We start from the raw sequence: 72,089 nt of genomic DNA, 5'->3' as shown, positions 1-72,089 counted from the left end.
ACTGGATAAAGAAGATTTAGTACTTATGTACAATGGAACATTGCTCAGCCCTGAAATCAATGAAATAAGGCCAGTTGCAGCAACTCGGGACTTAACTACGGTCACTGAGAGTGAAATAAGTCAGACAAAATGAATATTATCATAAGATGTCACTTATAGGGGGAATCTAAAAATCGCCACATATGAACTGAATTACAAAACAGAACACAGTCACACATTTACAGAACACACTTATAGTTGCTTAAGGGGAAAGGTGCAGAGGGGTGACGCAGAAACCAGGAGGTTGAAATTGGCACAGATACCGTTCCATAAACCAATACTGGAATCGACAAGACCTACTCATTGCTCAAAGAACTGGACTCAGCACACTCTATTCACAGGAAAAGAATATATCTGACTAGTAGAAACTGAAAAAGAATTTATTGATATCTCTAAGTGCATCAAGTGGATGTATAGAAGCAAGAAACACAGCAATGAAAATCAGCTACACCCCATTATAAAAATAAATTAAAAAAAAAAAAAGACAGGGAGAGAGAGAGGAATTCTTACAAAATTTGATCAGAGGCTGCGATGCAACTTGGATTGACCACATCTAGACCCACAGCTGGATGGGACCTAAGGCTGGACACTCGTGGGGCTGACAGGATTGGTGAGGATAGGCCAGAGAATGCAGCCCCTTTAGAGTAATACTGCCTGGTCCGCATTTTATGGGTCCCAAATCTCCAGGTGCAGGGGAATCTTCCTACAGCTAAAACATGCATGGGACATGCAGAGGATGGTACACCGTGTGATCGGGAAGAGTTTGGAAAAGGCACCTCATCTCCTCATCTCCTGGTGCTCGGGTTCCCACCTCCAGCCTCCTTCCTAACAATCTCCCCACTTGGGGAAGTCAGCACCTTCAAACCCTCTTTCGCACAGTTGGGAATTTGTCCGGAGGATGAAGAGGAAGGGGTGGAACCAATGAGAGACAAGCCCTAGGTGTTTGCACAGGCACTTGTCACTCTAATTTCCATATCAGGAAGACGAATTGACCAAAGGCTCAGCTTGCCTCCGGAACCAGAATAGGGCTTGAAGCAACCCTGCTGTTTTGTGGCCAGTTCCCAAAAAAGCAAGTTGAAAAATGGAGCTCCGGGGCACTGCAATTCACAAACCTGCAGGCTTGTAAATGATACCTATTGTTGAAAAATCTCTTGAGGTAAGTCATCAAAAAGGACTTCAAAGCAAGACAGAATTGCAGCAAAGGTATTTCAAGAGGTAGATTGGACTCGTCATTAAAGCACATGAAAAGCGGCTGAATTCGCCAATGATGCAGTTGGCCAAAAGGGCATATGCGTTTTTCCTGAATATACTAAGGAAAAACACATATGCCCTTTCTGGCCTACCAAACAGGTGAGCAATGCAAATCAACACTACAAGCAGGTATCACTTCGCATCAGTCAGAAGGGCCATCCTCACAAAGTGTAAAACCCAGAAATTCAGGACAGGGCGTGGAGAAATGGGAGCCCTCTACCTTGATAGTGGGAATGTAAATTGCCAAAGGCCGCTCTAGAGAAGTGTATTGTGTTTCCCAAAAAATCTATAAAACAGATGTACAGAGCATACGGCACTTCCACTCCTCAGCATACATCTTCGGAAAAACAAAAACCCGCAGGACACAGGCACCACAACGTTTAGTGCTGCTCTCTTTAAAAGAGCCTCGAGTTGGTACAACCTAAATGTCCTTGGAAGGAAAACGTGGATAAAGCAGATGTTGTACTTATGTACAATGAAATATCACTCAGCCATGAAATCAATGAAATAAGGCCAGTTGAAGCAACTCGGGTGGACTTAGGTACAATCATTCTAAGTGAAATAAGTCAGACAGAAAAAGAGACTTATCATAAGATATCACTTATAGGTGGAATCTAAAAATGGCTACACATGAACTAAATTACAAAACAGAAACAGAGTCATACATTTAGGGCTTCCCTGTTGGCGCAGTTGCTAAGAAACCGCCAGCCAATGCAGGGGACTCTGGTTCGAGCCCTGATCCGGGAAGATCCCACATGCCGTGGAGTAACTAAGCCAGTGCGCCACAAATACTGAGCCTGCACTCTACAGCTCGCAAGCCACAACTACTGAGCCCGCGTGCCACAACTATTGAAGCTGGTACGCCTAAAGCCCGTGCTCCACAACCAGAAAAGCCACCGCAATAAGAAGCCCATGCACCGCACCTAAGACCCAATGCAGCCAAAAAATTAATCAATTAATTAATTAATTAATTTTAAAAAGGGACAAGTTGCCAGCTGCCTTACTGTCTGGTGAGGGACCAATTTCTGGTTCATAATGTGGGTTTTCTGGCTCTGCAATGAAATGATGTAATGGGCATAAGATCTTCTCTTGCTACATTTATTAGGTCACTAATCCCATGCTTGAGGTCTCTGGCCTCATGACTTAATCACCTCCCAAAAGCCCCACCTCCTAATACCATCAACATGGGAGCTGGGCTTCAAAATTTGAAAATTAGAGGTACAATATGTTTACACCATAACAGGGACCACAGAGTTAAATGATTCTTCCTTTCATGTTAAAGGTTTTGCACATATATATTTATTACATAATCCTCAAACCCTTGCTTTTTTTTAAGATTCTTTTCCCATATAAGCCAGTACAGAGCACTGAGTAGAGTTCCCTGTGCTATACAGCAGGTCCATATCAATACTTATCTATTTTATATATATTAGTGTGTATATGTCAGTCCCATTCTCCCAATTTATCCCTCCCCCACTTATCCCCTGGTAACCATAAGTTTGTTTTCTATATCCATGACTCTATTTCTGTTTTGTAAATAAGTTCTTTTGTACCTTTTTTTTAGATTCCGCATATAAGCAATATCATACGATATCTGTCTTTCTGTGTCTGACTTGCTTCACTCAGTATAACAATCTCTAGTTCCATCCATGTTGCTGAAAAACCCTTAATTGTTAAGGATAACTCTCAATTTTTTCCAGTGTCATCAGCAATTCTTTCTGGCAGACATGTGATAACACTTTTTAAACAGGGATATTGAGACCAAGGCTCCTGACCTGCAAACAAACAAAACATCATTCATATAGTGAAAACTTTGCACATCAAAGGATGAAAGCACTTGGTCTAAATGCCTTTGCACCCACTGCTGACAGAGGGCAGAGGAGTTTGACTCACTAACCTGCCTTATGTGCACTTCTTCCTAATGGGGTATTCCACCTAAAACTTATAAGAAGCGGGACTGCATCATGGAACACACCAATCTCTACTACAGATTCTGAAGCAGCAAAAAAAAAAATAAAAATAAAAACATGATGAATCCATTCAAAGGGTCCTGTCTACATTGTTACAGTAGTTTCCCGCCCACTGTGAACCCTTTTCAAACCCTGTCACTTGAACCTGTTTTTATTTTTTTCAACAACAATAATGTTAATCTGGAGTCACATGCTCCAGTAATATTACACTATCCCTTGTGCAAGTATATGGGGATTCGAGGAGCTATGGGAGGCTATCATGAGAGGTTGCCTAGAGTAATTAGGACATTTCATTTAATGTTGGCTGTTCTCTCTAAGATGTCTGCTGCCCTCTTCTTTATTAGCTACTAGCACTGAGAAAGTGAGCAAGATAAGGCCCTTCTCTTTTCCTGCCCATGAATGCACCCGTGATGAACCCCACAGAACTTGGTGCTTCCAGAACCCCCTGAACCTACTGACCCTCCATGCATGGCATGACATAGATAAGGATGGTGACGTGTGTACTTGTATAGAGCATGCTATAAAATTTTCGACTCTTCCCTTCCTCATAATTCCAAAGAATAGATTTCTTTGGATTTCTGCTTAATGCTGCTGGTGTTGGTACATAAGTTGAGGGAGGTATCAGGGCACACCAAAAGAGAGGGTAACTGCACAGAAAATACAAGCAGGTACATTTCTGTGTAGTTTCAAGCAGCTTATTTGCTGTATCAACCATGGTGATATGTTGACCCTTCCTCTTTCTACTAGTAGTACAACAAACAAATATAAAGGATATTTAAGATGTTCTTTTTATCCCCACCTCTCACAATTGATCTGCATTCACATATAGGACAATGAAGGGCCCTTACTACCATCTTACCCAATACTGGAGAACTAGAGAATGTCCAAATTTTTCCAGGGATTATTTTCATATTCCCCAATCAGGCCTATGAAGGAATCTTACCTATTCTGTTTAATGAAGTCATATCTCTGACGGCACCCCATCATCACCAATACTGGAAAGAAATTAGAAGGGTCTTAGATTTTTACCATATTTGAAATTCCAATATTTTAGCCTGACACGTTTCAGGATTTTAGAAAAAAGTATTTTAAATGAGACAAAACATCATTTTTATGACACAAACAGATAGCAATAGTGTTCTATTTTTATCTGTTCCACTTGCACACAGAAGTCTCATGGGGTTATGTAAAGCACTCCTGTTGGGTGCTGTGCATGGTGCAAGTATGGATTAAAGCTTAGGAATCTTAAGCTTCAGTCACCTGAAACTTTTAAAGTAGGATGCAAGCAATCCTGTCCAACATTTGAACAGAGCAAGACACTGTCTTTATTTTATTTGTCAGGTAATTAATCTGTCTTTTGCCCCAAGGAGAGAAACAACTGGCATCTTCCATCAATGTGTTGTACACAAATCTTTGAACACAGAGTGCAAGCAGAGGCTGATACAAGATGTGAGAAAAAAAATGAGAGACCCTTGTGGCATTTTCTCCTAACTTATTGCAATCTCCCATTTAAAATGTGGGAATAATCAATCTTCTGAGGAAAAAGGCCCAAGGAAGATTTTTGCTTTTGTGGAATAATGGGATTGCTAAAGATTTCAGGAGGCAAGAAGATTGGTGAGAATGACCATGAGACATCAGAGAAAAGTCAGATCCATGGATGAAGTGATGTTTACCTCTGTGAATCAATGAGAGGTAGGAGCAAATGAAAAGAAAGCTGAATACAACATTTTCTGAATAAATGTAACCTTTCAGCTGTCATAGAAAAATTAATACTCGCTATGATACAACATATTTAGTTTAGAAAGTTAAATTTAAAGCTTAATAATTAGATTTATTGAAGAAACGAAAACATCTTTGTGGTTTAGAATAAATAATGTGCTCTGCTACAGATAAGAAGACTACATAAATAAATAGAAATAAGACTAAATAAGTAAATAAATAAAGAAGAAAATAACAAATTAGATGTTATTAACATTAAAAACTGACAATCATCTAAAGAAAGAGAAGGAGAGACAGAAACAGAGAAGAAGTCATATCAAGCATATATAAAAACCTCCCAAATAAGCAAAACTGCACTGCAGCCTTATTAAAATAGCCAAGACATGGAGACAACCAAAATGTCCATCAACAGATGACTGCACAAAGAAGAAGTGGTCCATGTACACTTTGTAATATTACTCCAATAAAAAATATAAATTAAATTTAAAAAACAAACATACGTAAGGTGACATAAGCTTTTGAGGGTTTATCCGGGCATATTCCACTCTAATTTACAGCCGAGGAACACGATTTCCAGGAAGGTTCTCTTTCCCTAGTAACCCGATTAGGGAATGTAGAAATACTGCCGCCCTGTGGCCATTACCCGCAACAGCAGCTTTAAAATGGTCACTTCATATTCACGAGGAGTGCAGGGCTGTAAATGACACCTGCCCTCACAATGTCTTGAGAGATGTAATGGCCAAAAAAATTCAAATTGTGGCACATACTGCAAGAAAAGAATTTGAATAGGTAACTTGTAGTCACTTTTTAAAAAAAAGACATGGCTAAAAGCACAATATGAGGAATTATAAAATGCATGCAAATCCATCCACAAAAACGTATCAGCTCACACCAGTCAGAATGACCATCAGCAAAAACACGACAAACAATAAATGCTGAAGGGGTTGTGGCGAAAGGCATACCGTCAACTTTAATTGAGACGAAAACTGTTAAGAGCCACTAATGAAAACAGAAAGGAGGTGCCTTTAAAAGGTAAACATTCAGCTACCATAGGATCCAGCAGGCCCACTCCTTGGCCTATAACCTAAGAAGACAGAATTGGAAAGACACAGGCAGGCAAAACTGCACTGCACCTTTTTTATAATAGCCAAGACATGGAAGCAATCAAAAAGTTCATCAACAGATGAATGGACAAATAAAAACTGGTACATGTACAGATGGAATATTAGCCAAAGAAAAAAATGAAACAATACCATTTGCAGCACCACAGATGAGTCTAGAGGTAATCACACAACTTGAAGTAAGTCAGAAACCAAAAGACACATATCCTATGATATCACTTATAGGTGTTACCTAAAAATTCATACCAATGGAGATATTTCCACAGAGAAAGGCAATCACAGATTCATTAAACAAAATTATGGTTAACCAAATGGAAAGGTGTGAGGATTGTATAAATTAGGATATTGGGGTTAACAGAATTATACAAACACATGGAAAATATATAATCACCAAAGACCTAAGGAATACCAAGAGAAGACTACTCAATATTGTGTCAAAGCCTACATGGGAAATGGATGTGAAGATGAATAGATATATGTATATGTGTAAAAGAACCACATCTTGCACACTTAGAACAAACAAAACATTGTAATCAAATTTGCTCTGATAAAAACCAAACATTAGGGCTTCCCTGGTGGCACAGTGGTTGGGAGTCTGCCTGCCAGTGCAGTGGACACTGGTTCGAGCCCTGGTCTGGGAAGATCCCACGTGCCGCGGAGCAACTGGGCCCGTGAGCCACAATTGCTGAGCCTGCGCGTCTGGAGCCTGTGCTCCGCAACAAGAGGGGCCGCGATGGTGAGAGGCCCGCGCACCACGATGAGGAGTGGTCCCCGCTTGCCGCAACTAGAGAAAGCCCTCGCACGGAAATGGGGACTCAACACAGTCATAAATAAATAAATAAATAAATAAATAAATAAATAAATAAAGGAACGTGAATTTCTTTTTAAAAAAAACCAAACATTAAATTAAAAAAAGAACAAAAAATAATGAGACATAAACTTATCCGGGTTTTTCCTCTCACATTCCATTCTAATTTACAACCTAGGAACATGACTTCCAGGAAGGTTCTGTTTCCCTAGTAACCAGTGTGGAATGTAGAAATGCTGCCTCCCTGTGGCCGTTTCCTGCAAGAGCAGCTTTAAACCCACAGATAGTGGTCAACTTGATATTCACAAGGACTCAGGGCTGTAAATGACACCTGCCCTCAAAAAAAATCCTGGGGTCGAAAATCGACCCAAAAATTCAAAAGAGGTCAACCTTTCAAGAGGACAATTTCAAGAGGTATATTGTACTCACATTCTTTCTTTTCTTTTCTTTTTTTCTCTTTTTCTTTTTTTTTGTTTAACAAAAGAAAGGCGTGGAACGATACTCAACATCAGGAATTAATAAAGACATGCAAATCCAATCTACAAAACCTTCACCTCACAACAGTCAGATCATCAGCAAAAAAGTCTATAAACAATAAATGCTGAAGGGGTTTTAGAGAACTGTGTACCCTCTAGATGCTGGTGGGATGTAAACTGGTAACAGCCAGTAGTGAGAACAGAGTGGAGGTGCGTTTACATGTAAAAATTGAGCTACCATAGGATCTGGTAGGCCCACTGCTGGGCCTATCACCTGAGAAGACCAGAATCAAAAAGACACAGGCTGGCAATCCTGCACTGCAGCAATATTTACCATAACCAAGACTTGGAAGCAACCAAAATGTCCATCAACAGATCAACACACAAAGCAGAAGTAGTCCATGAAGACATTGGAATATTAGCCATGGAAAAGAATGAAACAGTGCTGTTTGCACCACCATAGAAGGACCTAGAGATAATCACACATCTTGAAGTAAGAAAGAAACCGAAAGACAGATATCCTATGATATCATTTATGGATGTTACCTAAATATTGATAACCCATGAACTTATTTCCAAGAGAAGGACACTCATGGATTAAGAAAACAAAATTATGGTTAACGAAATGGAAAGGTGTGAGGAATGGATAAAGTAGGATATGGGGGTTGACAGACGTATACTAATACATACGAAATATATAATCACCAAAGACCTATGGAATACCAAGGGAGGTCTACTCAACACTCTGTAATAACCTACATGGGAAAGGATCCAAAGATGAATAGATAGACACATAGATATAATGAACCAGATTCTGTAAACCTAGAAAAAACACATTTTTAGCCAATTTGCTCTGATCAAAAATAAAAATTAAATTTAAAAAACAAACAGGAAGTAAGGAGATATAAGCTCTTGGGGGTTTGCCCTGGCACATTCCACTCTAAGTTGCAGCCTACTAACACGATTTCCAGGAAGGCTCTGTTGTCCAAATACCCAGAATTGGAAATGTAGAAATGCTGCCGCCTTGTGGCCGTTTCCTGCAAGAGCGGCTTTAAACCCACAGCTAATGGTCACTTAATATTCACAAGGACTCAGGGCTGTAAATGACACCTGCCCTCAAAAAATGTCCAGAGGTAGGGAATGGCCAAAAAAGAACTCAAAACAGAGCAAATTTTTCAAGAAGATAGTATGAAAATGTAAGTTTCACTCACTCTTTAAAAAAAAAGGAAAATGGATAAAAGCTCAACATCAGGAATTATTAGACTCATGCAAATCTAATTAACAAAAAGGTTTCAACTCACACCAGTCAAATGACCATCAGCAAAAAGTCTACAAACAATAAATGCTGAAGGGGTTTTAGAGAACTGTGTACCCTCTAGCTGCTGGTGAGATGTAAAATGGTAACAGCCAATAATAAGAACAGGAAGGAGTTACGTTTAAAAGTAAAAATTGGGGCTTCCCTGGTGGCACAGTGGTTGAGAATCTGCCTGCTAATGCAGGAGACACGGGTTCAAGCCCTGGTCTGGGAAGATCCCACATGCCACGGAGCAGCTGGGCCCGTGAGCCACAGCTGCTGAGCCTGCGCGTCTGGAGCCTGTGCCCCGCAACGGGAGGGGCCGCGATAGTGAAAGGCCCGCGCACCGCGATGAAGAGCGGTCCCCGCACCGCGATGAAGAGTGGCCCCCACTTGCCGCAACTAGAGAAAGCCCTCGCACGAACCGAAGACCCAGCACAGCCAAAAATAAATAAATAAAATAAATTTTAAAAAAAAAGTAAAAATTGAGCTACCATTGGATTCAGCAGACCCACCGCTGGGCCTATCACCTGAGAGGACCAGAATCGAGAAGACACAGGCTGGCAAAGCTGCACTGCAGCCATATTCACAATAGCCAAGACATGGAAGCAACCAAAATGTCCATCAACAGACGAATGGAATAGAAGAAGTGGTCCATGTACACAATGGAATATTCGCCATGGAAAAGAATGAAACACTGCTCTTTGCAGCACCATATATGAGCCTAGAGATAATCACAGAACATGAGGTAAGTCAGAAAGCAAAAAACAATATCCTGTGATATCACTTAGAAGTGTTATCTAACAACTGACACAAATGAACATATTTGCACAGAGAAAGACATTCCCAGACTTAGAAAACAACCTATGGTTATCTAAAAGGAAAGGTTGGAGGAATGGATAAATTAAGATGAGGGTTTCCATACCTATACAAATACATATTAAATATATATATCAAAAAGACCGACCATATACCAAGGGAGGTCTACTGAATGCTCTGTAATAATTCACATGGGAAGTGGATCTGTACATGGATATATATAATGTAAAAATGGACCGGATTGTGTACACCCAGAACAAACAATATTCTACTCATTACTCCGATTTAAAAAATTAAATTAAAACAACAAACAACAAGTAATGAGATATAAACTTATGGGGGTTTTTCCTGGCACATTCCATTCTAATTTACAACCGAGGAACACGACTTCAAGGAAGGGCTCTGTTGCCCTAGTAACCAGATTTGGGAATGGAGAAATGCTGTCACCTTGTGGCCATTTCCCGCAACAGCAGCTTTAAACCCAGTGTTAATGGTCACTTAATATTCACAGGGAATGCAGGGCTTTAAATGATACCTGCCCTCAAAAAATGTCCTGAGGTCAGGAATGGACATTAATATTCAAAACAGGGCAAACTCTCGAGAAGACAACTTCAAGAGGTAAATTTGCTCACACTGTTTTTTGTTTTTTGTTTTTAAAAAGGACATGAAAAAATGTTCAACATCAAGAATTATCGGAGACATGCACATTTAAACTACAAAAAGGTATCACGTTACACTAGTCTGAATGGCCATCAGAAAAAAATGTCTGCAAACAATAAATGCTGAATAAGTTTCCGAGAGTGGGTACCCTCCTATGCTGTTGCTGGGATGTAAACTGGTAACAGCCACTAATCAGAACAGAATGAAGGTGCCTTTTAAAGGTAACAGTTGAGCTACCATATGATCCTGCTGAACCACTAATGGGCCTATAGCCCGAGAAAACCAGAATTCAGAAAGACACAGGCACCCAAACGTGCACTGCAGCGCTATTTACAATAGCCAGACATGGATGCAACCAAAATGTCCAGCTACAGATGAATGGACAAAAAAGAAGTGGTCCATGTACACAACGGAATATTAGCCATGGAAAAGATGAAACAATGCCTTCTGCAGCACCACAGATGAGCCTAGAGATAATCATACTACGTAAAGTAAGTCGGAAAGAGAAAGACAAATATCCGATGATATCATTTACTGGTGTTATCTAAAAATTGATACCCATGAACATATTTCCCCAGAGAAAGACCCATACAGACTTAGAAAAAGGTGAAAGGAATGGAAAAATTAGGATGTTAGGTTAACATACATTTAATAATACATATAAAATATATAATCAAGAAGGACCTATTGGATGCCAAGGGAGGTCTACTCAATGCTCTGTAATGACCAACATGGCAAAGAATCTAAACCTGATTAGATATATGTATACGTATGAATAAACCAGATTCTGTACACCTAGAACAAACACAACATTGTAATCAAATTTATCCTGATAAGAAATAAAAATTAAATTAAACAAGAAGTAATGTGACACAAGCTTTTGGGTATTTGTCCTGGCACTTTCCACTCTAATTTACAACCTAGGAACAGGAGTTCCACTAAGGCTTTGTTTTCCCTAGCAATCAAGATGGGTATGAATAACTTCCGCTGCCTTGTTGCCCTTTCCTGCAACTACAACGTTAAAACCAACGCTTATGGGTACTTAATATTCACAAGGACCGTAGGGCTGTAAATGACACCTGCAATCAGGGAATGTCCAGGGGTAGGTAAGCAAAAAAAATTCAAAAGAAACAGACTTTCAAGGTCCTATTTTAATAGGTAAATTTTACACTGTTTAAAAGAAAAGCACTTGAAAAGATGCTCTAATTCGTGTATTATTAGCAGCATGGATATCAAAACTACAATGGGGGATCACTTCACGTGAGTCAGAATAGCCATTATCAAAAAGTCTACAGGGCTTCCCTGGTGGCGCAGTGGTTGAGAATCTGCCTGCTAATGCAGGGGACACGGGTTCGAGCCCTGGTCTGGGAAGATCCCACATGCCGCGGAGCAGCTGGGCCCGTGAGCCACAACTACTGAGCCTGCGCGTCTGGAGCCTGTGCCCCGCAACGGGAGGGGCCGCGATAGTGAAAGGCCCGCGCACCGCGATGAAGAGCGGTCCCCGCACCGCGATGAAGAGTGGCCCCCACTTGCCGCAACTAGAGAAAGCCCTCGCACGAACCGAAGACCCAGCACAGCCAAAAATAAATAAATAAATAAAAATAAAAAAAAGTAGCTATAAAAAAAAAAATTTAAAAAGTCTACAAACAATAAATGCTTGAGAGGTTGTAGAGAAAAGGGAACCCTCCTATGCTGCTGTTGGGATCTAAGGTGGTAACAGCCACTATAAATAACAGTATGGAGGTGCCTTTACAAGGTAAAATTAGAGCTACCATATGATCCAGCAATCCCACTCCTGGGCGTATAACAAGAGAAAACCAGAATTGGAAAACACACATGTGCCCAATGTGCACCACAGCACAATTTACAATATCTAAGACATGGAAGCAACCAAAATATCCATCAGTGCATGGATGGATAAAGAAGTGGTACATGTTCACAGTGAAATATTACTCAGAAATGAAAAAGAATGAAAGAATGCTGTTTGCAGCATCATGGATGGACCTAGAGATAATCATACTAAGTGAAGTAAGTCAGAAAGAGAAAGTCAAATATCATATGACACCACTTATAGGTGACATTTAAAAATTGATACCAATGAACTAATTTACAAGAGAGAAACAGGAACTTTCCTGGTGGTCCAATGGTTAAGAATCCGAGCTTCCACTGCAGGGGGCGTGGGTTCGATCTCTGGTGTTGGGAGAACTAATATCCCACATGCCTTGCAGTGCAGCCAAAAAAATAAAATAAAAGAGAGAGAAACAGACTCACAGACTTAGAAAACAAACTTATGGTTACCCAATGAGAAAGGTGAGGGAAAGGAATAAATCAGGAGGTTGCGAAAATCATTTACACACTAATACATGTAAAATAGATAATCAACAAGGACCTACTATATAACAAAGGGAAGTCTACTCAACACTCTCTAATAATCTATATGGGAAAAGAATCTGAAGATGAATAGACATATGAATATACATAACTGAACAAGATTCTGTACGCCTACCACAAACACAATATTTTAAATCAAATTTTCTCCAATAAAAAAGAAAAATTAAATTTTAAAAAAACAAGAAGTAACAAAACACAAGATTTTGGGTGTTTGTTCTGGCACAGTCCACACTAATTTACAATCCAGGAGCCTGTCTTTCACAGTGGCTGTGGTTACCCAAGTAACCAGAGAGGGGCATGAAGGAAATCCTACCACTTGTGCCCATTTCCACAACAGCAACTTTAAAACATGTGCTTATGGGCACTTAATATTCACAAGGACTGCCAGGGTGTAAATGACACCTGCCCTTAACAAATGTCCTGTGGTAGTTATTGAACAAAAATTCAAAATAGTCAGACTTTCAAAAAGCCAATGTCAACTGTAACTTTTTCTCACAGTGTTTAAAACAAACACATGCAAAGATGCTCAACATCTCGAATTATTAGACACATGCAAATCAAAACTACAACAAGGTATCACCTCGCACAGTCAGAATGGCCATCATCAAAAAGTCTACAAACCATAAATGCTGGAGAGGACATGGAGAAAAGGGAACCCTCCTATGCTGTTGGTGGGATGTAATCTGGTAACAGCCACTATAAACCACAGTATGGAGATGCCTTTAAAAAGTAAAAATAGAGCTACCATATCATCCAGCAGTCCTGCTTCTGGGCATACATCTGCAGAAAACCAGAATTCAAAAAGACAAATGCACCCAAACCCAAACATGCACGGCAGCACTATTTACAATGGCCAAGACATGGAAGCAACCAAAATGTCCATCAACAGATGAATGGATAAAGAAGTGGTACATGTACACGATCAGTTATTATGCAGAAATGAAAAAGCATGATCATCTCTAGGTCCATCCCTGTTGCTGCAAATGGCATTATTTCATTCTAAGTGAAGTAAGTCAGATAGAAAAAGACAAATATCCTATGATATCATTTACAGTGGAGTCTAAAAAATGATAGAAATGAACTAATTTATAAAACAGAAACAAACTGACAGACTTCAGATATCCTTTATGGAGAAAAATTTTTTAATCGGTTACCGATCATTAAATGCCAACCTGAAAAAATTAAGCAATAAATAACATTGTAAAGGTATTAATTCTCCTCAAATTAGCCTATACCAGGCATTAGCAAACTCAACCTGGAGATCACATCCAGCCTATCACCTTCTTTTGTAAATTAAATTTAATGAATGACCCACAAAAAAACCCACAATGAGACATCACGTCACACTTCTCAACATGGCTATTATTCCAAAGTCTACAAATATGAAATGTTGTTCATGACATGGAGAGAAGGGAATCCTAGTACACTGTTGACGGGATTGTAAATTGGTACACCCACTGTGAAAACAATATGGAGGTTCTGAAAAAAACTAAAAGTAGAACTATCATATTAGCCAACAATTCCACCACTTGGTATATGTCCGAAGAAAACGAAGACACCAATTTGACAAGATACATGCATCCCAGTGTTCACAGCAGCATTATTTACAATTGCCAACATATGGAAGCAAACTAGGTATCCATCAACAGATGAGTAGATAAAGAAGATGTGGTATCTATACACAATAGACTATTACTCAGCCATTAAAAAGGATCAAATTCTGTGACTTGTAACAACGTGGATAGGCCTAGAATATTTATACCTCCTGAAATAAGTTAGAGAAAGACAAATACTCTATGTTCGCACTTCTCTGTGGAATCTAAAAAATGCAAGAAAGGAATGTATATAACAAAATACAAATAGACTCACAGAGAACAAATTAGTGGTTATTGGTGGGGTGAGTGAAGGGGGGAGGGAAAGACAGTAGTTTGTTTCTCTAAATCCAATACCCCTATGTATGAACTAAACAAACAAGGATATATAGTACAACACAGGGAAATATAGCCATTATTTTGTAATAACTTTAAATGGAGCATGATCTATAAAAATATTAAATCCATATGTTGTACCACTGAGACTAATGTAATATTGTAAATCAACTATACTTCAATTTAAATAATCCATAGGGTGGCTGAATGGATTAAAGAAAGTTCAATTATATACTGTATACAAGAGATTCATGGGGCTTCCTTGGTGGCGCAGTGGTTGAGAATCTGCCTGCCAATGCAGGGGACACGGGTTCGAGCCCTGGTCTGGGAAGATCCCACATGCCGCGGAGCAACTAGGCCCGTGAGCCACAACTACTGAGCCTGCGCGTCTGGAACCTGTGCTCCGCAACAAGAGAGGCCTTGATAGTGAGAGGCCCGCACACTGCGATGAAGAGTGTCCCCCGCTTGCCGCAACTAGAGAAAGCCATTGCACAGAAATGAAGACCCAACACAGCCAAAAATAAATAAATAAATAAATAAATAATTTTAAAAAACATTAAAAAATAAAAAAAAGGAATTCCTTTAAAAAAGAGAGAGAAAAAAAAATAAATAAAAAATAAAAAAGAGAGAGAGAGATTCATGTTAACTTTAAATCCATATATAGCATAAAATTTAATGATTGGGGAAAAAAATACTCTATAAAAATCATACTTGCCTGACTAGTATATTATCAGGCAAAAAAGACTTGAAGCCAAACCTCTCAAAGGAAAGACAGTTATCATATAATGATAAAGGGATTAATTCATCAAGAAATTATGACAATTATAAATATGTATGTATCCAGCACTGGAGTCTCTCAACATATAAAGAAAATATTAACCCACATGAAGGGGAAAATGTGCAGAAATAAAATAACGGTAAGAAACATCAATACCCAACTTCCAACACTGTATAGATCATTCGGACAGAATATCAATCAGGAAACATTGAACTTGAACACACACTTGATATCAAATGAACCTAACAGACATATACAGTACATTCCACTCAACAGCAGCAAAATTTCCATTCTTCTTAAGTACACATAGAACATTTCCTAGGGTAGATCCTATGTTAAGCCACAAAACAAGTCTTCAAAAATCCAAGAATATTGAAATCATATCAAGGATCATTTCCAAACACAATGGTATGAAACTGAAATTCAATATTAAAAAGAATAATTGAAAATTCAAGAACACTTAGAAATTGAACAATAAGCTCCTGAATAGCCAATGCATACAGGAATAAATCAAAAGGGGAATTTTTTAAAAAATCTTAAAGCAAACAAATTTAGAAACACAAAGTACCTAAATTTATGGAATACAGGAAAAACAATGCAATTCAAAGAGTTATGTTTACAGTAATAAATGCATATATTTTAAAAGAATTCTTGAGAGGGGATTAAGATGAAAGAGTAGGAAGATACTGAGCTCCCCTCCTGCCATGGACACACCCAAATTACAACAACTTACACGGAAATTATCTCTGAGAATGACCTGAAGACTAGCAGGGAAGGTTTCCCACAACTAAAGATATAAGGAAGGAGAAACCACAAGGCAGGTGGGAGGACTGGAAACACAGTCTAGTTGGAACCTACACCTCGAGCACAGTGACCCACAGCTGGAAGATACCACAATTGCATAGGTCCTCCACACGGAGGGAAGGGTCTGAGCTCTGCATCAGGCTGCTCAGCCCAGGGTTCCTGCACTGGGAAGAAAAGAACACAGCAGGTCTGGCTTTGAAAACCTGCAGGGCTTACTTTCAGGAAAGCTGGAGGCTAAAGAAAACTGAGACTTTGCTCTCACAGGGCACACACACATCTCACACGTTCTCAGTCCCTGTGCAGAGCCAGCAGTGTGAAAGACACCTGGGTCAGACCCACTTGCTAATCTCGGAGAGTTTCTTGGAAAGGCAAGAGGCAGCTGGAACTCCCGCTAGGAACTGAGACATTGGCAAGCAACATTTTAGAGTCTTCCCTGGAACTTATTAGAATCAGGGGCCTGTCCATCTACCACTATGCCCATAGCACTCCTGCACCACAAGGCCTCACAACCAGACACACTGGGGGCCTACCCTGTCCACCTGTGCACCCGGAGCACCACACAGCCACCCGTAACGGAGGGCTGCCTTGGTTACCAGCACACCCACGGCAATTCCATACTGCAGGGCCTCATAGTCATTTATGCCAGGGTCCAACACCGCCTACCAGCTTGTCCACAGTAGTTGGCCCTGCCATAAGATGAAGGTGTGTGCATCCCACACAAGGGACATCCCTGGAGCATGTGGCTCTGCTGGCCAGAGGACAATGTGCTGGGGGGGCCATATCAGTCATCTCCTATGTAAGGCCACTTCTCCGAGACCCGGGAATGTAACAACCTGAACCTACAAAGAGAATTAGGAAACACAAGGAAATAGAGGAATATGTTACAAATGAAGTAACAAGACACAACATCAGACAAAGAACTGAATAAAACAGGGATAAGCATTCTAGCCGATAAAAAAAGTGTTCACAGTAATGATTATAAAGATGCTCACCCAAGTCAGGAGAAGAATAGATGGACATAGTGAGGATTTCAACAAAGAGTAATAAAATGTCAAAAAGAACCAAACAGCTGAAAAATACAATAAATGAGATTAAAACACACACACACACACACACACACACACACACACACACGAGGGAAGCAACATTATATTATATATTATATGATACAGAAGAACAGATCAGTGAAATGGAAAACAGAGTAGTGAAAACCACCCAAGCTGAATAGCACAAAGAAAAAAGAATTAAGACTATAGGTAAAGGGACCTCTGAGACAACATCAAGAATATTCACATGAGCATTACAGGGGTCCCAGAAAGAGGAGAAGAGAGAAAGAGGCAGAGAACATATTAGAGGATATAGTAACTGATAACTTTCCTAACCTGGGGAAGGAAACACACATCCAGGTCCAGGAAACACAGAGTCCCAAACAAGATGAAGACAGACAGGTCCACACCAAGACATATTTTAAAGTGCCATAAATTTAAGGTAAAGAAGGATCATAGAAGCAGTGAAATAAAAGCATCTAGTTATGTTCAAGGTATTCCCATAAGACTGTCAGCTGACTTTTCAGCAGACTTTGCAGACTAGGAAGGAATGACAGGATATATTCAATGCGCTAAAAGGAAAAAGCCTACAACAAGAATACTCTACCAGCAAGATTATGATTCAGAATTGAAGGAGAGGGCTTCCCTGGTGGTGCAGCGGTTGAGAATCTGCCTGCCAATGCAGGGGACACGGGTTCAAACCCTGGTCCGGGAAGATCTCACATGCCGCGGAGCAACTACGCCTGTGTGCCACAACTACTGAGCCTGTACTGTAGAGCCCGTGAGCCACAACTACTGAAGCCCATGCCCCTAGAGCCCGTGCTCCACAACAAGAGAAGCCACCGCAATGAGAAGCCCACACACCGCAGTGAAGAGTAGCCCCCGCTCGCCGCAACTAGAGAAAGCCTGCGTGCAACAACGAAGACCCAATGCAGCCAAAAATAAATAAATAAATAAATTTATGGAAAAAAAAGAATTGAAGGGGAGATCAGGAGTTTCCCAGACTAGCAAAAGCCAAAAGAGTTCATCCCTAATAAAGCAGCCTTATAAGCAATGTTGAAGGAATTTACTTAAGCTTAAAAGAAGTCTCACTAATTATTGATAGGAAGAAGAAAACAAACAAAAGTAAAAATCTCACTGCAAAAAGTATACATAGAGTAAGGGTAGTAGATCAAAGACTTAAGCTTCTGTAAAGAATAAAAGACAATAGTAGTATGTTTTTTTAAAAAGAGAGGGCCCAAACAAACCAGAAATGAGAGATGAAGTTACAACAGACACCACAGAAATACAAAGTATCCTAACAGATTACGACAAACAATTATACACCAACAAATGGGACAACCTAGAAGAAGTGGATAAATTCCTAAAAACATAAATCTTCCAAGACTGAGTTAGCAATAAATAAAAAATCCAAACAGATCAATTACTAGAAATGAAATCAATCAATAATCAAAAAACTCCCAATAAATAAATGCCCAGGACCAGGTGGCTTTACTAATAAATTGTACCACACATTTAAAGGACAGTTAACATCCTTCTCAAGCTATTTCAAACAACTGATGAAGGAGTGCTTCCAAACTTATTTTCTGAGGCCAGCATCACCTATATATGAAAACCAGATAAACACACTACCAAAAAAGGTAAATTACAGGCCAATAGCCCTGATGAACATAGATGCAAAAACCCTCAACAAAATATTAGTGAACTGAATTCAACAATACACTAAAAGAACCATACACCATGATCAAATGGATCATCTCAGCAATGCAGGAATGACTCAGTCTATGCAGATCAATTAAGTGACACACCAGATTAGCAGAAAAAAGGATAAAATCATATGATCAACTTCATACCTCCAGCAAAGGATTTGGCAAAATTCGACAAAATTCAACATTTGAATTATGATAAAAAACTCTCAACAAGGTGGGTATAGAGGCAACATACCTTTTTATAATAAAGGACAGGGACTTCCCTGGCAGTCCAGTTGTTGGGAATTTGCGATTCCACTGCAGGGGGTGTGGGTTCAATCCCTGGTCAGGGAACTAGGGTCCCCCATGCTATGCGGTGTGGCTTGAATGAATGAATGAATGAATAAAGGGTATATATGACAAAAGGAGACCTAACACCATAGTTAATTGTGAAAAGCAGAAAGCATCTCCTCTAAGAACATGAACAAGACAAGGACGCCTACTCTCACCACTTTTATTCAACACAGGATTAATAGTTGTAGCCACAGCCAAAAGACAAAAATAAAAATACAAAATAGGATCTAACTTGTAAAGGAAGTAAAACTGTCACTGTTTGCAGATGACATGATAATATGTAGAGAAAACCCTAAAGATCTCACCAACAAATTATTAGCATAAATAAACTCAGTAAATTTGAAGTATACACAATTTTTTTCTTTTTTTAATTAACTTTTTTGGAGTATAGTTGCTTTACAATGTTGTGTTAGTTTCTACTATACAGCAAAGTGAAGCACCTATACGTATACATATATCCCCTCTTTTCTGGATTTCCTTCCCATTTAGGTCACCACAGAGCACTGAGTAGAGTTCCCTGTGCTATACAGTAGGTTCTCATTAGTTATCTATTTTATACATAGTATCAATAGGGTATATCTGTCAATCCCAATCTCCCAATTTCTCCCATCCCCCCTTTTCCCCCCTTGGTGTCCATATGTTTGTTCTCTACATCTGTGTCTCTATTTCTGCTTTGCAAATTAGATCATCTATAGCATTTTTCTAGATTCCACATATGTGTGTTAATATACGATATTTGTTTTTCTCTTTCTGACTTACTTCTCTCTGTATGACTCTCTCTAGGTCCATCCACGTCTCTACAAATAACCCAATTTCGTTCCTTTTTATAGTTGAGTAATATTCCATTGTATATATGTACCACATCTTCTTTATCCATTACTCCATTGATGGACATTTAGGTTGCTTCAATGTCCTGGCTATTGTAAATAGTGTCACAGTGAATATTGGGGTGCATGTGTCTTTTTGAATTATGGTTTTCTCTGGGTACATGCTCAGTAGTGGGATTGCTGTATCATAACGTAACTCTATTCTTAGTTTTTTAAGGAACCTCCATACTGTTCTCCATAGTGGCTGTATCCATTTATATTCCCACCAACAGTGCAAGAGGGTTCCCTTTTCTCCACACCCTCTCCAGCATTTATTGTTTGTAGATTTTTTTTTGGCTGCTTTGGGTCTTCGTTGCTGCACGCGGGCTTTTCTCTAGTTGCAGCGAGTGGGGGCTACTCTTCGTTTTGGTGCACGAGATTCTCATTGTGGTGGCTTCTCTTGTTGTGGAGCATGGGCTCTAGGTGCATGGGCTTCAGTAGTAGTGGCATGCAGGCTCAGTAGTCGTGGCTCGTGGGCGCTAGAGCACAGGCTCAGTAGTTGTGGTGCACGGGCTTAGTTGCTCCACGGCATGTGGGATCTTCCCAGACCAGGGCTCAAACCCGTGTCCCCTGCATTGGCAGGCGGATTCTTAACCACTGCACCACCAGGGAAGCCCTGTAGATTTTTTTGATGATGGCCATTCTGACCAGTGTGAGGTGATACCTCATTGTAGTTTTGATTTGCATTTCCCTAATAATTAATGGTGTTCAGCATCTTTTCATGTGCCTGTTGGCCATCTGTAAGTCTTCTTTGGAGAAATGCCTATTTAGGTTTTCCACCCATTTTTTTTTTTAATTTTATTTATTTATTTATTTATTTATTTATTTATTTATTTATGGCTGTGTTGGGTCTTCGTTTCTGTGTGAGGACTTTCTCTAGTTGCGGCAAGTGGGGACCACTCTTCATCGCGGTGCGCGGGCCTCTCACTATCGTGGCCTCTCCCGTTGCGGAGCACAGGCTCCAGACGCACAGGCTCAGCAGCTGTGGCTCACGGGCTTAGTCGCTCCGCGGCATGTGGGATATTCCCAGACCAGGGCTTGAACCTGTGTCCCCTGCATTGGCAGGCAGATTCTCAACCACTGGGCCACCAGGGAAGCCCCTCCACCCATTTTTTGATTGGGTTATTTGTTTTTTTGATATTGAGCTACATGAGCTGTTTGTATATTTTGGAGAGTAATCCTTTGTCAGTTGCTTCATTTGCAAATATTTTCTCCCATTGTGAGTGTTGTCTTTTCGTCTTGTTTATAGTTTCCTTTGCTGGGCAAAAAAGTTTTTAAGTTTAATTAGGTCCCGTTTGTTAATTTTTGTCTTTATTTTCATTGAAGTATATGCAATTAGTATACAGAAATCTGTTATTTTTCTCTGCACTAATAACAGTCAGAGAAATTAAGAAAAAAAAATTTACAATTGTACCAAAAATAATAAAATACCTGGAAATAAATTTAACCACAGAGGTGAAATATTTATATATTAAAAATTATAAGACATTGATGAAGGAAATTGAAGATGACACAAATAAATGAAAAGATATCCCATGCTCTTGGATCGGAAGAATTAATCTTTTTAAAATAGCCCTATTACTCAAAGCAACCTACAGATTTAAAGCAATCCCTATCAAAATACCCATGACATTGTTCACAAACAGAACAAATAATCGCCAAATAAATATAGAACCACAAAATACCCACACTGCCAAAGCAATCCTGAGAAAAAAAGACCAAAGCTGGAGATAGCATGCTCCCTGACTACAATAATCACAAAAACAGACACATAGATCAAGGGAATAGAATAGAGAGCCCAGAAAGGAACCCACACACTTATGGTGAATAAATCTACCACCAAGGAGGCAAGAATATACAATGGAGAAAAGACAGTCTCTTCAATAAGTGGTGTTGGGAAAACTGGAGGGCTACATGTAAAATAATGAATTTAGAACATTTCCTCACACCAGACACAAAATTCAAAATGGATTAAGGACCTAAAGGTGATACACCAAACCCTAAAACTCCTAGGAGAGAACATAGGCAGAACACTCCTTGACATAAATTGTAGCGATATTTTTTGGGGATCTGGCCTCTAAGGCAAAAGAAATAAAAGCAAAAATAAACAAATGGAAGCTAAATAAAGTTTAAGAGCTTTTGCACAGCCATGAAAACCATCAATAAAATCAAAATTCAAAGTGCAAAGTGTAAGAAAATATTTGTAAACGATATGACTGACAAAAGGTTAATATCTAAAATATATAAATGGTTCATACAACTCAATATCACAAACACAAAAAATGAACAACACAATCAATAATGGTCAGAAGACATGAATAGACATCTTTCCAAAGAAGATACAGATGGCTAAAAGGCAGATGCAAAGGTGCTCAACATCACTAATTATTAGAGAAGTTCAATTCAAAACAACCATGAGATATCAACCCCACACCTGTCAAAATAATCCTCATCAAAATGTCTATAAATACCAAATTATGGAGAGGATGTGGAGAAAAGTGAACCCTTGTACACTGTGGGTAGGATTGTAAATTGCTGCAGGCACTATGGAAAATAGGATGGAGGTTTCTCAAGAAGGTAAAAATAGAACTACCATATGATCCATCAATAACTCTCCTGGGTACCTATCTAGGAAAGAAATGAAAACAATAATTCCAAAAGATACATAAACCCCAATGTGTATAGCAGCACTATTGACAATGGCCAAGATACGAAAGCAACCAAAATGCCCATGAACAGACAAATGGATAAAGAAGATATAGTATATATGTACAATGGGATATTACACCGCCATAGAAAGAATGAAATTCTGCCATTTGCAGCATTGTGGATGGACTCGAGAATATTATGCTTAATGAAGTAAGTCAGAGAAAGACAAATATTGTGTGATATCATTTATATGTGGAATCTAACAATAATATAAACGAATATATATGTAAAACAGAAACAGACTCACAGATCTGTAAACAAACTAGTGGTTACCAGTGGGGAGAGGTAAGGGGGGGAGGGAAAAATTAGAGGTATGGGATTAAGAGGTACAAACTACTATGTATAAAATAGATAAGCAACAAAGATATATTGTATAGGACAGGGAATTATAGCCATTCTCTTGTAAAAACTTTTAGTCAAGTGTAATCTGTAAAAAATCCCAGATCACCTGAGACTGATATAGTATTGTAAATAAACTATAATTTTCAAAAATAAAAACAATTGGATAGAGGATCTGAATACACATTTTGCCAAAAACAAAACAAACAAACAAAAAGATGGCTAAAAGGCACATGGAAACATGCTCAACAGCACTAATCATCAGGAGGGAAATGCAAATCAAAACCACAAAGAGATCACCTTACTGGTGTCAGAATGGCTATCATCAAAATGACAACAATTAATAAGTGTTGCTGAGGATGTGGAGAAAAGAGCACTCACCTGTACTGTGGCTAAGGATGTAAGTCAGTGCAGCCACTACTGAAAACATTACGGAGGGTTCTGAAAACATAAAAAAATAAAACTACCATATGAGTTAGAAATTCCACGTATGGTTATTTATCCAAAGAAAACAAAACAAAGCAAAAAACTAATTTAAAGAGATACATGCACCCCTGTTTTCATTGCAACATAACTTACAATAACCAATATATGGTAGAAACCTAAATGTTCAATGATAGACAAATGGATAAAAAAGTGATATATATATATATATATATATATATACACACACACATACATGTATACACATACATACATATGAATATACACAACGCACATACACATACACATATATATACATGTATCTATACACATATGTAGATATATATTCATATACAGATACATATATGTATATATGTGTATATAAATGTACATATACAGTTATATATTATATATTACTCAGCCATAAAAAGATAAAATCTTGCCATTTTTGACAACATGGATGGACCTAGAGAGTATTATGCTCAGTGAAGTAAGTCACATAGAGAAAGACAAATACCACATGATCTCACTTACATGTGTAATCTAAAAACAAAACAAACACAACAAAACCAGTCTTACAGACACAGTGAACAAATTTGTGATTGCAAAAGGGGAGGTGAGTGGGTCTTGGACAAGACAGGTGAAGGGGTATAAGAAGTACAAAATTCCAGTTATATGATAAAAATTGACAAGAATTTAATATACAGAATAAAGAATATGGTTCATGATATTGCAGTAACTGTGGATGGGGACAGATGGTTACTAGACTCATCAAGGTGATCGTTTTGTAGTATAATTAAATGCTGAATCATTATGTTGTACATCTGAAACTAATGTAATATTATATGCCAACTATTCTTCAATTTAAAAAAAAGAAAGAAAGAAAAAGAATGCATGCCCTGACAGCATTTCACCTGAGCCATTTCTTGGGAGTGTGTTTATAATGAACAGCCTTGAGGAATGAGCTAATGTGTCTCCCTCAGACAAACAGGAACCTGCTAACCTCTCATTTTAAAAGCAGTGGAGTCCTCAAACTCAGTGTTCCTCAGTGTAACACAACCGAGTCCATACGTAGCACTCAACTGGATCCCTCTCTGTCATCCCAGTGGGAACTGGGGTGTGGGGAAGGAGAACCAATACAATATTATGCTCATGCTTGCTGTGCCATAAGTAATAAAACCTTTTGTCTCTGAAAAAAACCTCAGTTAAAGAACCTAAATTTACAATTAAAGGAACTAGGAAAAGAACAAACTAAGCCCAATATTAGCAGAATGAAATAAATAATAAGGATTAGAGCAGTTATAAAAGTAATAGAAGGACCTACTGTCTAGCACAGGGAACTCTACTCAATACTCTGTAGTGATCTATATAGGAAAAGAATCTAAAAAAGAGTGGATATGCATATAACTGATTTACTTTACTGAACACAACATTGTACATCAACTATACTCCAATAAAAATTAAAAATAAAGTAATAGAGACTACAAAAACAGTAGAAGGGGGCTTCCCTGGTGGCGCAGTGGTTAAGAATCCACCTGCCAATACAGGGGACACGGGTTCAATCCCTGTTCCGGGAAGATCCCACATGCCGCGGAGCAACTAAGCCTGTGCACCACAGCTACTAAGCCCTCGCGCCTAGAGCCTGTGCTCCGCAACAAGAGAAGCCACCTCAATGAGGAGCCCACGCACCACAACGAAGAGTAGCCCCCGCTCGCCGCAACTGGAGAAAAGCCTGCGTGCAGCAACGAAGACCCAACACAGCCAAAAATAAATAAATAAATTTTAAGAAAAACAGACAAGGGCACGATGAGAAAAGTAGAGATCAACATTCCTGAATAACGTAGATGAAATATACTCAAAATACTGGCAAACTAAATTCAGCAGCACATTGAAGGGATTCATTCACCATGATTAGGTGGGATTTATGCCTGTATGCAAGGATGGCTCAATGTATGCAAATCAATAAATGTGATAGGGCTTCCCTGGTGGCGCAGTGGTTGGGAGTCTGCCTGCCAGTGCAGGGGACACGGGTTCGAGCCCTGGTCTGGGAAGATCCCACATGCCGCGGAGCAACTAAGGCCGTGAGCCACAACTACTGAGCCTGCGCATCTGGAGCCTGTGCTCCGCAATGGGAGAGGCCGCGACAGTGAGAGGCCCGTGCACCGCAATGGAGAGTAGCCCCCGCTCGCTGCAACTAGAGAAAGCCCTCACACAGAAACGAAGACCCAACACAGCCAAGGATAAATAAATAAATAAATAAATTTTTTTAATGTGATATATTACATTAAGAGAATAAAGGGAAAATATCATATTAATAGATACATGAACATTATTTGACAAAATCCAACTTCCTTTCATGATAAAGATTGTCAAGAAATTAGTTATAGAAGGAATATACCTCAACACATTAAAAGTCATATGACAAGCCCAAAGCTAACAGTCCCAAAAGTGTTTCTCCTAAGTTTCAGCCAAGACAAGGTTACCAATTCTTGCCCCTTCTATTCAAAGTAGTACTGGAATTCCTAACCAGAGCAAGTAGGCAAGAAAAATAAAGTAAATCCAAGTCATAAAGGTAAACCTAAATTTTCTGTTTGCAGATGACATGTTTTTATATCTACAAAAATCTAAAAATGCCACTTCCAAAAAACTGTTCAAACTAATAAATAAAACGAGTAAGCGGCATGACACAAAATCAACATATAAAAATCACTTGTGGTTCTGTATACTAACAACAGAAACTATCAGAAAAGGTTTTTAAAAAAGTCCCATTTACAATAGCACCGAAAAGAATAAAATATTTAGGAGTAAAGTTAACCAAGAATGTAAAAGAGCTGTACACAGCAAACTATAAAATATTGATGAAAGAATGTGAAGAAGACACAAATAAATGGAACAATCGCCCATATTACTAGATTGAATAAATGAACATTGTTAAAAATGTCCATACTATCCAAATGTCCAAAGCAATCCTGAGCACAAAGAGCAAAGCTGAAGGCATCACGCTTCATAATTTCAAACTATACTACAAAGCATAGTAATCAAAGCAGTATGGTCACAGTACAAAAACAGACATATAGAACAATGGAACGAAATAGAGACCTCAGAAATAAATCCACATATTTACAATCAATTGATCTTTGACAAAAGTGCCAGGAATATACAATGAGAAAAGGATCTTCTCTTCAGTAAATTCTTGGGAAACTGAATATTCACAAGCATAAGGAAGAAATTAGACTTGAATCTCACACTGTATACAAAAACTAATTCAAACTGGTTTAGAGAATTAAATAGAAGATCCAAAACTGTAAAGTTACTAGGAGAAGATATACGGGGGAAAAAATTTCTTGACACTGCAATGGGCATTGTATTTTTAGATGTGACCACAAAAGCACAGGCAGCAAAAGCAAAAAAAAAAAATTGAAAAACAGATTGCATTAAACTATAAAGCTTTGAACAGCAAAGGAAACAATTTACAGTGAGCAGAGTGTACCTACAAAATGGGGAAAATATTTGAAAATCCTCTCTAATATGTATAATAATGCTCAAGCAATTGAGTAGAAAAAACACAACAAATAACCTTATTTTTCTTTCAGGGACACTTTTCCTTGCTTTAATATATTTTGTCTTTTGCTGCTTTTGAAGCAAGCTCTCAATTACAAAATATCAAACTACAGTCAAAAATGCCAACCACTGGCACAAGATGGAGAAGCCCACAAGTAAGGACAGACAGCAGCCGGTGGCAAGAGGTGGGAAGTGATTGAAGCTGTGGCTACAAATGCTCAAGTGTCGGATAGCTAAAACTATCCAAAAGGTTGTGCCCTAATATTAGCACAGGTCAGACCCGTCACTACCTTAGCGGGTGGCATCGGTGTGTTTAGGTTCAGATTCCACACGGCAATACAGTTTCTTCCGGTTAAGATTTCTTGGCTTGCACCAATCACAGGATGGCCTGAGGGCACCGGACCAGTCTATTAGTTTTTCAAAACACTGTCGTAGACCTGATAGATGTACTGGAAGGCTTCAGGAGCTAGCTCTACACTTCGGCGACAGTGTGTAATTTAGGGTTTCTGGCTGGCTATGGAGCTGAGCCAAAACCCAAATGCCATTAGTTAGTCAGGGATTGGTACAGAATGTCCTGTCCTTCCACATTCCTCTTGGCAATAGTATAAACGTTGTTGTTTTGCAATTTGTTGGAAACAGTGTCAGCATTTAAATGACTTTCCTTGGCCCGCGCACCGCGATGAAGAGCGGTCCCCGCACCGCGATGAAGAGTGGCCCCCGCTTGCCGCAACTGGAGAAAGCCCTCGCACGAACCGAAGACCCAATACAGACAAAAATAATAAACAAATAAATAAATAAATAAATAAAAGAAAATCCTTTAAAAAAATAAAAAAAAAAAAATAAATGACTTTCCTTAATCTGAAACTGAAGTTCATTTTCATTGGGAATATCCTTCCATGTTGCAAGGAAGATCTGGCGTTTCATCTTCAAAAAACATATTGAGTGGGATGAGGCAGCTGAAGTAGAAGACATCACTATTGTTTTTCACAGCTACCTGCAGGTTGTTCAGAGGTTCTATCTTCATGACTGGGTCCAAGGTGTGGAGAGGCAGGGAGATATCAATGCTCTGGTTTGATATCAGTGGTGTAGGGATGGCCAGAGGAGTGCTGGGGATGACACCAAAGTTATTCTTGTTAAACTGAATTGCCAAGTCTATCATGTGCTACAGAGCTTTCTTTATGAAGTTCATTTCCATATAGATGTGCCCTTGGCAGTGAGTCAATGTTCCTGAAATCTCCAAGCCTTTAGCCTTTACTGCAGGCAGCCAGACAGCCTTAGGAGCCCCACCAGATATCCACCAGATGCCATGACTATCCCCATAGAGAGTTCACGTTGGTTATTCAGACCACTGCTGACCACAGCAGGAGTAGGTGAAGGAGCAAAGGTTGCAGGCACTGGTGCTGGGGTGAAGGATTGTCCCACCAGACTATGTAGCCCTCCCACCAAGCGGTCCATCTTTTTGAATTATACTTCTGTCTGGATATAAGCCCAGGAGAGGGGTTGCTGGATCATATGGCAACTCTATTTTTATTTTTTTGAGGAACCTTCATACTGTTTTCTATAGTGACTGCACCAATTTACATTCTCACCAACAGTGTAGAAGCATTCCCTTTTCTCCACACCCTCTGCAGCATTTATTTGTAGACTTCTAAATGATGGCCATTCTGACCAGTTTAAGGTGATACCTCACTGTAGTTTTGATTTGCATTTCTCTAATAATTAGCAATGGTGAGTATCTTTTCATGTGCCTATTGGCCATCTGCATGTCTTCTTTGGAGAAATGTCTAGTTAGGTCTTCTGCCCATTTTTTTGATTGGGTTGGTTTTTTTTGTGATTCAGTTGTATGAGCTGTTTGTATATTTTGGAAGCCCTTGTAGCTTGCATCATTTGCAAATAGTTGCTCCCATTTCATAGGTTGTCTTTTCATTTTCTTTTTTTTCAGGTTTTAAAACTTTTTATTTGCATATTAAAAAAATTGTGCATTCCAATAATTAAAATCATTTGAACAACAACAAAAAAAAATGGCACTCTGATTAAACTGCATTTTACAGCCCGCAGGACACCTTGGACCAGCTTGCTCTTTACTCTAGATTTCACTGTCGTCCCACCCAGCCTCCTTCCTTCACCAACATGCAAGATCTTTTCCTTCCCTGCCAGCCAGACAGGCGGGTGGGAGGCAGGTGCGGCGTTCGTTGTCAGTAGTTCTCCATTCTTTGATGTGAAAAGGGACAGCACAGTCATTTAAACTTGATCCAACCTCTTTGCATCTTACAAAGTTAAACAGCTAAAAGAAGTAAAATAAGAAGGCAATGCTCGTGGAATGTACAGTGCATACTGGCGGCGCACGCCTCATTACGACTCGCCTGCTTGCTTCTCCTGTTCAATCGCTGCGACTTTCTTGTGAAGGCAGTGGATTTTTCTCTCTCGTTTCTGTTTTCTTCAGTTTCGACTTATCAAATTTCTCAATCTCAGCCATATCGGGTTTGTCAGACATGGCTGCAGAGGAAGCGGAGCGAGTTGCGAGCCAGCAAAGTAAGGTCTGCTCAGTGGTCGCCGCCGAGTGCCTCTTTTCGTTTTCTTTATGGTTTCCTTTGTTGTGCGAAAGCTTTTAAGTTTGTAAAGGTCCCATCTGTTTATTTTTCTTTTATTTCCATTGCCTTGGGAGAATGATCTACAAAAACATTGGCACAACTTATGACAGAGAATGTTTTGCCTATGTTCCCTTCTACAAGTTTTATGGTGTCATGTGTTATATTTAACTCTTTCAGCCATTTTGAGCTTATTTTTTTGCATGGTGTGAGGGTATTTTCTAACTTCAGTGGTTTACCTGTGCCTCTCCAACATTCCCAATACCACATGCTGAAGAGACTGTCTTTTTTCCCATTGTATATTCTTGCCTCCTTTGTCGAAGATTAATTGGCCATTGGTGTGTGGGTTTATTTCTGGGCTCTCTAGTCTGTTTCAGCAATCCATATGTCTGTTTCTGTGCCAATCTCATGCTGTTTTGATTATTGTAGCTTTGTAGTATTCTCTGAAGTCTGGAAGCATTATGTCTCCTGCTTTGTTCTTTTTCCTCAGGATTGCTTTGGCAATTCTGGGTTGTTTATGGTTCCATATAAATTTTACGATTCTTTGTTCTAGTTCTGTGGAAAATATCATGGGTAAATTGATAGGGATGGCATTAAATCTGTAGATTGCTTTGGGTCCAATGGCCATTTTAATAATATTTCTTCCAATCCAAGAGCATAGGATATCCTTCCATTTCTTTGAATCCTCTTCACTTTCCTTTATTAATGTTTTATAGTTCTCAGCTTATAAGTCTCTCACAACCTTGGTCAGGTTTATTCCCAAGTATTTAATTTTTTTGGATGCAGTTTTAAAAGGGATTTTTTTTCCATTCTGTTTCTGCTATTTCATTGTTAATATAAAGACATGGAACCAGTTTCTGTATTTTAATCTTGTATCCGGCTACCTTGCTGAATCTGTTTATCAGTTCTAGTAGTTTGTGTGTGGAGTCTTTAGGTTCTATATATCGTACCATGTCATCTGCATATAATGAAAATTTTACCTCTTCCTTTCCAATTTGGATACATTTTCTTTCTTTTTCTTGTCTGATTGCCTTGGCTAGACTTCCAATATTATGTTGAATAGAAGTGGTGAGACTGGGCATCCTTGTCTTGTTCCAGATTTTAGTGAGAACGCTAAGTGCTTTTCACCATTAAGTATCATATTGGCTGTGGGTTTGTCATAAATAGCTTTTATTATGTTAAGATATGTTCCCTCTATACCCACTTTCATAAGAGTTTTTATCATAATGGATGGTGAAATTTGTCAAATGCTTTTTCTGAATCTATTGAGATGATCATGTCATTTCTGTCTTTTTTGTTGTTGATGTGGTGTATCACACTGATTGATGTGCATATGTTGAAACATCCTTGTGACCCTAGGATAAATTCAACACGTTCATGGTGTATAATCTTTTTTATGTGTTGTTGGGTTCAGTTTGCCAACATTTTGTTGAGAATTTTAGGTTCTATATTCATCAAAGATTTTGGCCTGTCATTTTCTTTTTTGGTGGTGTCTTTGTCTGATTTTGGTATCAGGGTGATAGTGGCTTCATAGAATGTCTTTGGGAGGCTTCCTTTCTCTTCGATCTTTTGGAAGACTATCAGAAGGCATATGTGGTGACCAGAGCTTGCACTGGATGTTGAATGGGGCCTCCTCTTTGCTCTGTGGTTGACACAGCTCTCTCGGGGGCAGGGTCTGCTCCCTAGTTGTTGGAATAGAAGCCCCCAGGTGTGTTTCTGTGCTGGATTAGAGAGCATAATGAGGTAGGCTGGATTGGAGCACTCCCAATGGGAGGGGAGTCACTGAGCATTCCTCTGCTGGAGTCGTCCACCAGGAAGTGTGCTCTGCATTGCCACCTGTCACCCACAGTGTGGGCTCACAAAGTACACTGTTGTTGGCACTTCCCTCAGCCCCGCCTCAACTGTGGGAATGCAGGCAATCAGCCCTGGTGTCCCTTAGGCACAGTGTTCACAAAGCCACCAGCGCAGATCCGTAGGTGCTAATCCACTGATGTCAGGTTCCAGGACCACAGTAGTCCCACAAATGGACCCACCGTGGCAGCTATGGAAGCAGACTAGACCCCAGCCCAGCCCAGCCTTCATGTGCCCGTGCCCACGAAGCCCACAGCTACTAAGGCTGGACCCATCCCAGCCATGGGAGTGCCCACTGTCCACTCGGATGTCCCACAGGCACTGAGTTTATTAAGCCAGTGGCAGTGGCATAAATCTGCAAACTGCACAGCCATGGGGAGAGGGGTCAGGTATCAGCCCTGCTTCCTAAGTCAGGCAGTACCTGGGGATCCACTCTGATTTCAGCCCCACCTCCATGTGTGGGCAACCTGCTGGCACTTGTGTGCTCCCAGAGGTTGTCGTAGAGGTGGGACCAAGAAAGAGGCTGCTGTGGTGGACCTGCCCCTCCCTTCACCTGCCCCTCAACAATGATGTTTTGCTTCTATGGCCAGCCTGGTCTTCTTCCGCATACACCCCAGGTTGGGCACATACCACACTCCAGCCCCTTCGGGCTGTCTGCGTGTGGCCAAACCCAGCCCACTCCCTCGGTCTGTCCTCTGAAGCCCACGTTTCAGCACCCAAAACCCACACACTCCAGCAGGCACACGTCTTGGGCTGAGGACTGCAGCGAGGGAGCACAGGTCCTCTGTGCAGGTCTCTGTTTTGTCTGCTGCAAACTGACTGCTGCACTCTCCTCCAAGCCTCTGCAGCTCTGTTTCTGTCCCAGCGCACGTCCCCACTGGTGAAGGGGCTTCCCAGGGTGAGGGAAACTGTCCTCTTTCACAGCTCCCTTCCAGGAGGGAGCTGCTGCTGCTGCTGCTGCTTCTTTTTTTCTTTCATCCTATCTCATTACGTGGAGATCTTTCTTGCACGTCTGGGTGTCTGCGATCTTCTGCTGGCATTCAGTAGGTATTCTGTGAGGATTGTTCCACATGTATGTATTTTTTATGTATTTGTGAGAGGAGTGAACTCCACGTTCTTCTGTTCTGCCCTCTTGATTCAACCTCTATATGATTTGTTTGCCTTTTTTCTTCTACTTCAGGAAATCAAATTATCAATGCCTGAAGGAGACTGACCAGAGGCCCAAGGACACAGAAAATATCAAGGTCATTACACAAACATCAGCCCCACAGAACCCCTAAAGCCCAGATCCTGAAGAAGCAAAAGAGGAGACAAACTGCCTCAAAAGGGATATTAGTCATGTATACTCCCTGGAAGAGTACATCAAAGGGCTTTTTTCCACTGATGATGACAAGAGATGCTACAAAGGCACTTTTTCAATATAATGGAGAACAAAAACGATTATATTGGCACTGTCATTTATTTTCCCCGACCATCATTGAGGTTGGGTGCCTCTTCATATGTAAATTGATTGTTTTTATTTCTTTTTCAGTGAAATTTGATTTCATAGGTTCAAAATATTTTTATTTGTTGCTTCTATTTTTTCTCTTGATTGAGAGGCAATTCGAATATACTGTATATTTGTGGTGTCTTCTCCCACAGCATCTTTCCAAATCAATTACTGTCCACACAGTCACTAAAAAATTTGTCAAGAACTTGTTGTCACAGGTCATCCACCACTCAAGACACCTGATATGTGGGCCATCTGCCCTGCACAGCCTTACATCAAGAGCTCTGTACTGAGCTCTTTGCTCTCAACTTGTGGACCAGATAAAGGACAGGATGTGGATATCATTATTTCCTCACAACCTGCACTCAAGCACATTGGCCACTGCTCAAACATCATTCCCAAGCTGACAAACAACAGGCCTGGGATCTTCTCCTATGATTTTCCCCCAGCTTGCCACCAAGACATTTGATCTGGACCAAGTCACCATCACCTTAATGCTGAGAAGTTTTTTCTAAAAGGAACCTCAGGCTTGCCTGGTGGCGCAGTGGTTAAGAACCCGCCTGCCAATGCAGGGGACACAGGTTCAAGCCTTGGTCTGGGAAGATCCCACATGCCACAGAGCAACTACGCCAGTGTGCCACAACTACTGAGCCTGCACTCTACAGCCCACGTGCCACAACTACTGAGCCCGCGAGCCACAACTACTGAAGCCCATGCTCCTAGAGCCCATGCTCCGCAACAAGAGGAGCCACCGCAATGATAAGCCCACACACCACATGGAAGAGTAGCCCCTGCTCACCACAACTAGAGAAAGCCCGTGTGCAGCAACAAAGACCTAACTCAACCATAAATTAATTAATTTTTTTTAAAAAGCAACATGAATGGATCTAGAGAACATTATGCTTAATGAAAGAAATAAGAGGAAGACAAACGCTATATGATCACTTATAGGTGAAATCTAAAAAAATAATACATAAATTTATATACAAAACAGAAGTAGACTCACAGACATAGAAAACAAACTTATGGTTATCAAAGGGGAAAGGGAGGGGAAGAGAGACAAATTAGGGTATGGAATTAACATACAGAAACTATTACACATAACATAGATAAGCAACAAGGATTTACTATATAGCACAGTGAATTTTATTCAGTATCTTGTAATAACCTATAATAGAATGTATCATGGTCCAAACGCCAGTTGGAAAAGAATTTCCAGACATAAGGCAGAATGTAAAGAAGGTAGAATTTGTTAGAGGGAAGGGTCGCTGCCAGAACAGCAGGCCGACTCCCTAGCAGTCTGGGAGAGTTGAGCCTGAACATGTGCTATTGATCAGTTTTTACAGCCAGAAAACAAAGGAATGGTCCAAGGTGAAAATTTCATTTACTGATTGGTCGAGGCACATATACCTTCCTTCTATAGTGTGAAAGTGGGACAGGGCAGATTCCTTTCCTTATTTGGGACAGGTCCCATCACCCAGGTGGGCTCAGGAATTTCATAACCATCGCAACATGGCAGAGAGGGCAATTAAAGAGTCCGGTATAGGGTGAAAGGCTGAAACTTTTTCAGGCAGGGTCGTCCTTTGTCCTTGGAGCATCACAGAATGTAATCTGCAAAAAAAAAAACCAAACAAAAAAACTATGCTGTACAACAGAAACAGTATTTTAAGTCACTTATACTTCAAAAGAGAAAAAAATAATTTCCCATATATTTCCATATATTTTTATGGCTTGATAGGTTACTTTCTCAGTGCTGAAAATTATTCCATTCCCAGAATACCCTAGAGTATACTTTTCCATTCATCTACTGAAGGGCACGTTGGTTTCATTCACATTTTGGCAATATTGAATAAAGATGCTAAAAATACCCATATGCTGGTTTTTGTATGGACAAATGTTTTTAATTCCTTTCAGCATATATCCATGAGAACACCTGCTGGATTGTATAATAAGAGCATGTTCAATATTGTAGAAAGTGTCAATCTCACTTCCAAAGAAGCTCTATTATTTTTCATTTCCACCAGCAACGAACGAGAATTCCTATTGCTCTGCAGCATTTGTTGTTGTCATTGTTCCACATTTTGGCCATTCTAAGGCTAATGTAGTGGTATATCATTGCATTTTAAATTTGCATTTTAATGGCAGCATGTAATCTGGATTATTCTTCCATATACTTACATGCAAAGTGTCTGTTTTCTCTGGTGAGGTGTTTGTAAATTTTGTTGGTCCACTTGTTAACTGGGCTGCTTTTATTTTTTTTCCTACCCAATCTGTATTTATTTTATTTCTCTTCTTGGCTTATTGCGTGAGAAAGGACTTTGAGTAAAATACTGAAAAGGAATGATGGAAGGAGACATCCTTGTAAAGTGAATTTTATTTTATTATTATTTTATTTATTTATTTCTGGCTGCGTTGGGTCTTTGCTGCTGGGCGCGGGCTTTCTCTAGTTGCGGCGAGCAGGGGCTACTCTTTGTTGTAGAGCACAGTCTTCTCCTTGCAGTGGCTTCTCTTGTGGAGCACAGGCTCTAGGCACACAGGCTTCAGTAGTTGTGGCACACGGGCTTAGTTGCTCCGTGGCATGTGGGATCTTCCTGGACCAGGGCTCGAACCCATGTCCCTTGTATTGGCAGCCGGATTCTTAACCACTGTGCCACGAGGGAGGTCCACATCCTTGAATTTTAACTGAACTTAGTGGGAAAGTTTCATGTTTGTTACCATTACGCATAATGTGAAGTTACAGTTTTTGTAGATTTTTGTTATCAACTTGAGAAAACTCCATTCTACTTCTATTTTACCGAGAATCTTTATGAAGACATATCTGATAAAGGATTTGTACTCAAATTATACCAAACAACCCCATGAAGACTGGTAAAGATTGAAACGCACACCTGGACAAAGAAGATATACAGACACTAAATGAGCATACAAGAATATACTCATGATGGTGGTGGAATGCATGTACAACCAACTTCGGAAGACAGTTTGGCAGTTTTTTCCAAATCTAAACAGTCTCACCCCTTAGGATCCAAGAAGCACACCTCTTGTATTTAGACAACTGCTTTGAAAAACTGTGTTCAAGCCAAAACTAGCATATGGACTTCCCTGGTGATGCAGTGGTTAAGAATCCGCCTGCCAATGCAGGGGACACAGGTTTGATCCCTGATCCAGGAAGATCCCACATGCTACGGAGCAACTAAGCCCGTGAACCACAACTACTGAGCCTGCATACCACAACTACTGAAACCTGCGCTCTAGAACCCGTGTGTCCCAACGACTGAAGCCCACGCACCTTGAGCCCGTGCTCCACAAAAAGAGAAACCACCGCAATGAGAAGCCTGCGCACCGAAACGAAGAGTAGCCCCCGCTCGCCACAACTAGAGAAAGCCCATGCACAGAAAGGAAGACCCAACGCAGCCATAAATTAATTAATTAATTAATTAATTAATTAATTAATTAAATTTATGTATTAAAAAACAAAAACTAGCATCAAGTTATTATGCACAGCAGCTCTATTCATAATGGCTAAAAACGTAAGGATATCAGGATGTCCTTCTGTAGGTGAATTCATAAACAAATTACGGCACAAACATGTCAAGGGGAGCAGAACACACCACCCCAAAATATGTCCCTTTGACAAAAGGATTATTTTGGACTGATTAATTTAAAAAACAGCAGACCCAGGAAAATCTTTGAAAACCAAGTAGAAAATTTCCTTTTATGAAGTAAATTTACATTTGTTAAGGATATCTCCATTTGTAAGGGTGTGTCCCTCTCCGGACCAGGAATTGAATGACTAAATATTAAGAAAATCTTGTCAGTGAAATAGGCCTGGATATAAATCTGCATAACAACGATAGCCCTTGTTTACTGTGCTTTGCCTAATAACCTCCCTTAAATGGTTTCCTCCATTCCCTAACATCTTTCTTTTGTTATCAGCTGAAGATAGCATTTAAGGTAATGGCTTGGGCCATTTCAGGGAGTGACTCAGTTTTCCTGGGTATCTTTCAAGTATACAAGGAGGTATGCATGGTATATATTAAACTTCTGATTATTTTTCTCCAGCTCATCTCCCTTTCATTACAAGGGGGATCTCAATGAAGAACAGAGAAGAGTAGAGGGAAAATTATTTTTCCTCTCACATACATGCAATGCAATAGTATTCAGAGATATAAAGGAATGGACCATCAACCCATGCAAAAAAAAAAAAAAAAGATGCATCTAACACTTACATTGCTAAGTGAAAGAATCCAGTCTGAAGTGCTACACACTGTACGACCTCATTTATATGATATTCTAGAAAAGGGAAAACAGACATGTTTTGGAAACAGTTTATGGAATATGTGGTTGAAATAGTCCATATGATACGTTAGAGCGATGAACACCTGCCCCTATGCATCTGTCTACACTCACAGATTTTTACAACCCAATGAGTAAATTATAATCTATTCAAATTTAGTTACTTAGGATATGGAAGTGTCAAAGATTGGAATACAGAATGTAACAAAGAATCTAACTGGTTTAGAAATGTATGAAAAAACTCATTGTTGGTGGTGGGACAAAATGGGCTGACCTAAATTAACTTTGGAAATGAACAGAATCTGTAGGCCAAAGGCAAAATGCTCCATACATACACAGTGGACTCAGAAGTTCTTTCCCATGGTGGGTAGTAGCTAACAGTACTGAAACTACTACATGAGTCATCGAATGGAGCAAGCACTGAATTCAATAAATGACAAATGGTGGAAGCCAGGTTTCTTAGCACTGGAGTGGGAAGTTACAAAGGGAAAAGGTTACGACATCCATGTCATAACAGATCAGGTTGGAGACATCAGTATAAACTATCTTTTGCCTAACAGAGATATAAAAATTTCCATGTGGAACTGTGTGTAATTATGTGTATATGCATAGGCTGGGATACGTGCATATACTTCCAAGCATTGTCAGCTGAGCATATTTAGCTACCACAAGTACATTTTTAATATCATTCTCTAATAAAAGGAACAAGGGCTCTTTGAAGAAAGGTCTGATACTAGGGCTGAAACAGTAAATATGTGAAGCAGGATAATCTTAAAATATCAGAAAGTAAACAAATTCCAAAAGAAAAAAAAACCCCACAAAAGAAAAATTATGTAAGGGACTTCCCTGGTGGCACAATGGTTAAGAATCCACCTGCCAATGCAGGGGACACGGGTTCGAGCCCTGGTCCAGGAAGATCCCACATGCCGCGGAGCAACAAAGCCCATGCGCCACAAATACTGAGCCTGCACTCTAGAGCCCGCGAGCCACAACTACTGAGCCTGCATGCCACAACTACTGAAGCCCATGCACCTAGAGCCCGTGCTCCACAACAAGAGAAGCCACCTCAGTGAGAAGCCTGTGCACCACAACGAAGAGCAGCCCCCGCTCGCCGCAATTAGAGAAAGCCTGCGTGAAGCAGCAATGAAGACCCAACGCAGACAAAAATAAATAATTTAAAAAAAAAGAAAAATTATGTAAAATGAAAACAGGAGCAAATGGAAAAAGCTCTCAACAGCCAAAGCAAGAATGAACTAAGGAGTCTAATAATGTAGTGCTGGATTATAACCAAAAGTTTACAATAATTATTCATGGATCCACACTGGTAAAAATAAATCACATAGTTTTTGATGAATGGTGTTAAATAGAAATCTCCTACACAGAAAGCTTCTAAACAATTCATATAGACACTCAGCTGTCCATCAAGTATGTGAAACTAACCCCTCTCTCCTCAAGTGTGGGTTCTGCATTATGACTTCCTCCTAAATAAGACACACAGGATGGACATGGGGAAAAATTAACTTCATGGGACTTCCCTGGTGGCGCAGTGGTTAAGACTCCATGTTCCCAATGCAGGGGGCCTGGGTTCGAACCCTGCTCAGGGAACTAGATCCCACATGCACACTGCAACTAAGAGTTTGTATGCTACAACTAAGGAGCCAGCGAGCCTCAACTAAGGAGCCCGCCTGTCGCAGCTAAGACCTGGCACAACCAAATAAATAAAATAAATTTTAAAATAAAATAAATTCTAAAAAATTAACTTCACTGTGGGAACACTTGACAAACACTACCTCAGCTAGGTGACCAAAGTTGAGAACATCAGTGAGAAGTTCCCTTGAGAGCCTGTGCTCTTGATATACAGTGAAGATGAAGCACTTCACCTCTGTGGTCTGCTTTTTCAAAGCCAAGTCTAATCACAACCAAAACACCAAGCAAATCCCAGTGCCCGGCAGTCTATAAAATACCTGACCAGTCCTCCTCCACACTGTCAAGGTCATGGAAACAAGGAGAGTCTGAGCAACTGTCAAAGCCCAGAAGAGACTAAACAGACATGACTGAGGCAGGAGACAGATGGGCCCCCCAGGGCAAACGGTTTGAGTTCGTTCCCTGTGAACCAATACTCCGAGATGGGAATAACAGACAATTGAGAGAGGAGGCTGGGTCCTGCCCAGATAGAAGATAAGAGACCACATCTTCCTCATTCTCCAAGTCAGGAGACCTCCCAGACTACATGCACAGAAAGGCTCCTTGGAGGTCAAAAGGGGACCGATGCTAAGGGGCCAAGTCTACCCATAGGCCTCTTCAGTAGAACCCATCTTGGCTAAGAGATGCACGTGCACGCATGGGAAGATCCCGAGATACAGCAAATCCAGACTCTGAACCAGGCAAATCAAAATGATTGCCCAAAGGAAACATGGAAGAATGTCCCATAAAAGTGATTCAAACTGCCTCTAGGGCACAACTCTCTCTCAGACCCCCGTGTGTCTATCCACACGTACTCTACTCTTTTTTTTTTTTCCTAATAAATACTTGACTTGTTTCAATACTTTCCGTCTTTGTGGGAATTCTTTTCTGCGAAGCCGTAGGGCCAGGACCTCGTCACTGACCGCTGGTCTAGTGGCCGGGATTCGGTGCTCTCACCGCCGCGACCCGACCTCAATCACTGGCCGCGAACCAAAACCCTGCTTCAAGCCGCTGCAGGCCGAGGCACCCGAGATCATGAAGATCACATGTCATTTGTGATCCTGGAACTAGGAAAGGTATAACAAAGGGAACATGGCTATGGACTTCAGTTAATAATAAAGTATCAATATTTGTTCATTGTTTGTGATGATTCTGTAGATAATCAGACGGGGAAAATTAAAAGTCAAATAAGAAAAACCTATTGTAACAAACTAGAAATCTAGAGGAAACAGGTGATTTCTTTGTAAAAAACACATTACCAAAATGGACCCTAAATTAAGGAAAATACAAAAAGACCAATTAACCACTGAGGAACCTCTTCCCTTATGGGTTATCCTATCACTGTTCCAGGGTTTCCCTCTCCCAGGACATGGAAGGAACAGGGACAGAGCTGTTTGGCAGCTCCCCTAGTATCTGACCCCACCCAGTGTCTTCATCTCCCCCAGCCATGCCTACCCAGTGAGGACACCTGAGGATGGATCAGGGATTATTGATTCGGATGTGTCAACTAGGACTTTTTTTATTCCCAGCAACTGGACACACTTACTGAAGTAAAATAAATTAGTATTTATTGTAAGGGTACAAATAAATTAATACTTGCAAGTGGCAAGTTAAAGAATGGGTTTGGACCTGCCAGGTCCAGTGGCTCACACTATCTCAGTGTGACCTTGCTTCTCTCCAAACCTTTGTCCTGCTCAGTGCCTTTGGGGGACCCCATTCACAGGCACAGGCTCTCTCACTGCCCTTGGGCCAACAGCTATTCTAGGCTGACAACCACTCACCATCCATTTTCCCAGAAAGAGTTTCTCTTTTTCTTGGATTCCAAGAAAGTCGTGGGTTTAAATGCCTTTGATCTGGCTTGGGTTGCATTCTCATCCTTGACCCATCACCAGAAGATGGAAAATGGGACTGGCTAGATGTGGGCTGTAAACCCATCTTCGAGCTGGGTGGAACATGGGCTTATCCTTCTGCAAGTGTTTGGACTGGAAGCAGGTGAGATGTAATTCCCAAAGGAAAACTGAGGCACTTGGGCCTAAGAACAGATGCTGGCTGGCAGAAAGCAGCAGATTCTAAGTCAATGACAGCTCACTGCACAGCACAGAATCTGACACAAAAGGAAGAAAGGGGTTCACTCAAGGTCAGAGGCTGCAGCTACTCATCCAGTGCTCTTACTGTCCTCCCAAGACTGCCAGAAGTTCTTTCACTTGCTGAAGAGGCAGGATCATTGGTGGTGGTAAACTCAAGTCTCTTTCCTTGGGCATCAGGTCCTCACATCTCAGAGGCTGGCCCAGAACAGCCCATGTGCCCTCAGAAGACACACAGACCTCATTCCTGCCCCTGAGAGGTGGGAGCCCTTGAGTTATGCCATCTCCCTGGCCATATTAATTACCCATCCCTGAAAAACAATACTGCTCCTTTTCCAGTTTCTTCTCTCTCCTTTACTAAGGGAAGAAACCAAATGCTAGGGTGGTAAGGAAACTCTTGTGCAATGAAGTAATGGGAGGCTCAAGAATTATTCCATGCCATGGAACCCATAATTGGCAGGCTTTCCAGAGGCCACATAGATGCATATGGCTCTCCAAGACAATGCAGTGTCAGTGTGAACCTCTCATTGGGAGGCCCAGTTACTCCCATAACTTTTATTCTTAATGAATATGAATGTCAAAATTTCTAACAACTAAAAAGACAAAGGATTGAAGGGCCATGGTCTCCTGTATGGTTGTTGTGTCAGGGACACACTCAAATATTTAGAGGGTTATTGCCTCTCTTGGCAGGCTACGAGGCTGTGAAGGCTGCGAAGAGGAGGCCCTTTTCTCAGCCACGTGGATGTTGGTAGTTGAAACATCTCATAGGAACGTCTACAGTGCCCAGGTAGCTGTTCCATTGCTCAGCAGCATGGTCAGCTCACTAATTGCCCATGGGGTCTTGACAGGGCCCAGGCTGAACTGAGCTAGAGGACCACAGATGCCTGCCTGAATGGTCAGAGGCCAAGGACTGTCCTGCCTGAGACTTGATTGTCTATTGCTACCCACTCAGATGGGACAAAGGATGCCTGCAGTCCCAGGAGGGCCCCACCAGCCCTCAAGTAGGCAGGGGGCTGGCAGGTTGCTACACCCAGTCCTGCATTAATCCACACATGTCCACTGAGTGCCCTCCTCTCTGGGCACTCTGCTGGAACTGGGGCTGCCCAGGCAGAGCAGGGCCAGCACCACCTTTCCCAGATGGGAGGGCAGGAAGCAACCATGCATGGCTCCTGACACTCTCCACAACCCGTGACTGACATCGAGTTCAATGTGAAACACTCAGAGACAGTACAGACATTTCATTCTTCTCTCAGAGCCCAGGACTGGGGGGTAGAAAAACAGTGGTCCAGCTCACCTCCCTGACTCATGTGTGACCCTGGGCAAATCCTATCCATCCTGGAGACCTCAGAGAGGAGAAAGGAATCGCAATGGGGGCCAGTTATGCTTAAACCTAACCCTAACCCTAAAGAACCCTAACCTCTAACCTTAACACCCTAACCCCAGACCCCTAGACCCTCTACCCTGACTCTCCAACCCTGACCCCTGACCCTGACCCCTAAACCGTAACACTGATTCAAACCCCAGACCTAAACACTAGCCCAGTGGATACCGAGCGATGACAGTACTCTGGAATAAACCAAGGGATTCATGACCTTGCATTTAGCAATAGTTTCTTAGATCTGACACTAAGACACACGCAGTGATAGAAAAAAATAGATAAACTGGAGTTCCTCAAAATTACAAACTTTTGTCCATCAAAAGAGGCTATCCAGGGACTTCCCTTGTGGCTCAATGGTTAGGAATCCACCTGCCAATGCAGGGGACACAGGTTCGAGCCCTGGTCCGGGAAGATCCCACATGCCCCAGAGCAACTAAGCCCGTGTGCCACAACTACTGAGGCCGCGAGCCACAACTACTGAGCCTGCACTCTAGAGCCTGAGAGCCACAACTACTGAAGCCCACATGCCTAGAGCCCATGCTCTGCAACAAGAGAAGCCACCGCAATGAGAAGCCTACGCACCGCAACAACTAGAGAAAGCTCATGTGCAGCAAAGACCCAACGCAGCCAAAAATAAATAAATTACTTTTTTTTTTAAAAAGAAATATATGGAAAAAACTCACTGAAGGGGATGGGGTAAAATCTGCTGATCTAAGTTACCTTTGGAAATGAATGGAATCTGTAGACTAAAGGCAAAATGGACCGTACATAAACAGAGGGCTTTATTTTATGAAGTTCTTTCCAGGGTGTAGTAGCTAACAACTCTGAAACCTCTGCACGTGTAACCTGGAAAGGAGCAATGCATACATAACTGGCAGATGGTGGGAGCCAGGCTCCTTGCTGTGGGAGTGGGAAGCTACAGATAAGCAAGGGGAGAGCCTCTGCCCTCGTAATGCTGGATCTGGGCTTCCTGGGAGGATGTTGACGGGCCGGGGGAAACACACAGATCTTCACGCTGGGAAGACCCTGCAGACATAGGAACTCCACGCCCCATCTTTCCACCCATACCTGCTGGAAACACTCAGCCCTCCATCATCAGTCAATTGCAGCGTTTAAGACATTCTCACCCCCAGGCAGATAAAGGAGCATGAGGGTCTTGCTTTCCCCTAAGCTGTCCCAGAATCCAGGCCCTGGGGTGGAGCCAGGATGGGGGTTCCTGGGCCTCTGACCAGCAGGTGAGAGGAAGGAGGGAGACCAGTCCTGAGGACAGAGGTTCCCTCAAGTCTGTGAGCCCAGGAGCCCCGATGGGATTCATTCCCAGTGAGGACATGGGCGGGGTCTGCAGTGGTTCTGTGTTCCCCCTGGGCCCCTTTGATGAAGCCATGGCATCACTGGCCCCACACGTCTCCTGGCAGTGTCTCAAACTCTGACACAGCGGTTTTACAAAGGAACAAGAGAATGGAGCTGAGCCCCTGACGGCCACTCCTTTCTGGCTCTGAGTTGCTTCCAACAGGACCGCAGTCACCTGCACGTAGTCTGCTGTGACCTACCTGCCCCCATTGGCCTTTCGTCTCCCTCCCTGCGATGAGTCCTGTGACATTTCCAGCCTGGACCCCTCTCCCAGGCCAGACGCCTCTGTCCAGTCACTGCACCCCCATCTCACCTTGGGGGCTAACAGGGCCCTCAGGGGACCGGGATCCTGCAGCTCCCCACACCCAGGAGCAGCCCCACCTTCCCAGGTTGCTGAGCCCAGGCACCGGGTGTAACCGAGCAGGACCCTACAGGGCCTTCCCAGGACAGACCCCTCCCCGACATCCTCTGCTGTAGCTCCTCTCTGAAGTACCTGGATAACAGTATCTGATGCACGCTTCCTGAGTTGTTTTACAGATGCTGAAACCACCACCAAACGGAAGAAATCAACTACTTGATGATCATGAACAGGTAGCCCCGGAGCTTCTGGTGCCTAAGAATTTAGAGTGTTAACCGCCTGTTACCTCACCATCAACCAGAGAATTGTGCACCAGCTGATCTCATACCCTGCGACCCCCCTCCATAAACTGGCCTTTAAAATTGTTTTGCTGAAATCCTCCAGGGAGTTTGGGGTTTTAGAGCACAAGACACCTGTCCTCCTTGCATTGGCGCTTTTGCAGTTAAAGCTGCACTTTCCTTCACCACACCCCGGTGTCAGTAGATTGGCTTTACTGCACTCGGGCAAGTGGACCCAAGAGGTTCGGTAACACTGGGGCCTCCCAGGCTCCCACTCTCCTTGTTCCCCACTGACTGTCATCTGCTCCTCCAGAGTCTGTGGCCACTTCCCACACTAATTCCCCTCTATACCCACAGCCCTGGCCCAAGCCCGATCTTGTGCCTGGTTCCTCCATCGGGCCCTGACAAAGCTCCCTGCCCCCATGGTGCACCTCACATCCCACCCCAACGTGGTCTTTCTGAAGCATAAATAAGACTGTGGATTCTCCTCCACCTGTAATCCCCCAAATGTTTCCCCACTTTTGCTAGGGTATCTCCTGGGAGAGACATCTGCCAAGGCCCTGAGAGTCCCCGGCACCCCCACGAGGCTGCTGGCTCCTGGGTTCCCTGACAATGATCACCTCAGCAGGCCAGGAGACACGGCAGGAAACCCCAGAACTGCTCACCTCAGGAGGGGACTGGCACGGCCACTGCCTGATCAAACAGAGCAGAGAAGGGCTCCCCAGCTGGGACACAGACTCTGCACGAGTGGCCTCTCCCTGAGCCATTACATCACCTCATGTGACTTGAGGGAAGGAAGGACCGAGGCACACTTGGTTCCTAGGCTCAGCCATGTCCCCCCAAATTCACATGCTGAATCCCTAACCCCCAGGACCCCAGGATGTGGCTGTATTTGGAGATGGGATTTTTCAAGAGGCGATCAAGGTAAAAATGAGGTCACTAGGGTGGATCCTAATCCAATAGGATTGTTGTCCTACAAGAAGAGATTAGGACACAGATAGGCAAAGCGGGAGACACCGTGAGGACCTGGGGAGAAGATGGCTATCTAAGCACCAAGTAGAGAGGCCTCAGGAGAAGCCAGCCTGCACACACCTTGGTCTCAGACAGCATCCAGGACTGGGAGATGATAGGTCTGTTATTCAAGCTGCCCAGTCTGTGGTATTTGTTACGGCGGTCCTGAGCAGACTCACACGCAGGTTAACTCAGGGCTCAGACTGGACAGAGCCCACTCTCCATCCCCCTGTACGGGAGTTACAGGATCCTCAGGAACTGAGGAGGGGGTCCCTGAGGAGAGGCACAAGATAGAAGATGCTAGGCATTAACATGACTGCACTCACGTTAAACGTGCCTGAAGTCCATTCACACGAGGTGGTTTTGTCCTGTATGTACGTCGGCACCTTCGGTCTGAACTGAGATCTTTGGCTTCACCACCTCCACTGAGAGCATTAGCTTCACCTGCTGTGGACCATCTCCTATAGGATTTCCAGAACCACAGAGCATCGAAGCTTCACAGGACGCAGAGTCTGTGCGCTAGCGTCTGGGCGACGCTCACAGGAGAGCCGCCCAGCTGCCCATCAGGACCCATTTCCCTTTTTCCTGTTCACGGCTACCCTGCACCTCCCAGCCTTCCCACCCCTTACAGCTGGGGCATAGTGTGTCGTGTTACCAAGGGGAAGGGGTGGAGGTGGTGAGGGCCTTGCCCAGCCTGCATCCTAGAACAGAGGGCATGATGCCCACCTGGTCACCCCACCCTGCTGGTTGGAGCCCTCACCTGGAAGCAGGGAGGAGAAACAAGGGGGACAGAGCCTGGGACCTGACACCCACCTGCCCTGGACTCTCACAAGAAGGGGACAGAGACAGCTTGAGCTTCAGCCCATTTTTCGGAGACACTTTGTTCCAGCAGCAAACCTTTGCCTTAAAAGCCAAGGTGCTGGGACTTCCCTGGTGGTCCAGTGGTTAAGACTTCGCCTTCCAATGCAGCGGGTCCAGGTTCGATCCCTGGTTGGGGAGCTAAGATCCCACATGCCTTGCGGCCAAAAACCAAAACACGAAACAGAAGCAATATTGTAACAAATTCAATAAAGACTTTAAAAAAAAAAAAAAGTCAAGGTGCTTTACAAACCCCTCCCCAGCTGTCACAGAAAGTCAGGCTTAATCTCATCACACTTTTCTCAAACCCCAGCTCACGCTGAGACCACCTCTCAGGTGATGGTGTTTCAGAGCAGCCCCTTTACAAGATCCCTGGAGTTCAGCTCTCCCAGCCCTGCCTTCAGTTTGAGAAGTTTCCTTGACAACCTTGACAAACCTGCTCAGTTTCCTTGACAACCAAGCTTGGCAATCTCCCAAACTCTTCTCCTTCAAACATACCTATTCTAGGCTTGATGAGCCTAAAGTGACAGTGCTGTCATGTGCCAGAAAGCGATTCCCCCAAGCCCGTAGTTATCTGTTACATGATGCTACTGATGATGAAATCCCAGAAGAGCCAGTTTTGCAATATAACCATTTCTGGACTCGGCACTGGGTCCCTTTCCACGGACAGAGTCGAGTGGCTGTTTCCACGGACCCCGTGGTGGAAGAGCTCACCTAATGAAGTCAGGCCTTCATCCTTTCCAGGTGATTCCAGAGTCCTCATTCTCCCCAGACCCCCACCCACATGGCTGCTGTCTGTGCCAGTCTATATGGGACCCTGGTAATCTCCTAAAATGAGGGTTATTTTATACACAGGTAATGGGTTGAATGCTGGCCCCAAAAGATGTGTCCCCCGAGAACACGTGAACAGGACCATATCTGGGAAAAGGGTCTTCGTATATGTAGTTAAGGATCTCGAGGTGCGGTCATCTTGGGTTAGGGTGACCCTCAATCCAATTGAGAGAGTCCTTATGAGAGTCAAAAGAGGAGAAACACAGACCTAGAGGAGAAGCCACGTGAAGACAGAGGCAGAGATGGGAGGGATGCAGCCACAAGCCTGGGGACACCTGGAGTCCCCAGAAGCTGGAAAAGGCAGGAAGAACCCTATCCTGGAGCCGTTGGAGAGACTTCCGTCCTGCAACACCTTGATCTCAGATGTCTGGTCTCCAGGACTGGGGGAGGATGAATTCCTGTTGTTTTAAACCACCCAGCTTGTGGTCATTTGTTACAGAAGCCACAGAACGGTCACACAGACCCTGCTCTGTAGGATCCTGGAAGTGCGGGTCTCATTAAAGGCCGACAGAGGCTGGATTGCAGAACCCTTAGAGTCAGCATTGGGCCCCAGAAATCCTAAAGCAGTGGCTGGACACCAGAATGTTGAGGGGTCAGTCGGAAGCCCATCCCTAAGGATGCCGGCTGCACACGGCTTCCCCAGGTTTTTATGCCTGTACCTGTTGGGGATAAGTATTTCCATCCTGATTCAGGACTTCTGATGTCACCGTTCACGTTGCTCATTAAGAACCCACTAGTTACACCGATGAAAACCCTATCAGGACACTTGCTCCAGTGGTAAACAATTCTGAAGTTGGTCAGAGGTGGGGAACCGTCTCCTATGCAGCCAGCAGCCCCCACACAAGGACCGTCCTCATTGCAAAGCTGGGGGACCGTGCCAAGGCGTCTCTGAGTAAATGTGAGCTGAGCCCCAGGCCAGCTGCTGCTGAACTTTTCCCACCCTTCCCAGGTAAAACATCTGAACGTGTGCAAAGACTTGAAAGCCTAGAGGAAGGGCCGTGGGGTCACACCAGCGAGAGCACGCAGGCCGACTTAGTGCCTGCAGGCCAGGAAGGATGGTCCTGGCCCCGGGCCCTCTTCTGGAAGCTTTCCATTTCCCTGCCTGAGGTACCCCTTCCGTCCCGGCCCCCACTGCTTTTTTCCTTCCTCACCTCTGCCCGGGGAGAAATTCCAACGACAGGTATGGGTGACACATCCTCTTCTTTAGCAGGTGGCAGCCCAGCAACTCCTGCGGAAGGTCCAGCAGAGCCCCACTCACACCGGGCCACCCACAGAGCCGTGGGCCCTACTCCCTCCCACCAGCCCAGCCCCGAGACTGCTGACAGGGCAGAGAATATGGCATCAGGCACAGCTGCAGGGGCTCTTGCTGCCTGGAGGCGGTGTTTATATAGCCCTCAGCCCAGGCACACCTGGGGAGGGCTGGCCGGCCGGGTCAGGCTGCCCAGGTCAGCCAATCCTCGCCCCTCAGGGGCTCAGAGTTGCAGAAAATGGGCCTTGCTGCACCGGCCAGGTCCAAGGAACAGGTACCCTGAGGGTCAGGACAGACATGGGGCTGCAATCTGGCTTGTTTTCTAATCATTTTATCTGGCCCACGAGTGGGAGACAATGTCAAGAAGACCCTCTCCCAATGAGAAGAACCCAAGAGTCAGGGAGAGGAGGGGTGGTGGATGGAGACAGAGGCCTGGTGCCCCGGCTGCAGTGGAAGCCTCTGGAAGACCCGGTCGAGGGAGGCCACACAGAGTGAAGCCCAGGGTCACAGACCTGTCGGAGCTGCTGTTAGTTCAGGTCCTGCTCTGAGGTGCTCAGGGTCAGCTCTGAGTGACAGGTGGGCTGGGGGTGCTCTGCAATGAGGGCTACGTGCACGGTTCCTGTGTGCCCAGCCCTGCCGGGTGCCTGCCCAGGGGAGCTCCATACCCGGGGAGGGGCCTGACCACGAGAGCCCCGTGGGCTGCTGGGTACCTGCTCAGGTGAGCTCTATATCCTAGGAGGGGTCTGTCCACGAGAGCCCTGTGCGCTGGGAGGGGTGTATGAACAAGCTCCCTCTCTTTGCAGCTGGCACAGAGTTGCGTAGGATGTAGATTAAAATCAGCCGAGGGCAGAGGTCAGGAGCAGCGTCGGGGGTCCCTTGGGTGTGGCCACTCAGGGAAGCCCACCTGAATCCTGAGGTGCAGGATTTTTGGGGGTCGGTCATGTCGACATGAGGACCACCATGTGCCGGACCTCGGCCTCCAGCCCCCGGGGGCGACTCAGGAAGCCCCACCGTGCATCACGCCATCAGCACAGACCAGCCTGGAGCGAGGCCCACGGAGCACGGACACTCCCGTCAGACTCAAGGTGACCTCTGGAGCCAGGAGCAGAGGCCCGGCCTCTCTGTGGGCAGGTGAACCCACACCGCACGGGCCCTGGTGCAGTGCCCGTTCCGTGTGGTCAGCATGGGTGCACGCGGGTCAGCCAGTGTCCCTGTGCCTCAGCCTGTGACCGCTGACCACACTGTCCTGCTCTGCTCAGAAGAGCGAGGCCAATGGAGGGACAACGCGGGTGGGAACAAAGCCGGGTCACAGGTGAGAAAGGGTCCAAGGAGCGAGAACCCGGCTGCTCTTGCCTGGTGAGCCGAGAGCTGACGGCCGCCCTGTGGTCAGTCAGTCGTCTCCCCGTATCCTGAGCTAGGGCTGCCTCTCCTGCATCCTGGGGCAGGGCCATGCCTGTGTGTACAGCAGGACGCACAGCGGTGCCTGCTGCAAGCCCGATGCCTGCCCTTGCCACGTAGCTGGGGCTTGGTGACAGGGGAACATCCCGACTGGACATGGGGCCGACCCCGGGGAGGATGTTGGGGTGAAGCGTTTGGGAGCATCTGGAGGAAACCCTCACCTGTCAGCACAGGTGGACTGAGGACACCGACCAAGGGGGGCAGGCGGGAGAAGCCCAGGGAGGTCCTGGGTCATGCCTGAGGCTGGAGGAGGGGTGTGGAGCCGGGTGACGGCGGTTGGGACGAAGAGCTTACCACCCGACAGGAGATAGGCCAGCCGGGGCAGCAGGGGGAGGTGAACACTGTGTCCGACAGAAGGACGGAGAGACCAGCAGGCCCAGCCGTGGGCGTGGGTATCCGGGCTGTTCTTTGTTGACCCGGACCCGAAGGGCCCCAGCGCCCCGGGGACCGGCTCCGCCTCCTGTGCCCCAGGGCCCGGCTCCGCCCCCAGCGCCCGGGGCCCGGCTCCGCCCCCAGCGCCCGAACCCTGCTCCTCCCCCAGCGCCCGAACCCCGCTCCTCCCCCAGCGCCCCGGGGCCCGGCTCCGCCCCCAGCGCCCGAACCCTGCTCCTCCCCCAGCGCCCGAACCCCGCTCCTCCCCCAGCGCCCGGGGCCCGCCTCCGCCCCCAGCGCCCGAACCCCGCTCCTCCCCCAGCGCCCGGGGCCCGGCTCCGCCCCCAGCGCTCGAGGGCCCGCCTCCGCCCCCAGCGCCCGAACCCTGCTCCGCCCCCCAGCGCCCCGGGGCCCGGTTCCGCGCCCAGCACCGCTGGAAAACACCCCGTGTCCAGCCAGACCCCAGCCAGGAAGAGAAGACCCGTGTACAGCCTTACGTGATTAATATGCCCAAAAGTGTCCTTTAAAGTCAGTCTCTCCTCTGGCTCTGATTCTACACTGAATGGTGCAGACAGCCAAGCAGGAGGAGCAGACCAGCATCCCTGGTCAGGTATACCCACAGTGGCCACCCCCAGGAGAGCCTAGAGCTGCGGGTACCCATGATGGCCCAAGAGTTGGGGCAGAAGAGTCACCTGCTCGGATGCAAGAGGTCCAGCCAGCAGGGAGTGCTTGCTTTGTGCATGTGATCAGAGGTCGGCTCTGGGCATACCTCAGCCAGGTGTACACAGGGGTGTATGGACAGCAGATGGGAGATGTGAGGGTCCCTGGCCTCCCCAGCAAAACCTTCAGGCCAAATTTAGCCCCCAACCAATCTCCCGGGCTAGCCCGCCCACGCCCCTGCCCCCTACCTCCTGCAGGAGGAAGGCAGGCTCAGGGAAGGCTTCCTCTAACAGGGCCCCTTGGCTGGAGACAGGCACCACTCACCTGAGGACCCATGCGTCCTGCAGTAAGGCCAACCCTACCCCAAAACCCACATCCTTACCCCTCCTTCTGTGGGGCATCGTGTGCACATGGCATCCGGGGCCTTGTCTCCAAATGCCACCACTGCCTGGAATGAGCCCGTGTCCACGGGAAGAAGAGTCAAAGGGGCATGGCAGGAGTCAAACGGAAACTGGTGGAGAGAGGGAGCACCAGAGGAGAGAGACAAGAAGAGGGAGAATTAGCAGCAGGCCTGCAGGGGTGCCTGCAGCCGTGAGGACGCCCGTGCCGGGGCCGGGGAGCCTGGTGAGTGTGCTGCCTCACCAGCTCACCCACAACGGGCTGTAGTCTCTCCTCCCGCCCCCCCCCTCCCCCCGGCCAGTCAGCAGGGGCACAGCATCATTTCAGAGGACAGAACAGGATGACAAGACGCATCCAGTGTCCCGGGAGAACAGCGATGGGAGGTGTGTGGCCGGACACTCCTCCCACCCAGGCCCACTCTCTGGATCCCTGAGTCTCTCTGGGTGCTCATCTGGGGTCAGCCTTTGCCACCTGCAGGTCCTGAAGCCCAGCTGAAAGGGGAGCGGGCCAGAAGACAAGCAGAACCCCTCTCTGAACCCCTCTCAGCTCCGTGAGCCCCCCAGCTCTGAATACAGGGAGAGCTCAGTGCAGTGAGCAAGGTGGCAGGAACACCGTGCCAGGGGTGCTACCCAGTGACACCGGTTTCCTCGTGGGCTTCCACTAGGAAACCGAGGATGCACCGCTCCAAAAGGGCCCAGGATGCAATAAAGTCACTTGAGAATTCATCAAGGCTTCTAAAACCATATATTTGAGAAGTTCACTTGAGACACTAAATTATTTGCTGACAGAAAAACATTTGAGGGATTAATATAATGAAATGGAAACATGCAGACCAGTGTCACTTCCATGTGAAAGATGGGGAGGGAGGACCCCCTCTCCCCAACAAAGTCCGGAGGCCTCAGAACTCCCAACACCCCCTCCCCCTCAACACACACTATTTGGGGCCTCTCTTCTCCTTGAAGAGCTCCCGATAGCAGCTGATCACGTTGTTCACGCCCCGGCAGACGCGGAGGCTGCGCTCCAGGTTGGGGTCGTCGTCCCTGACGATCTGCAGGCCAGCATCGAAATGTGCTAGGGCCTTGGCCAGGTGCCTGGCCGTGAGCTGGCGGGAGGCCGTCCAGCTGTCCTCCCCCTCCTCCCCGGCTGCCCGCTCCTGCTCCAGCCCCACCAGCTCCTCGTTGGACAGGTCTGCGCCCTGGCTCTGCAGCAGCTCAGCCACATCCGCCTCTGCCACCTCCCCGAAACCCAAGCCGTGCGCCAGCGACACGACGTCCCGCCGGATCTGCGGGAGGGCCTCCCCGGGTCGGGGGCTGGCATCGTGCTGGAGGCACTCGGGCCACAACTTCCTCCAACCCCGGTTCAACGTCGCGGGCGGAACCTCCTCCCAGGACTCGGAGATGTTGTGCACAGCGTCCAGGATGCTGTAGTCCCGCCAGAAGTCCGGGGCCGCTGACCGCTCGCCGGCGCCTCCCGCCCTCGCCGCCAAGAGGCGGAAGACCCTCCGCAGGTAGCAGGCCTTGAACGTGGCGACCACGTCCTGGGTCATGGGCTGGATGAGGGCCGTGGTGTCCTTGGGCAGGTACTCCACGCGCACGTGGTCAGAGAGGTCGTCCAGGTTCCCGGGGCGGCCGGGAGTGCTGTCCAGGACGAGCAGAGCTTTATATGGGAGCCCGTGCCGGGCGCAGTACCTCTCCACGGCGGGGCAGAAGAAGTGCACGAACCACTCCTGGAAGAGGCTCACAGTGACCCAGGCCTTCCTGTGCGAGCGCCACAGCACGGGCAGGTTGGGCTTGGAGAAGCCCCGGAGGGCGCGCGGGTTCTCCGAGGGGTACACCAGCAGCGGCTTCAGCTTGAAGTCGCCGGCGGCGTTGCTGCCGAGCAGCAGGGTCAGGAGATCTTGGGCGGCTGTGAACCCGGGGCCTGGCTTCTCCGCCGTGGAAGGGACCGTCCTGCCCGGCAGCCGCCTCCAGAAGAGCCGGGTCTCGTCCACGTTGAACACCTGCCGGGCCGTGTAGCCGCCTTCCTCGATCACCCGCCGCAGCAGCACCGGATACCGGCGCGCAGCCTCTGCGTCTGCGCGCGCCGCCTCGCCCCCGGCCCCGAGGCTGCGCAGCCCGTGCCGCGCCTTGAAGCGCGCGAACCAGCCGCGGCTGGCGCCGAAAGTCTCAGCCTCGGCGCCCTCCCCCTGCGCCCGCTTGAGCTCCTCAAACAGGCTGCGCGCCTTCTCCTGGACGAGCACCACGCTGACCGGCACGGCACGCCGGGTCTGCTCCTCGATCCACGCGCTCAGCAGCCGCTCCATGTTCTCCATCACCAGGCTGCGGCTGCGCGTCAGCTTAGAGGCCGCGTGCGGGGTGGCCGCCTGGGAACTCGCTCGGATCTTGTCCTTGTTGTCACGAATGGTGGCCACAGTGGAGGTGGAGAGCCCTAGTGCCCTCCCGATTCGGCTGAGCTTCTCTCCGGCTTCGAAGCGCCGCAGTACCTCCAGCTTCACCTGCAGGTTGATGGCCTTACGGTCCCGCTTGGCACTTCGGCGCTGGCCCGCCCTCGGCGGCCTCTTCAGGGGGGGCTTCGGGCCCGCATCACTCTCTCCGGACACCACAAGAGAATATTTATGTTCCCGCCCTGTGCCCGCTGATTTCAGGGCCGCTGCCGCCCCAGCCCTGACCCGCTGTAAAATGGGGAGACAACGTTTATCGGTGGGAAGTGCCGATGGGCCTGGGTAAAACCCTTAGAAGTCACTGACTAGTCTCTTTAGGTGGGAGATTCGGGGCCACATCCGGCCACTCGATGAATTCTGGCCCCGTGGACTAAATAAACTTCACCCTCAGGATTGCAGCAAGCCTCTGAAAACCCACTACCACTTTCCGAGGGAGCCCCCCGCTGACACCACCATCCCAAGTCACCTACTCGCCGGCCTCCTGAAGCATCCAGGGTGGCATAATACACCACAGACTGATGTCAGACCAAATACAGAAAGCAGAAATTACCAGCACGTCATAGCTGGGCCCAGGAACGGGCAGCCACAGTGTATAAGCCTCAGCTCAGAGCTTGGTGGCAGCCGGGGAAAGGAGAGGAACAAGCTGTCCAATTGGAGCCAACACGCTTCATAGCCCCGAGCTCGCAAGACCTTGAGCAATGTAATTAAGGGTGTCAGGACTCAAGGTTTTTGTTTCTGTGTGTTGTTCTGTGTGCGGCATGGGGGATCTTAGTTCTCCAACCAGGGATCGGACCCGTGCCCCCTGCCGTGGAAGAGCGGGGTCCTAACCACTGGACCACCAGGGGAGTCCCTGTTTTTGTTTTTAATGGAGGAAATACTTGTGCAGGGTTCAATTACCCAGACGGGCTCCCGGAGAACCAGGCGAGGAGCAGGCCTGCCTCCCGCCTTGGGGCCCCGAGGTGGCCAAGGAGACCCACTTCCCAGTGTCCTCCCACAGGGCGGTGGGCCAAGCACCTTGTTTCTTCCAGAAGCAGCATCTCTCACAGCCCAGCTCTACACTCTCGACTGGTGATGGGAGTCTGACAGTAAAGCAGCCCTGGGTGTTCTCTGAGAGTTGCCGGCAGGACACCGGCTGAGCCGGACTTGGGCAGATCTAGGCAGGGCCACCGCAGGCGTTCCCAGGCCTCGCAGTGTCTCAGGAAGACCCAGGAATGGCAGTCAAGGGTGGGAAAGGCCAGGGTGTGGTCCACTCTCCCCCCTCACCTGGCAGGAGACCCCAGCCATGCTCCTTGGCTGGTCTGCCCTCCTTCCCACGTGTGAGCAAGTCCCTCTGTCCTCCTGGGGAAGCCCCCTGGGTTACCCACCAGGATCAAAGACATGCAGGCACCCCGCGACACAGAGATAAGCTTTGGTCCCTGTGTCTTGAGGCCGTCCAGAGGACAGGCAGGCCCAGGGGCAGCAGCCAAGATGAGGGTGTGTGTTCTGGGATGAGAAACCGACAGCGGCCCACATGCCCTAGCAGGGCTGGGCACATGACTCCAAGAGAGCCACTAAAAAGCAAGGCTGGAACTGCCTGTGCCACTGGAAGGGACCTCAACACGAGACGCAGTGAAATCAGTGGGGTGCAGAGCGTTAATGGGGCTTCCTTTGGAAATGTCTGTGTGCCCCGTTCACACACACGCCCATGTGTGTGAACTGCACGTTGTGTACAGGAAAGAGGAAGGATGTACGGTGGGTGGCAGTGGCCATCTCCAGAGAGGAAGACTGGCTGTGGGGTTTCAACTTTATGTGCTTTTCTGAAGGTTTGAATTACTTTATAATGCACATACATGTTTTATATACATTTTAAAATTTTCTTTAAAATGGGAGGATAAATAATGACTGCTGTATTTCTATCTCTGTGCAAGAGAGACTGCAACTACAGTAAGTCCCCTACGTACGAACGAGTTCCGTTCCGAGAGCACGTTTTTAAGTCCAATGTGTTCGTAAGTCCAACGACGTTAGCCTAGGTACCCAAATTACACAATCGGCTATACAGTACTGTACTGGAATACTTTTCACACGAATAATACATAAAAAACAAACACACAAAAAAAATAAAGAAAACATTTTTAATCTTACAGTACAGTACCTTGAAAAGTACCGTAGTACAGTACAATAGCTGGCACCCAGGGGCTGGCATTGAGGGAACAGGCAGGAAGAGTTACTGACTGGAGGAGGAAGAGGAGGTGGGAGATGGTAGAGCTGAAGGATCGTCAGCAATAGGAGATGGAGGGCAAGTTGCAATTTCACTCACGCCTGACGTTGACGGCACAGGTTCTGGTTCCTTGCTGGATTTAATTCTATCTACCCTCTTGTAAAAACGATCCAGTGATGTCTGGGTGGTAGCTCTTTTTTTCTCGTCATAGATGACACGGTAGCACTGGATTGCATTCTGAACGGCTGCTGCCACCTTCGTGTACCGTTCTACATTCGGGTCCTGTGCCTCAAAAACTACCAGTGCCTCCTCAAATAAAGAAAACCCCCGTGCCATTTCCTGCGTCGTGAATCTCTTCGGTTCTTCAGTTACTTCTTCTTCCTCCTGCCCCTCTTCGTCCTTTCTCTGGGCCTCCAATTCCATCAGGTCTTCATTAGTCAGCTCCTCGTGTTGCACAGCAAGGAGTTCAATGAAGTCGTCCTCTTGCAGATCTAGCTCCAGCTTCTCGCTGAGGGTCACTAAGTTGCTGAAGACCTCTTTGGACTCCTCGTCCACCTTCTCAAATCCACGAAAATCGTGAACAAACTTTGGGCAAAGGTTCCTCCAAACCCCATTCATGGTGACGGCCGTAACCTCACTCCAGGCAAAGTCAATGTTCTTTATGGCCTTGTAGATGTTATAGTCCTTCCAAAATTGTCGCAAGGTTGTTCCTGATTCGTCACTCGCCTTAACTGCCTGACGAAAAGTGTGACGTAAGTAATATTTCTTGAAAGTCGCTATAACTCCCTGGTCCATAGGTTGGATGAGCGCCGTAGTATTCAGTGGCAGATGCACTACTTTGACGTTGGGATGAAAGTCATCCATGAATGGGGGGTGGCCCGGAGCATTGTCAAGCAGCAAAAGAATGTTGAATGGGACCTCCTTCTCCAAACAATACTTCTCTACCTCCGGGATAAAGTGGTGAAAAAACCAGTCCTGGAAAATGGCCTGTGTAACCCAGGCTTTGGGGTTACTCTTCCACACAACAGGAAGAGAGCCCTTGGCTATGTTTTTAAGGGCTCTTGGGTTCTCTGAATGATAAACTAAGAGAGGCTTCAGCTTCATATCACCGGAAGCATTGCCACCAAACAACAGCGTGAGCCTATCCTTTGATGCTTTATAGCCTGGCATCAACTTTTCCTCCTTACTGATGTAACTTCGGTCTGGCATCCTCTTCCAGTACAGTCCTGTCTCGTCCACATTAAACACCTGCTCGGGTAAATACGCGCCTTCATCAATAATTTCTCGAAGCGTTTCAGGAAATTCCCGGGCAGCTATTGTATCTGTACTCGCTGCCTTGTCACTTACTTTTACATTGTGAAGTTTGGCTCTAGCCTTGAACCGGTGAACCCAGCTACGGCTGGCATTAAAAGATTTGCCCTCTGATTCTTCGCCGTGTTTCTTCTTCAAGTCTTCATAAAGGCTCTTAGCTTTCTCTTGAATCAGCATTAAGCTGAGTGGGACTCGACGCTGACGCTGATCCTGCATCCACACACTGAGAAGCTTCTCCATCTCCTCCATCACTTTTCCACGCTTCTTCGTTATAATTGTCGACGTCATCGGCATAGCAGACTTCACATGTTCCATGATCTTGTCCTTGTTCTTTACGATTGAGCCGATGGTTGAACGATTCAGGTTATAAGAATGAGCGACGTCTACCATCTTTTCGCCTCGCTCCACTCTCTCAATTATTTTCACTTTTGTTTCCATCGTTATTGCGTGGCGCTTCTTAGCAGTACCAGCTACATCACCGCTGCTTTTACGCTTGCTTCCGGACATCCTGGGCTTGAAATAAAGATACTGTACTACTGTACTCTATACAGTACTGTAAAGTACACAAAAGCACAAACCACTTGTAGAGGATGCACGCACATAACAATGTACGCCAGACACGTGAACTAACTTACGTGATTGGACATGCGAACGCATGTTCGCATCTTTGAAAGTTCGTAACTTGGAGGTTTGTGTGTAGGGGACTTACTGTACTCTGTATTCAAATGGTGTGAGCCTGGGGAGGCCCCATCCTCAGACCCAGGAGCTGGGAGAGGGTGCAGGGCAGGTCCTGAGCCCAGCCTGAGGGCGAAGGGCGGTGGGGGTGGGGGCTGGGCACAGCTGCTGAATGTGACCCTCCACAGCCTGGGGTGAAGAAGGTGGGAGGGGGGGGCGGGCAGGGTCCCGCAGGATGTGGCATCTCTGACTTTGGAGGACTCACAGCTCACCTGAGCTCCATCCGTGAAGGGCTTGGCCGGCTCTGCCAGGTCTCCAAACCGTTGGTCCTCGGGAGGGGCCTGGGCCAGTGCTGAGGGGAAACAGCAGTGTTAGTGTCTGCAGGCCCACCCTGGGGACAAAGGGGTGAGGCACCCAGGCCCATTACTCAATCCAGAGGTCAACATGTCCCACTGGCCGGGAACTCTGAGCCAGGTGAGACACTGCCTGCCCTCTGATTCACACACAACACCCTATCCTGGCTGACAGGCAGCCCCTTCCAATGCACACACACATACGTACCTCAAGAGCACACCCAAGGCCCCTGAAACCCAAGTCACTGAAACACCAAGGAAATAGTCATTAGAAGCTTCCTTCAGCTGCAGCTGGGTGGTCAGTAAAGGGCTGACTTAGCAGGCCTGAGCTGTCCAAACCCTCCACACTCCAAACGAAAGTCTGGCCCTTGACCTGCTCCTGGGAGGGGACCTCTAAGCCCTAGGAAGATTCTGCCTGATGAGAACATCTTTGTTTACCTAAGTTCTTGGGTCACACAGATAGTTCATGCTAACGATGTGACATGGGAGTAACCCTGGGCCACACTGTACAGGTCTGACCTCTGAGGGGAGTTCAGGCTGAGTAACTAAGGTCAGTCATGTTCCATACCTCGGTGACTGACCCCCAGTAAAAATCCTGGACGTCACTGCGGGCGAGCCCCCCAGTGGCAGCATCCTGTGCGTGTCGTTTCACATCACTGCTGGGGGAATTAAGCATGACCCACACGACTCCCACAGGAAAGGACACCCGGAAACTCGTGCCTGGTATCTCCCAGACTAGGCACCTTCTTCCACTGTTGACTTTAATCTGTATCCTTTCACTGTAATAAACTACAACCACGAATATAATAGCCTTGTTGAATTCTGTGACTCCTCCTAGCAAATCACTTGAGGCTAAGGGGGGTCTTGGGGACCCCTGAACACACAGCAACAGCGACAGCCAAGGAAGAGCTTGGGACATCATTCTGGTCTCCCTGATAGCATCAGAGCAGTCACCTCCAAAACCACCCAGAGAAAGCCAGGGCCAGCCCCTACCCTCTCCCATGTGGGGGCATCGAAGGGGCCAGCAACAGGCTGAGAGCAGGTAAGGGTACTCAGCAAAGGCAGGAGTTTTCGTGTAAACGTGAGAGCGTGCGGCTTCAGGGCTGAGTGGACATAACCATGCATGCCCCACAGGACCCTCGGGAACACCAGGCCTGAGTCCGTGCAGAGCCAGCAGGCTGCTTTGCCAATGTCCACACTCTTACGATGCAAAATCTCTTTTAACAGAGATTAGCGTGCATCACCTAAGCATCCGTTCAGTGGGAAGCTGGGAACCGGTACCAGGGAACAGTCCCCTAAGACGACAAACGCTGCCCATGGCTCAGAGGACAGCCCAGCACGACAGCCAGACACCCTGGGAGGACTGTGGACCCATGCGTACAAGGTGTCTCACCTGCACCTCACGTTCATGCCTGGGTGAAAACCAGTCCTGCATTAGCAAGGTTTTCCTTAGCAGCAACTTTTACAACATGTGCAGAACCGGCTTCATCCTGTCCCCCTGGGAGACCCCAGCACCATCCAGCAGCAGCCCCACCTCCCAGCCCCTCCTCTGAGTCTCTAACTGTCAGAATTCCGACCTCTTCCTGGAGCAGATACAGCTCCCTGCAGCTACTACCGCCATGACATCTTAGAGTTCTTTTTGTACTTTTTCACTCCTTCAATGCCTAGGTTACACTCTCTCCATTAAATCCCCTCTCTTAAAACAAGTGGTGCGTTAGCAGTTCCTCAAAAGGCCAGAGTTACCATATGATTTAGCAATTCCACTCCTAGGTATATAACCAAGAGAATAAAGTATACGTAAGTTCACGTCAGCATTAATCGTAACAGCCAAAAGGTACAAACAACCCAAATAGCCATAACAGATAAATGAATGAACAGAATGTGGTATAACCACACAATGGAATATGACCAGGCATAAAAACGAGTGAGGCACTAACATACTGCACTGCGGATGAACGTGGGAAACATTAGAGTCGATCAAAGAAGCCCGTCATAAAAAGCCATGTATGATTCCATTTAATAAAACGTCCAGAATAAGAAAGTGTACAGAGGGCTTCCCTGGTGGCGCAGTGGTTGAGAATCTGCCTGCTAATGCAGGGGACACGGGTTCGAGCCCTGGCCTGGGAAGATCCCACATGCCGCAGAGCGGCTGGGCCCGTGAGCCACAACTGCTGAGCCTGCGCGTCTGGAGCCTGTGCTCCGCAACGAGAGAGGCCCGCGCACCGCGATGAAGAGTGGCCCCCGCTTGCCACAACTGGAGAAAGCCCTCGCACAGAAACGAAGACCCAACACAGCCAAAATCAATCAATCAATCAATCAATCAAACATACGCATCTGATTCAAGATCCTCATTAAAAAAAAAAAAAAAAAAAGAAAGTGTACAGAGACACAAAGCAGGTTCCTGGCTGCCAAGGCACTAGGAAAGGGAAGAATGGGGAGTGGCTGCTGACGGGCACGGAGTTTATTTGAAGGTGATGACATTAGACACGGGTGATGGTTGTACAAACCTGTGACTGTACTAAAACCCATAAAGTGTACAATTTTTTGATTATGTGGGTTAGAGCCTAATAAAGCTGGGTTTTTGTTTGCTTGTTTAAGTGCTACGGTTTCCACCCCTCGATACAAGGGGCCAAGCAGGCAAAAGGAACTGCACAAATACACCAGTAAACAGGTAAACACATGCCAGGGTGGACCGAGGCGGTAACCAACCATCTCTCCTCCCTGCTGCACGGCTGTCACCTCCTCACAGGTGCGAAAGCACACGTCCAAGGTGAAGACGTCACACAGCACGAACTGCAAAGCCACCCCTGGCCGGGCCGACCTCCGTGCCCACCTCCTCTTGCGTCCACCCCCTCTAGAGAAAGAAGGACACCCTACTTGTGATTGGAGGTCTCACTGTCCAACTCTCAAACCAGACTGGGCTCCAACAGGCCAGGGACCTTGCCTCTCTCCCTCCCCTGCTGGACCCACAGGGCCTGGCACATGGCATGCACTCCGTGACCTTGCCAGGAAGGAGAAAAGGAAGAGAAAGAAGGCCAGCGCACCTGAGCAGGGGAAGTGCTACGCCAACCCCAGGCTCACACCTCTGGGAGGCTCAGAGTCTAGGAAAGTCTCCAAACATGCCACAGCTTCTGAGTCTTCTTCCCAGAGATGAGGACACAGGGCCTGGGCAGCGCGGGCAGGCACTCAGGACCCGGCGTCATGGGCTGTGTCCCCCTGCACTTTCCCTGCCCCCAAGCCCACTCCCCCGCGGCTCACCAGTCTCCTGCAACATCTGAGCGAGGTCCTCCACGAGCGCCACAGCCTCCTCGCCACTCTCGGGGCACTGGGACTCCACCCAGACCCGGGTGTCAGGCGGCAGCACGCCCAGGAACTGCTCCAGCACCAGCAGCTCAAGCATCTGCTCCTTGGAGTGCACCTCGGGCCGCAGCCACTGGCGGCACAGCTCGCGCAGCCGGGCCAGCGCCTCGCGGGGCCCTGCTGCCTCCTCGTAGCGGAAGCTCCGGAAGCACTGCCGGGGGTCCCTACCAAGCCCAGGCAACAGGGTCTGGGGCTGAGGCTTGAAGAACGGTTCAGGATCCCACAGGGCGGCCTCATCCTCCTCCATCTTGATGATCACGAGCTCTTCCTGACCGATGGGTGCTGGGTCGGCTGCCATGGCGAAACCTGGGGAAGCTGGCCTCTCTGCCTTCACTCAGGCCACACACACCGTCTTCCTGGGACACACACACACCCAGTCAGGGCCATGGACCACCCACACCCCTCCACTGACTCACACCCTGCAAGGTCACTTGCTGTGGCGGAATCTGTCCCCACACCTGGCCAGCTGACAACCTGGCAGGGGGACACCTCCAGCCTCGACCTCCCTATCTGTGCCCTCAAGAGGATGCCTCACACTGGGAATCTGGTTAGGACAGTGAGGGAAAGCTTCCTGCAGGGAAGCCTTCAGGAGTTCAGGCCAGACTGGGCCGGTAGGAGGGCTGCTCCTGGGGATGGGGCGTGGACATGTCCAGTGTCTCAGTGGCAGAGAGAATCCCATCAGCAGCCAAGCAGAGGTGCTGGCGGGAACTAGCAGAAACTCAGTGCCCAGGGAGGGTCCGTGCCTAGGGAGGGTCCAATCCCAGGGAGGCTCTGTGCAAGCGAAGGATGCAGTCTGTGGAGCACTAGAAAGAGTGATGTGGGGGACAGGCTGGAAGACCAAGATGGTAGTGGGGACCGCTGCAGTGCAGCCGCACGGGGAGAGCAAGAGCTGGTTCCTACACTGGAAAGACTTCCTTCCCTCATGGCACAATCCTATGAGGCCTGAGAGGCTCAGCCCAACTCAACTAGTCAAGGTCAACAATGGACAGTGAGAGAGACGTCCACGCTACAGTGCTAAACAAGAAAGTAAGCTGTGGTCCTCCTCACTTGACACGATCCCACTAATGTTAAAATTTCAAAACAAAAAACAGGAGCTACTGCTACAAGTGTTCAGAAAAGGATCCTGAAAACCAGCAACGCCTCAGCTGGCAATTCTGGAGAAAAAAACTGGAGTAGGACATCTGCTTTTTCTTTTGTAATGTCTGCAGAGCATCTGAATTTTTCTGCCAACGGCCATTTACTACCACTGTAACTTCAGAAAAGAACACAGATTGGGACTTTTTCCCTGATGGTCCAGTGATTAAGAATCTGCCTTCCAATGCAAGGGGTGTGGGTTCAATGCCCCGTCCGGGAACTAAGATCCCACATGCCGCGGGAGAGTTAAGCCTGCGCGCCACAACTACTGAGCATGCGAGCCGCAACTAGAGAGAAGCCCGCGCGCAAGTAGAGAGAAGCCCGCGCGCAAGTAGAGAGAAGCCCACGCGCCGCAATGAAGATCCCGCGTGCCGCAACTGAGACCCACACAGCCAAAAAGAAAAATATACAAATAAATATTTAAGAAAAAAGAACACAAATCATTTTCAATGCCAATGCACGTCTTTAAAGCATTGGTCAGGGCTCCCCTGAACCAGGCCGCCCCATCCAACAGCCCCCAACCCCCGGCTCTCTCCCCCAAGTACCCTGAGATGACAGCTAGAGTGGAGGACGGTCTGCGCAGCGGAATCAGCAAATGCGAAGGCTGTGTGGCCTGGGCGAACTTATACAGCCTTCGGCCAGGGAAGGATCTGGATTTAATCCCCCTATGCGGTGAGCGTCCCCCCACCCCGCCCGCACTCTCACTTTATACAGGCACGCACGCAGGTGCAGCAGGAGCAAAGAGGTGGTCTGAGCTGCAGAAATCCAGGAAGACTTTCCAGGGGAGGTGAGAAGTTTAGGGGGAGCTGGGTGGAAAGGTGGACAGAAGCCCAGGAATTCCGCCGAGAAAGGGACTAGCGCGGGTGCACGTGCACCGACCCCCGAGGCATGGCGAGAGCCCAGCTCGGGCCAGAATCACTTCCGGGGCAGGCCCAGCCCCACCGGACTCCATGTCCCAGCAGCCCACGCGCCGCCCTTCCCCGCGGACTCGCCGGAGTCCTCGGAAAGCGGCTAGTGTTCCAACGTCCCCCTTCTCCTGCTGCCCTCTGGCCAGCTGCACACGCTACCCCGGGCTTTTCCGACGCCTCTACCGCGTCGCGCCCAGACTCACCGCCCCCGGAAGCCACGCGGACGGCGTCAAACAACACCTGGCAGGAACAAAGAACAACCACCCTGGGGCCCCAGGACCACGAGCTTCCGTCCGCCCCAAGGACTACTTCCGGTGCCTTGTGCCCACCCCGCCCCTTCCCTCCCTTCCCTAGCAACCACCCACCTCCCCACGACAGGCTAGCGCCCGGAGGTGACGGGGAGGTGACGGGGAGGTAACAATATACTTCTGCAACTCTTTGGCGACGTCCGGCGCCCGGAAGTGGAACGTACGCAAGCCCGGCCCTGTCCCGCGAGGCCCTCTGGGAAATGTAGTCCTTGGCCCGCCAGAGTAACAGCCCACGGGACCTGTAGACACTACATTTCCCAGAAGGCAGCGAGCACCAGCGCTCGGCGCCGCCGGGAAATGGAGTTCTTCAGGGGCCTGCAAGGGGGCGCCAGTGGTGCGACTGCCGACGCTCCGCGGCGCTTTCCCTGAGGTCCTGGCTGTGTCCCGGGTTCTGAGGTAAAGAGCTGTGGAGCTAGATGGGCCCATCCGTGCGTCGTCTCCGCCACGCCCTGCCCGTGCGACCTCAGATCCCCTCGCTTTCCGTCTGTTCGACTGTGCCAGGTTGCCCCTCAGCTGCCTCTCTACTCCTGCTGCCCGGTGGATGTGGCATTTCCTCCCACCTGGTCACCTGCCTCTTTCAGCTTCTGTGCCGCACTCCGCCTCCATCGGGGCTGCTCCTGCTTCCCCGTCCTCAGGGCTTCACCAGCCACACCGTGCTGGGCTGCCTAAAACAGGCCCCTCTCTGATGCCTGGCATTTTGAAATGACCGGTTTCCATAAGCTGGGGCGGCACCTCCCCAGAAAGCCTTCCCTATCAAGTTCTCTCCTCTGACCCCAGCTAGGTTTGGGTCCCTCACAAGTCGCCCGTCATAGCCGTCGTCACACAGAATGTAACAGCCTTTGGACCGGCAGCTCCTGAAGCCAGTCTCTCCCACCCTGGTCTCCCCAACACCTAGCACATTACAAGTGCTCATAATTTGTGCAGTTTATTAATCCAGTCAGTCACCAGGCTCCTAAGAAAAGCTCTTCTACTTCTCCTTGCCATCCCTTTTGCCACGCTCCCCAAGAAAGCAAACAAGGGACCTCATCTGACCTTTCTCCCAGGAAGGCTGGACCCTGGAACCCCTCCCTGGCCTCCGGCCCCTTTTACGTATTGACAGCAGGCCCAGCACTGCAAGTGTTAGCTGGGACAGAGGTAGAAGGAATCCTTTCTCCCAGCTTTACTCTTAGCATGCGTGTGTGTGTCGCGCGCACACATTCACGGACACATGCAGGTACCTGAGTCGAAAGGAGTCCAGGAGGCCAGACAGCCCTGTCTCACCACCTGTGGCTCACCTAGCTGGAGTACAAGAACTCCTTCCCTTGATGACTCTGGGTTTTGGTGGCCCATATGGCATGTCTACAGAGTCTAGTGGATACCCCAGTGTGCTTGTTGTTACAATCTAGGGGGACAGGAGAACAAGCTGGAATGACGGGAGATAACAAGACCATCCAAGGAGTCAATCCATTGGAATCGGAGCCATGTTTCTAATCTTGGAGAGAGGCTGGGCTGCAGCCAGTGTGCTGGGAGCTGACCCTGAGGTGGCCACTGAGCCCTCAAGAATGGCTGAGATTTTCCAAAGAGCTCTAGATCTGGGAGACCATCGAAGTGACAGAAGGCTCAGCCTCAGAGGCTGGGGGGAAGCCAAGACAACCACGGCACAGAAACCCAGGGAAGAAAACATCTCCAAACCAAGGAAAGCCACACATGCCCATAGGCTCGGGCACAGGGAAGGTACCAGAAACCTCAGACAACACAAGCCGTGGAAGCCAGAAGGAGTGAGGATGGCACGGAAGGTGAGCAAGGAGAGTAGGAAACCCCCATCTAGAGTTGGCTAGGAAGAGTCACAACGGTGCACGGGCAGGTCAGGGTTGGCAAATAGGAGAGGCTTGTCTCAACCCTGGCCCCTCACCACAAGGAAGGCTACCCTGGTGGGCTGTGCTTGGCAACTGCTGTTCTACAGGGTGTGTCTCTGACACGGATGGGCACTCCTGGGTCCCGCAGCTCATCTGCCAATCAGAGAACACCACCCTCTTGTTCCCCAAGCCTGACGCTCTGTGTGCCACTGTACAAAGATGGCAGTGCATGAGGTATGAGAACCATGGGTGGGAAGTGGCAGTGTCTACCCTCCAGAAACAACACATCATCAGACAAAGCTCATCTGAGGTCAGGCCCAAGTCCTAAATCACACAGGACAGCCAAAGAGGTCTGTCCTTCAGGGTTTGTGCCCTTGGCCACTTGCCCACCCGCTGTGGGCCCCACCTGGGGTGAGTGCAGGCTTTCTGCCAACTCCTTTGTTGCCACCATCATGGGGCCTCTTGAGGCCCCGCAACTGCCCGAGCCTGTCGCCTCCTTTCCCGCTGCAGCTCTCGGAGGTGGGTGAGGGCACAGTGGACACCCCGGGACACCCGCAGGCTGCGTTCCCGGTTGGGATCGTTCTCTGTGAGGACTCGCAGGCCAGCAGCGAAGTGGGACAGCGCCTGGGCCAGGTGCTCAGGGCGCAGTGCACCCACACTTGCTTCCTCGGTCTCCACACCCACCATGGCCTCCATGAGAGCTGACTCTGGGCTTCTGGAGGCCAGGCCTTTCCCCGCCTCACAGGGCAGCCCAGAGCCACTGACATCCCCGACCTCCACCTCCCGGGGGGTGCTGCGGGGCGAGGGCTCCCCACGGGCCTGCAGCAGGTGTGCAACGTCGGCCTCGGCCACATCCCCGAGGCCTGCGTGGCTGGCTAGTGTCACAATGCTGTGACGGAGCTGGGGGATGGCATTGTGCTCGGGGGCACCAGCGGGCACGCACTCGGGCCAGAGCTTCCTCCAGGCACTGTTCATGGTGGCAGGCTGCAGCTCTGCCCAGGCCTTAGCGATGTTGTCTACAGCGGTCATGACAGTATAGCTGCGCCAGAACTCCCGCACGGAGGGCCGGTCTGTACCCGCCGTCTCCTGGACCAGCTGGCTGAGCATGCGGCGCAGATAATGGGCCTTGAAGGCGGCAATGACACCCTGGTTCATGGGCTGGATCAGGGCTGACGTGTTCTTGGGCAGGAACTCAACACGCACGTGGGCTGAGAGGCCACCCAAGTGGACGGGGTGGCAGGGTGCGCTGTCCAGCAGCAGCAGGGCGCGGTGTGGGAGGCCATGGCTGGCACAGTAGCTTTCCACGGCTGGGCAGAAGCAGCCGGTAAACCACTCCTGGAAGATGCTAGGTGTCAACCAATCATTGCGGTTGGAGCGCCAGACCACAGGCAGGCTGGCCTTGGAGCAGCCCCTGAGGGCGCGCGGGTTCTCCGAGGGGTACACCAGCAGGGGCTTCAGCTTGAAGTCACCAGCCGCGTTTCCACCAAGCAGCAGGGTCAGGTGGTCCTTAGAGGCCTTGGGGCCAGGCCCCGCTGTCCCCTCCAGCGCCAGAAGCATGCGCTCAGGCAGCCGCTTCCAGAACAGGCCTGTCTCGTCCACGTTGAAGACCTGCCGCGGTGAGTAGCAGCCCTCGTCCAGGACGGTGCGCAGCACCGGGGGGTAGCGTGCGGCAGCCTGGGCGTCGGCCACAGCCGGCTCACCCGTCAACAGCACATTGTGGCGCACCTTGAACCGGGCGAACCAGCCGTTGCTGGCCCCGAACGTCTCGGCCTGGGCGCCGCTGCCCTGCTCGCGCTGCAGCTGGGCGAAGAGCCGGCGCGCCTTGTCCTGGATGAGAAGCGTGCTGACGGGCAGGTTCTGCCGCCTCTGCTCCTCGATCCACAGGCTCAGGAGGCGTTCCATGCGGCCCATCAGCACACCCCGGCAGCGGGTCAGCTGGGTGGTGCTGACGGGCGTGGCTGCCTGAGAATTGGCCCGGATCTTGTCCTTGTTCACGCGGATCGAGGCAACAGTGGAGGTGGCCAGCCCCAGGGCCCGGGCGATCTGCGTCAGCTTCTCACCCTCCTCAAACCGCCGAAGCACCTCCAACTTCACATGCAGGGTGATGGACTTCCGGTCCCGCTTGGCACTGTGGCGGAGGCCGATCCCAAGGGGCGCCTTCCCCAGCACCTGCGGGTGGGGGGTTGTCTTCATGCCGCTTCCCCGAGCCATGCACCTCAACAAGCTCTCTCCCCACTGCCCGTCCGCGGTAGCTACTGCCGTGCCCACAATGGCCTCTGGGCCTCTCCTGCCACGCCCACCTCTGCCTGAAGAGGAGAACACGTGGGCATTAATGTGCGAGTACATGAGAGCCTGGACCACTGCCTGGCCTTCCCATGCTCTGACCTAAGGCCCCCAGCCCTGCTGACCACTGCCTCAGAGGCAGGCCCAGTCCCTTCTCTCCCTAACGCTAAAGACACTGCATACGCGCTTCCCAGAACACTCTGCAGGTAGAGGAGCATTTCATTTAGTTTTAGCTTATGAGACCAAAAAAAGTTCTGCGGGGAGACTTTGTTCTTCCCCCAGAAAACCTCTTGCAACCACAAGGAGATGCAAAGAGAGTCTAGAAATCCTGACCCATCTCTCAGACACTGATGAGTAGAAGCATCTCCATGCCATCCAGAGACATGAAACATCAGTGTGGGAGACTGAATAACGGCTCCTAACCACACCCACATGCACATCCCAATCCCAGGAGCCTATGATAAGTTCACCTTTCAGGGCAAAAGGGACACTGCAGGTGTGATTAAGTTAATAATCTTGAGAGGCGGAGATTATCCTGGATTATCCCAGTGGGCCCTAAACGTAATCAGAGGGATCCTTGTAAGAGGACACAGAAGATTTCACTCAGTCAGATGGCAATGTGACCACTGAAGCCTAGAGCTTCCAGAAGGAACCAGCCCTGCCAATACCTTGATTTAAGCCCAGGAGCCCCATTTCAGATTTCGGACCTCCAAGACTCTAAGATAATAAATTTGTGTTGTTTTAAACCACTAAGTCGGGACTTCCCTGGCGGCGCAGTGGTTAAGAATCCACCTGCCAATGCAGGGGACATGGGTTCGAGCCCTGGTCCGGGAAGATCCCACATGCCGCGGAGAAACTAAGCCCATGCGCCACAACTACTGAGCCTGCGCTCTAGAGCCCGTGAGCCACAACTACTGAGCCCGCGCGCCTAGAGCCCGTGCTACGCAACAAGAGAAGCCACCGCAATGAGAAGTCCGCACACCGAAATGAAGGGTAGCCCCCGCTCGCCACAACAAGAGAAAGCCCACATGCAGCAACGAAGACCCAACGCAGCCAAAAATAAACTAATTAATTAATTTAAAAATAAATAAACCACTCAGTCTGTAGTAATATGGTAAAGCAATCACAGGAAACTAACACAGAAGGTAACCTCCTTAATTCTTGCCACCACCGTGGAGTACTTGGGGATAGAGGAGGAAGGTGGTTCTCCACACAGCAGTCGGAATGATTCAGTAAGAACCAAGTCAGGGGGGAATTCCCTGGCAGTCCAGCGGTTAGGACTCCGGGCTTCCACTGCAGGGGGCACAGGTTCAATCCCTGGTCAGGGAACTAAGATCCCAGCAAGCCGCATGGCACGGCAAAAAAAAAAAAAAGCAAACAAACAAAACAGTGGCTTCTCTGCTCAGAGCCCTCCCAGGCCTCCCACATCTCTGAGTCAAAGCCACAGTCATCGCCAGCTTTGTCAAGGGCCTCCCTTGTCCTTTGCGTACTCCTGACCACATCCTCAGGGCAGACTAAGGGCACTCCCGACCCAGGGGCCTTTGTTACTGTGGTTCTTTGGCCCACAGTGGGGGCCCTTCCCCGTAATCTGCATGGCTTATTCCCTCTTCTGCAGGTCTCTGCTCAAATGTAACCTAACCAGAGAGGCCCTCCCCACCTATATTTTATTATGCATCCATCACACGTTGCCTGAGAGCAGGAGCTGTACCTACTAAGCACTCTGTTGGGTCTCCAGGCCCAGGAAGAGAGCCTGGCACTTTGGAAGCATCCAACAGTCACTTGCTGACTGAATTATTTAATGAAGTATAGTGATGGAGGCAGGCTTCTCGCTTTGTCCCTTTTGCATTTCAAACCATGTGAAAGTAGCACCTGATCAAAACAGTAAAAGCTTTTTTTTAAGGAATGCGTGTGAAAAACAAGGACAGTGCCTGACAGGTCTTTGTGTTTTGGGAGTGTCCATGGCACTGAGGAAGAGTACCTTCAGGGACCCATGGGCTGCACCTGGCTTAAAGGGGAGGTGGGCATGGGGAAGGCTTCCTGCCTGGAAGGAGGCCCCAAATTCCGAACCACTCACGCGCCCATCCCTCCGTCTCCACATCCCTGCCTTCACCTGCTCACCCACAATTTTTTTCTTTTTAATAAATTTATTTATTTATTTATTTTTGGCAGCGTTGGGTCTTCGTAACTGTGCACGGGCTTTCTCTAGTTGCAGCGAGTGGGGGCTACTCTTCGTTGAGGTGCGCGGTCTTCTCACTGCGGTGGCTTCTCTTTGTTGAGGAGCATGGGCTCTAGGCACGTGGGCTTCAGTAGTTGTGGCACGCGGGCTCAGTAGTTGTGGCGCACGGGCTTAACTGCTCCGCGGCATGTGGGATCTTCGATTCCCAACCACTGCACCACCAGGTAAGTCCCTCACCAACAATTTTAAATTAAATTCATTCATTCTCTCCCTCCCGCTCTAGAAAGTCCCCAAGCCCTCCGACGGGGAAGGCGCCAGACTACATTTCCCAGAAGGCCGCGGGGCCGCCGGAGGCCCCGATTGGCCCCCTCGCGCGCGTCCGTTCCCTTCCCCCCACGGGAACCAAGGGTATAGGCGCCTCGGCCCCTTCCCCCCGGAGCCCAGGCTCCCGCGCGCCCGACCGCTCTCACCTCCGGACCGCGACGTGGGCCGGCTTCCTCAAGTGGGCCGACTGAGCTGCGGCCCCTCCCCATCTCCGGCCTCAGGTGCCGCTTCCTGGCGGCGGCCGAGGCCAGCCTCCATCTTGCCGGCGGAGGCGGAGGTTGCCGGGCGACGGCCGGGATTGGAGGAGGCAGCGTGGGCCCCGCCCCCGACGGCGCGCTAGGTGCTGCGTCCAGTCTCCCAGGGCCTACCGGGAAACGTAGTTCGGCGACGAGGCCGCCGAGCACAGAGTCCAGCCGGGGGCGCCCAAGGCCGCCTCTGCCCAAGGCCGGATTTCTCGCCTATTAATTTCTCTCTCCTGTCTTTCCTGCCGTCTACTTTCGGTCTCTTTCTTTTCTTTCTTTTTTTTTTCTTCTTTCATAAAGTTTTTAATAACCTATAATTTTCTTACCTGTACACTAGTAACCTTAAAAAGACAAATATTTACTACCAAATGTTAACTACTGTACAATTTACAAAAAAATATAATTTTAAGAATTTGGAATAATAAAGGGAAGGTACCTACTTCAAATGGATTAAATAAGAAAATTCCACTTTTTAAGAAATTTAACCAGGAAATGGGAACTTTCCAATTTCTCTAAAGGAACACCAAAACATTTTACTGAAGTCAGAGAACTTACTATTTTTGTTCAAGACTTCATCTACATAGTTTTAAATAAACCCTAAAAAATATTTTCCAGTATATGTAAGGCCTCTACACAGAGCGCACGACTAGGGAAAAAAGGACTCCGTCAGAATGAGAAGCCATGAAGAACAGAGATATGTCTTGTTCACCTTTACATCTCCAGTTCCTACCATAGTGCCTGGCTCAAGGTGAAAATGCTTAAGCAATGGTTGTCGCCGTACATTGAACCAGGCAGATACATCTTTGGTCCAGTTTTCATTCCATATTAAGCATGACCTGAGCTGCAGGCCCGATTCTTGGCCCTTGACCTTAAATTGAGTAAGGTAAGCCAATATGCATACACTTTCTACATCAGCCTTCTGACAGGATCCTCAGAACTGAATTATCACAGGTTGTGAATCTTCTCTTACATGGTCTAATTCTTATTTCTTGAATAATATCAGTGTGCAAAAGTAATGCATTTTCGGGACTCCCCTGGTGGCGCAGTGGATAAGACTCCGTGCTCCCAATGCAGGGGGCCTGCGTTCGATCCCTGGTCAGGGAACTAGATCCCACATGCATGCTGCAACTAAGAGCTCGCATGCCACAACTAAGGAGCCTGCCTGCCGCAACTAAGACCTGCTGAGACCAAATAAATACTAAAAAAAAAAAAAAAAAAGTAATGCATTTTCAGTGCAGTACAAGTATATTCATATGAGTAAGAATTGAATAAAGGCCTTACTTTTCCATGTTTTAAATAACAGATA

General features: G+C 47.1%; 1 protein-coding gene, 1 long non-coding RNA gene and 2 pseudogenes across 18 annotated transcripts; all 4 read right to left on the bottom strand.

Moving 5' to 3' along the window:
- Window positions 1–27,454: 27,454 nt before the first annotated feature.
- LOC103003570 (AP-2 complex subunit beta-like) lies at window positions 27,455–28,499 on the bottom strand (annotated as a pseudogene).
- Window positions 28,500–28,970: 471 nt separating this feature from the next.
- Window positions 28,971–29,627, bottom strand: LOC103019005 (thymosin beta-4-like; annotated as a pseudogene).
- Window positions 29,628–34,544: 4,917 nt separating this feature from the next.
- On the bottom strand, window positions 34,545–50,312 carry LOC114236875 (uncharacterized). Its single transcript, XR_009006074.1, has 3 exons — window positions 50,101–50,312; window positions 48,251–48,327; window positions 34,545–34,583 (listed from the first exon to the last, which is right to left on the bottom strand). It is a non-coding gene; the product is annotated as an uncharacterized LOC114236875 (long non-coding RNA).
- Window positions 50,313–51,962: 1,650 nt separating this feature from the next.
- Window positions 51,963–70,839, bottom strand: LOC103003850 (tigger transposable element-derived protein 1-like). Of its 17 annotated transcripts, none has more exons than XM_057534107.1 (4): window positions 63,413–63,812; window positions 61,472–61,929; window positions 58,133–58,212; window positions 51,963–53,908 (listed from the first exon to the last, which is right to left on the bottom strand). In XM_057534107.1, exons 2-4 carry the CDS (start codon window positions 61,869–61,871, stop codon window positions 52,172–52,174), a joined length of 2,217 nt encoding a protein of 738 aa, XP_057390090.1. In that variant the 5' UTR covers window positions 61,872–61,929; window positions 63,413–63,812; the 3' UTR covers window positions 51,963–52,171. The 17 variants fall into 17 exon arrangements, with proteins under 17 accessions (XP_057390090.1, XP_057390080.1, XP_057390082.1 ...); XM_057534097.1 differs by lacking the exons at window positions 51,963–53,908; window positions 63,413–63,812 and adding exons at window positions 55,775–57,713; window positions 70,688–70,806; XM_057534099.1 differs by lacking the exons at window positions 51,963–53,908; window positions 63,413–63,812 and adding exons at window positions 55,775–57,713; window positions 66,165–66,284.
- Window positions 70,840–72,089: the final 1,250 nt, after the last annotated feature.

Source organism: Balaenoptera acutorostrata, chromosome 19, assembly GCF_949987535.1.
Source record: "Balaenoptera acutorostrata chromosome 19, mBalAcu1.1, whole genome shotgun sequence".
Taxonomy (NCBI): domain Eukaryota; kingdom Metazoa; phylum Chordata; class Mammalia; order Artiodactyla; family Balaenopteridae; genus Balaenoptera; species Balaenoptera acutorostrata.
The sequence above is the reverse complement of the archived record's forward strand: the minus strand, read 5'-3'. Positions and strand labels throughout refer to the sequence as shown.

Excerpts from the sequence above, each read along its gene's own strand:
- LOC103003850 (XM_057534097.1), bottom strand. The coding sequence starts at position 61,871 with ATGGCAGCCGACCCAGCACCCATCGGTCAGGAAGAGCTCGTGATCATC. Across the intron at positions 58,213-61,471 it reads TCAGATGTTGCAGGAGACTG|CACTGGCCCAGGCCCCTCCC; the intron begins GTGAGCCGCGGG and ends GTTTCCCCTCAG. Across the intron at positions 57,714-58,132 it reads CCTTCACGGATGGAGCTCAG|TATCTTTATTTCAAGCCCAG; the intron begins GTGAGCTGTGAG and ends ACAGTAGTACAG.